At 34.3% G+C, this 70685-nt stretch overlaps 7 protein-coding genes and 1 non-coding gene across 12 annotated transcripts; 7 read left to right on the top strand and 1 right to left on the bottom strand.

The window, feature by feature from the left end:
- Positions 1 to 12476: 12476 nt before the first annotated feature.
- Positions 12477 to 13838, top strand: LOC132633137 (probable glutathione S-transferase parA). Its single transcript, XM_060349368.1, has 2 exons — positions 12477 to 13016; positions 13398 to 13838. The coding sequence occupies exons 1-2, from the start codon at positions 12696 to 12698 to the stop codon at positions 13740 to 13742; spliced, it is 666 nt and encodes a 221-aa protein (XP_060205351.1). The 5' UTR covers positions 12477 to 12695; the 3' UTR covers positions 13743 to 13838.
- Positions 13839 to 15865: 2027 nt separating this feature from the next.
- Positions 15866 to 18534, top strand: LOC132634319 (uncharacterized). The gene is made up of 4 exons (XM_060350586.1): positions 15866 to 16076; positions 16633 to 16891; positions 16989 to 17183; positions 17771 to 18534. Exons 1-4 carry the CDS (start codon positions 15928 to 15930, stop codon positions 18164 to 18166), a joined length of 999 nt encoding a protein of 332 aa, XP_060206569.1. The 5' UTR covers positions 15866 to 15927; the 3' UTR covers positions 18167 to 18534.
- Positions 18535 to 21185: 2651 nt separating this feature from the next.
- LOC132633136 (calcium-dependent mitochondrial ATP-magnesium/phosphate carrier protein 2-like) lies at positions 21186 to 28066 on the top strand. Of its 3 annotated transcripts, XM_060349366.1 has the most exons (5): positions 22089 to 22228; positions 23431 to 23614; positions 26412 to 27197; positions 27285 to 27375; positions 27480 to 28066. In XM_060349366.1, exons 2-5 carry the CDS (start codon positions 23518 to 23520, stop codon positions 27670 to 27672), a joined length of 1167 nt encoding a protein of 388 aa, XP_060205349.1. In that variant the 5' UTR covers positions 22089 to 22228; positions 23431 to 23517; the 3' UTR covers positions 27673 to 28066. The 3 variants fall into 3 exon arrangements, with proteins under 3 accessions (XP_060205348.1, XP_060205350.1, XP_060205349.1); XM_060349365.1 differs by lacking the exon at positions 23431 to 23614 and having other exon boundaries at positions 21186 to 22228; XM_060349367.1 differs by lacking the exon at positions 23431 to 23614 and having other exon boundaries at positions 22063 to 22228; positions 26392 to 27197.
- Positions 28067 to 37373: 9307 nt separating this feature from the next.
- Positions 37374 to 37455, top strand: TRNAS-AGA (transfer RNA serine (anticodon AGA)). The gene has a single exon. It is a non-coding gene; the product is annotated as a tRNA-Ser (tRNA).
- Positions 37423 to 39158, top strand: LOC132633134 (pentatricopeptide repeat-containing protein At5g61800). Its single transcript, XM_060349362.1, has one exon. The coding sequence runs from the start codon at positions 37569 to 37571 to the stop codon at positions 39144 to 39146; it is 1578 nt and encodes a 525-aa protein (XP_060205345.1). The 5' UTR covers positions 37423 to 37568; the 3' UTR covers positions 39147 to 39158.
- Positions 39159 to 39245: 87 nt separating this feature from the next.
- On the bottom strand, positions 39246 to 46972 carry LOC132633135 (sucrose nonfermenting 4-like protein). 3 transcript variants are annotated; one of them, XM_060349363.1, is made up of 14 exons: positions 46534 to 46970; positions 46244 to 46331; positions 44988 to 45170; positions 44705 to 44839; positions 44528 to 44587; positions 42896 to 42985; positions 42152 to 42289; positions 41716 to 41857; positions 41435 to 41611; positions 40731 to 40794; positions 40546 to 40615; positions 40020 to 40116; positions 39818 to 39933; positions 39246 to 39615 (listed from the first exon to the last, which is right to left on the bottom strand). In XM_060349363.1, exons 1-13 carry the CDS (start codon positions 46599 to 46601, stop codon positions 39842 to 39844), a joined length of 1404 nt encoding a protein of 467 aa, XP_060205346.1. In that variant the 5' UTR covers positions 46602 to 46970; the 3' UTR covers positions 39246 to 39615; positions 39818 to 39841. The 3 variants fall into 3 exon arrangements, 2 of the variants coding, with proteins under 2 accessions (XP_060205346.1, XP_060205347.1); XM_060349364.1 differs by having other exon boundaries at positions 46244 to 46393; positions 46534 to 46969; XR_009579582.1 differs by lacking the exons at positions 39246 to 39615; positions 39818 to 39933 and having other exon boundaries at positions 40047 to 40116; positions 40710 to 40794; positions 46534 to 46972.
- Positions 46973 to 48968: 1996 nt separating this feature from the next.
- On the top strand, positions 48969 to 51348 carry LOC132634318 (uncharacterized). Its single transcript, XM_060350585.1, has 4 exons — positions 48969 to 49126; positions 49408 to 49526; positions 50409 to 50690; positions 51042 to 51348. The coding sequence occupies exons 1-4, from the start codon at positions 49109 to 49111 to the stop codon at positions 51091 to 51093; spliced, it is 471 nt and encodes a 156-aa protein (XP_060206568.1). The 5' UTR covers positions 48969 to 49108; the 3' UTR covers positions 51094 to 51348.
- A 13460-nt stretch (positions 51349 to 64808) lies between these two features.
- Positions 64809 to 66582, top strand: LOC132633133 (uncharacterized). Its single transcript, XM_060349361.1, has 4 exons — positions 64809 to 64958; positions 65034 to 65149; positions 65506 to 65790; positions 66301 to 66582. Exons 1-4 carry the CDS (start codon positions 64941 to 64943, stop codon positions 66356 to 66358), a joined length of 477 nt encoding a protein of 158 aa, XP_060205344.1. The 5' UTR covers positions 64809 to 64940; the 3' UTR covers positions 66359 to 66582.
- The last annotated feature ends 4103 nt before the right edge of the window (positions 66583 to 70685 follow it).

Below are 70685 nucleotides of genomic sequence, written 5' to 3'. Positions count from 1 at the left end.
GGTTACGTAAGTATAATGCACGTCTTAAGAGGTACTATGAGGTATAAATGATTCATTCAGTTTATATTATTCTCCATACTGTTTTCATGTTACTATTCATGTCTTACATAATCGGTACATTATCCGTACTGACTCCCCTATTGCTCGGGGGGGGGGGGGGGCTGCGTTCATGCCCGCAGGTACCGATAGACAGACGGGCGATCCAGCTTAGTAGGATTTCCCCTCAACTGTTGTCTGTGCGCTCCACTTGATCGGAGCTGTGGACCATATTGGTATGCTATTTTGAGACGTATATGCATGTATATGTATGGGTATGATGGGGTCCCGTCCCGTCCTTTCTACATCTTTATTCTAATAGAGGTCTGTAGACAGTTGTACGTATTTGATAGATGATGTAGCCTTGCTGGTTTTATTTCTTTTTTGTACAGTATATGTGTGGCGGCTCAGTCAGCTCACATTATTCTTTCAGCATATGTATGTACGGATTGTACAGAGTGCATGATGTCATTCTTTCACGAATCAGTATCAGTTCAATTTGAGTTATGTATGGGCCCTTGTTGTTCGGTATTGTCCAGATACGAGTATAGGGGTGTTTGGTCACTAGAGATCAGGCGCTCGTCACGGCTCATCGGTTTGGGTCGTGACAATATTGAACTTTTACAAAAACTTTATAATGCAATTCTTGCTTTTTCTAGACAATTTTATCCCACGGTAACCGAAATTTTAGCCTACTTCGCGGAAATAGCTAGAGTTTTATATGAGTATAAAGATAAATCCGGTTATCAAGCGACTATTTTTAATATGACAACAAAATTTAAGAAGTATTTTTTTCCCATCCCAACTTTATTTATATTGGGTTCTCTTTTAAATCCTTGTTTTAAAATGTCTTATACTAGAGCATTGGTTGGTCAAATTTATAACTATTTAGAAATTGACGAGGAAGTTGAACAATCTTTAACTGACGTCGAGCTCGCGATTGATTCCGAGTTTAGAAATTTTTTTAGTCATTATTCTAATTTCGAAGAAAGTGCTACATCCGTTGCTCCACGCCCTACTACTTCTCAAAGTACCAAAAAGGGCTTAAAGGGTTTGTCGAATTTAAAAGTTTTACATTCACAACTAGCTCCTTTTATTAATGCAAACTTTGATGAATATTCCCTTTATTTGATGCAGCCAAATGTGGATATCAATCAACTAGATGATTTGGACATCTTAGCATGGTGGAAGAAATACAAAACGAGTCATCCGATACTTTCAAGAATGACTCGAGATATCCTTACGGTTCAAATATCAACCGTGGCTTAAGAAAGTGTATTTAGCCAAGGAAGACAACAAATTGGAGACCATAGACACTCATTTTCCAAATTTAGCTTGCAAGTACTAGCTTGCATTCGCGATTGGATTAGATCGGAGCGACGCAACCAAAACTCAGAAGTGGTGGAAGGCGAAGAGGAAGAGATTGAAGATTTGATAGCAAGTGGAATAGACCAAATGGAAGACTTTGAAAATATCTCAATGACCGAATATGATATGGCAGATATTAGCCAAATGATTGACACTTTTTGATTTTTTTATTCTACTACTTTTTTGCAACTCATGTATTATTTGCAAGTTAAAAAAAACTACAACTTGCAAATAAATGTTATCCATGAATGAATAAAATATATGACTCATTGAGCTTTCTTCTATTTACTTGTGTTCATATTTTTACTTATATTAAGTTAGGAATATACCTAAAATATACTTATAATATACATCTACTTAGATTAAAAAATAGAAAGTTATATACTTGGAAAATAACTAAAATATACTAAGAAAATACTTATAATATAAATATACTTAAGTTATAAAATAGGAATTTATAAACTTAGTATATATAGTATACATAAAACTTAAGTTATATAAGTATAAATAGTATACATATAACTTAAACATATATAAGTATATATAGTATACATATAACTTATACATATATATATATATATATATATATATATATATATATATAAGTTATAAGTATATATAGTATACATAAAACTTAAGTTATATAAGTATATATAGTATATATATAACTTAAACATATATATAAATATATATAGTATACATATAACTTAAACATATATAAGTATATATATATATATATATATATATATATATATATATATAAGTTATAAGTATATATAGTATACATAAAACTTAAGTTATATAAGTATATATAGTAGTATACATATAACTTAAACATATATAAGTATATATAGTATATATATAACTTAAACATATATATATATATATATATATATATATATATATATATATATATATATATATATATATATAAATATGTTATAAGTATATATAGTATACATAAAACTTAAGTTATATAAGTATATATAGTAGTATACATAAAACTTAAGTTATATAAGTATATATAGTATACATATAACTTAAACATACATACTGATACCATTAACGTTGTAGGATCGCGCCGGTGCGTTGGGATTGTTCCTACCAGAACAAGTCCAACAAACACCCTAAAACGCCATCCTCGGCTAAGCGGGCTAACAACAGGACCACCGCCTGGTTATGAACAGTCCGCCTGGGTCAGTCTCTACCTAACCTTGAACATCATGTTTTGGCGTTAATCATGATGCATTAAAGCATTATTACCATGATCTCAGTAGTCTAGTTTGACGTAATTCAACGGAGTATTTAGCCTATTAGGCTAAACATGAACTGAATAAAATAGAATTAATTAAAATAAAAAATAAAATAAAATTATACCTTAAGGTTGTAGGTTATGCTCAGCAGCGAAGATTTATATAAACAAACTTTTATTTATAAAAGAAAGTTTTACAAGGGAGAGTGGGAGAGAGCTTGTGCTTGGGGGATCCAAGACTTGCCTCTCATCTGAGAAGAATGATCCTTATATAACGGATCATGTGCACTAAACAACAAAGCTAAAAAGTAAATGGCCGACAATAATTATGGCCAGATAAAAGGAAAGACGGAAAGTAAAAAATAATTATGGCCAGATAATTATGGCTGGATAAAAATGCTGAAATTCAGCTGACCCTGTATATGAAAGGATCATTTCATAATTCATCCGATATTTATAAGTCGGAGCAGCGTATGACGCTTTATCAAATACCTTTGCATTATTTGCCAAGGTTCATCTTTCCATTAGAGATCATCATTCTCAAGGAGAATTATTAACTCTCGATGAGCATTTTCTTCATATGAATCAGTGTCCCCATTATCATCAATTATGAGAGCACTTTTTACTTTCCGTCTTTCCTTTTATCTGGCCATAATTATTGTCGGCCATTTACTTTTTAGCTTTGTTGTTTAGTGCACATGATCCGTTATAAAAGATCATTCTTCTCATATGAGAGGCAAGTCTTGGATCCCCCAAGCACAAGCTCTCTCCCACTCTCCCTTGTAAAACTTTCTTTTATAAATAAAAGTTTGTTTATATAAATCTTCGCTGCTGAGTACAACCTACAACCTTAAGGTATAATTTTATTTTTATTTTTCTTTTAATTAATTCTATTTTAATTCAGTTCATGTTTAGCCTTATAGGCTAAATACTTCGTTGAATTACGTCACACTAGACTACTGAGATCATGGTAATAATGCTTTAATGCATCATGATTAACGCCAAAACATGATGTTCAAGGTTAGAGACTGACCCAGGCGGACTGTTCATAACCAGGCGGTGGTCCTTTTGTTAGCCCGCTTAGCCGAGGATGGCATTTTAGGGTATTTGTTGGACTTGTTCTGGTAGAAACAATCCCAACGCCAGGGTCGGTAACCTAACAAAATTGTTGCTACCTAGATGACATCATGCACCGGCGCGATCCTGCAGCATTAATGGTATTAGGATGATGAATATTTGTCTGATATTGTTCTTACCAGAACAAGTCCAAAAAACACCCTAAAACGCCTGGGTCAGTCTCTACCTAACCTTGAACATCATGTTTTGGAGATCATCATTCTCAAGGAGAATTATTAACTCTCGATGAACATTTTCTTCATATGAATCAGTGTCCCCATTATCATCAATTACGAGAGCACTGGAATATGATGGAGGCATATTATCGCCTTTTTTCTGTGCTTCTATCAAAGCAAGATATTCAGCATAAGTGATTTGTTTCTGGGTATTACCAGAAGTTTCTGCAATATTATCGGCTATTAGCCTTTTGTTACCCATTTGGGCTAGAACAGTGCCTCTGCCCGTTTCTTTTTGTCCTCTTCCCCTTCCTCTATTAGAGGGAGGTGTCAATGTGGGTCTCATCCTGCAAATGAGAAAATGACAGTTATGAACTTAAATATTCCCTAGTGAGGAAATCCGAGAGACTATTATCCGATCCCTTTTTATAATGAATTTCAAAATCAAATGGCGCTAAAAGTGCTTGCCATCTGGCAAACATTTGTTTAGAAACATCATGTTTGCAACCTTTATTAAACATAAATTTAGCTGCTTGGCAGTCAGTTTTTATCAAAAACTTTTGATTGTATAAATCACCTTGAAATTTAAGAACACATTTAACTATAGCAAGAATTTCTTTTGCTACAGTAGCATAGTTCTTCTGACTATTATTCCATTTGCCAGAATGAAACTGGACTAAATATTCTTGTTTATCATTTGGGGAAAGCTGTTTAAGTATTCCTTCATAGCCAATATCAGAGACATCAGTTTCTATAATTTTTTGCCAATTAGGATTGGCTAAAGTAAGACAAGGAAGGTTATTAACTTTCCCCTTGATTTTTTGAACTGCTTGCGTATGAGCATCAGTCCAAGGTTTCAGAATCTTTTTTAATCTATCATATAAAATAGATATGTCTTGGGCCAAACCTTTATAAAATGGTGAAATATAATTTAAACTCGCAAGAAATCTTTGAAGTTGAGTTTTATCAGTAATAATATCAGGAAATTTAGAAGCAAATTCTATACTATTAATAGGAATAATTTTTCCCTTTTCGATATTATGACCTAAAAATCTGACTTTTGTTTGAAAAAGTGACATTTTTGGCTTAGATATAACTAAACCATTTTGAATAATAATCTTCAAGATGTTTAAAATGCATTTCAATAGTATTGAAAATACTAGAATATCATCGATATAAACAATGATAAAGTTGTTATAAGCCATAAAAATATCATTCATAATTTGTTGAAATTCTGAAGGGGCATTTTTTAATCCGAAAGGCATAACATTCCATTCGAACTGCCCAATTGGAAAATTAAAAGCAGTTTTATATTTATCTGCTTCGGCTATTTGAATTTGCCAATAACCTGATTTCAAATCAAATTTTGAAAATATAATCGCATTATGAAGGCGATCCAGTAAATATAATCTAATCCATTTTAAAACCTTATTAAGGGGTTTATAATTTATTACCAATCTTGGAACACCTCGTTCCTGTTCAGCATGCTTATTAACATAAAAAGTTGTGCACGACCATGGAGATTTCGAAGATCTTATAAGACCTTTTTGTAGAAGAGAAGAAATTCCATTTTTGCATAATTCCAAATATTCGGAATTCATTTGACACGGTCTTGCTTTAGTAGGAATATTATTTTCAGAAAAATATTCTTCATATGGAAGAGTGACAATATGTCTTTTTCTGTCCAAAAAAGCATTAGGATGATCACTACAAATTTGTAGAGAAAATTAATTTTTTATAAACTCAAATTTTTCCTATAATTTAGGATTTTGTAAAATATCTTCAATTTGAAGAGTATAAATTTCTTGTTTAAGAAAGTTAATTTGTCGATGTTTATTCATCAACCTGTCTTTGATTTCATTTAAAATTCTTAAAAAAGGTTCAGTTATAAACCGAAACTTAATCAGTTTTTCTTCATAGGTTCCTATAAAACCTTTATCATCCATCCATTGGATAGGAAATAATTTATGGATGAATGGAGTTCCCAGAGTAACTTGGTTTGAAATATTTTTTACCAATGCAAAGCTTTCAGGAATACAAACTCTGTCTTGGCAAATATAAGCTTTGGGTAATTTATAAGTAATACCCATTTTTTGGCCACTAGCAGACCGTAAATGTCACGACCCAATTCGCGAGTCGTGGTGGCACCTACACTATCCCTCCGAGTAGGCGAACCACATTACTAATGACAAGTTAAATAAGCGGAAAATTTAATAAGAATAAGTTATCAAGTCTTAAATACTTATCATAACTAGAAATGTCACGACAACCCCAAAATCTAGTCAAAGGATACAAGAGCGCTAACATAGTACGGAATATAAGTCTGAAAATACCCGAAGGCTACATATTGTCTGTCGAATAAAAAAACAGAAATAAATAGAGGAGGTCCTTCAGGGGCCACGGATGACCAAGTAGCTCACCCTGAATTACTGAAAGATGTCACGCTCGCGTATCAGCCACGGGGTGTAGAACTGGAGCCTGGATCGTACTCTCCACTCAACAAAAGTGCAGCAAGAGTAGGGTCAGTACAACACTAGTACCGGTAAGCATCATAGGCCGACAATGATTAGATAACGCATGAAGAAGTGGAAACTAACAAGTAGCACATAGAGCAAACAGGCATGGTCACATATCATATACAAGTAAAGTGTAAAAGAATCATGAAATCAATCAAGACAGATATAATTCACCAGATGATCAGTCAAGTGTATGAGTGAATGAATGCAATGCAATGCAACAGTCACCTCTCTCACTCCACTCTCGTACACACATGCTAAGGGCAGTGCCTCAAAGACATGACCCATGGAGGACCCGCGAAGTCCATGTACCACTCGTGCTCTCCGGCAGAAACCTCGGAGGCTTTCAATCACTCTCAATCTCCGGCAAGGACCTCGGAGTCTCTCTGTCACTCTCAATCTCCGGCAAAAACCTCGGAGTCTCTCAATCACTTAGCTCACCATCATCACAAGAATAATATGGAAGACATGTCATACATGATATCAGTCTCAACAATATCACCAATATACAATCAACAAATACAAGTCATATTAATGTTATCATTCCTTTTCATATAATGAGGGAGCTAGTATATGACAGAGATACAAACAGGTGATAATCACAGAAAATAACACATATGGCGACAAACCCACATAACAGCTAACAGAGCCAACCTAATTGGAATCCACCTCCACTTCATGCCCGAAGGCCTATATGCTATCCCCGTCACTTTCTATAACTACATACGATTCTCTAATCAGAGTCTAACTAAAGTAGATCATAACCTACCTCAATGCCGAACAGGTGCCACGAACTCTCACACCAAAGCTTTTCCCTTCCGAAGTGCTTCCAAACGGACAGTGTCTATCAAATATATAACTTACGTTAATTACGAGTCTAAATCCTTACTTAGGATTTAATTATCACTTTCCACAACTCAAATACCATGGATTTGAAGGTTTTCATAGATCCAATACACTCAATATTCCATTACATCTACACAATATATAAAATTAACAAAAAGAATAAAACTTCAAATTGCAAAGTCAACCACCTCTAATGCATTAAATATATATATATATGAATCAGTAACCAAACCAATTGCTTGGTTTAATCTAATCTATATATGATCATGTTTTCATTTAATAACCTATTAAGTATACTTAGTATTATTTTATTTTTTCCTTGTACTATTGTTAGTAAAAATAATGACTTCCTCCAAACAGTATACTCACTTAGCAAACTAGGACCTACAGTGGCAATGGCTAATTTGCTACAAACACAAACTAAAATAAAATAGAGAACAATTACAAGGACATAAAAGATAACTCTAAAACAAAAAGAAAACAAAAAGAATTCTGTGGCTTCAGTAAATAAGGTTGAAATTCAAGAATTGCTTTTGACTTTAATAGACTCAATATGCCAAAATTGAAGTTGTAATCATGATGAGCAAAGAGAATTTCAAAACCAAAAGAAAAATAAGGACCCACTGCTTTCCATCAAACAAGAAATGTACAATTACCATTATCCAACAACCATTCTATATTATTTTATCATTAAATGAACCCTCCAATCATTGAGTCATCATTATGCTACCTCTAAGTTTCACCAATTTCTAATATATAAAGACAAGAACTGCACACGAATTAAAGGAGGGTACTATGAAGAAATCAATTCAATTATCTAACCTGAACTAGTATTTGATGGGAACTGCACTGCCACTTCTTCTTCTCACAGTGAGTAGTTTTTTTTTTTTTTTCTTTTCGTGCAAACTTTTAATCTCAAAAGCCAATAATAATTCTTTCACCCTAATATATCACATATTCTAGTATGTGGACTAGGAATAAATGGGCCTAGCCCACTCTTATAAATTACTCAAATTACTTAGGCACCCAACTAATATGTAACAGTGTAAATTAGGCTCACTAGCCACCAAATTAATTCTCCAACTTATACCTTATATAACTGCAAATAAAATTCCTATGAATAAGCTATTCTCACACATTAAATAAATATATTCCAAAAATTACACATCAATTATATAACCGTGCCCCTATCCCCACAAGTTAGGAATACCATTTAAAGCTACGAAAAGGGTATTTTAACGAAAAAGAGTCCAAAAGTGCTAAACGACCAAACGGGTCGTTACAGTAAACTATGAGTAGTTTTTTGAAAATATTTTGAAGGAATTAACCCTTCTTGAGTACAACTTAAATCTGCTCCGCTATCAACCAGAGCAGTAAATTCTTTTTTGAAATTATAATCAATTAAAAGAGTAATTTTTATAAAAAAATTTAAAAGAAGTAATGATGTCTAATTTTGTCAAAAAAATGGAACTGGGGTTACTACCTTCTCCTTCCTCCATAGGCACAGTTGCTACGGTGTTATTAACTGGCAGGTCTTCCACCGTATTATAAACTGGTGTTTCTATGATTTGTTTTCCTTTCCCTTCTAATTGCGAGACTCGATAATCTAGAGTGGTCTGGTATCTCTTAAGGGTGGAAATTTCTTGCTTAAGGTTATAAACCTCTCTTTCTAGGTCTTGAGCGGTTGCCGGTATACTTATGATATTCCGGCGTTCTTGGAGGAGTTTTTTTACTCTAGCCATAGTATAAGGTCCTGTAGGTTCTCTAATTTCTACAACAGTTGGTTCTTCTTGGAGCTGTTGTTTTGAACCTATTTGGTCTATAATTTGGGACCTAAGATTGGGATCCTTAATATATTTAAGGAGGTCCAAGAGGTTATTACCATCCAAAACATGAAGACTGTTTTCGCTAAATTGGGAAACAAGTTTATAAAACTCATCGTCTTCCTTGGGTTTAACGCAAGGTTGCCCTAATTGGCATGGTTGACACTCGCCATCCGAACTAGTCGAGATATAACTCTCTTCATCTAATAACCTAATATCTTCATTTGAAGAGGGGTTGAAGGAACTATCACTTTCCTTGCCAGAATCATCCTCTGGTTCTGGGTCTGAGTTTAACAAAATCTTATATAAAGATTCTATAAGGTCATCATCTATGTTAAGGGCATTAATCTTTTCCTTAACCTTACAATTTTTATAAAAATGACCTAATCTGCCACACTTATAACAGGCTTTTGGGTTTTTGGACTTAATAAAACCCTTCCTTTCTTTGAAAGTCTTTTTGCGCCTAGCTTTTTTTCCCAAGCGCTTTTCCTTCCGTTGTTGGAAGTCTCTATGTTTTTTATTATGCCTATGAGGCTTCTTAGAAGATTGTGGAATGTCCAATCCAAACTGTCCACAAAATTCTCCTAATTGTTGTCTTTCATTAAGACCGTGGCGCTTGATTTGCTGATTGAGCCTAATTTCATTACATAAGGCTAATCCTTCCTGCATACAAGTACCAATTAGATTTCCATAAGTATAAGAATCATAATTAATACTTCTATCCCCTTTCCTAAGAGCTTTTCTAACTCTTTCTGCAAAAAGAGGAGGGAGTCCATCTATAAATTTGGACTTCCAATGAGAGTCATTACTCTCAGGTAATTCCATGACCCTGCAAAGAAAAACATCTTTATACCACCTAAATGAGGTTAGGGTCTTACATCTAAGGTTTTGAAGCATGGTACAAATAAATTCACTATTATCGGACCATCTTCCTGAAAAATGTTCAACAATATTAATAACCAGTGTATAAACTGCATTAGCTACAGGTGCTTCATGACCAGGCTCTTGCTTAACAACGTTTAAAATTGAATGTCGCTGTGCAGAGATTAAATAATTATCCCACCAACCTTTTAATTGGCCAGTGAAACCAACTATAATCATATCTGCAATAACTCTTTTAGTGTTTTTATGAACCTTGCAGATAGTGTTGTACATTAGCATTCTATGAATAGTACAATAAATCTGACGTTCAGTATAACCGTCAATATTCCATTCATATATTTCCTTACCACTATAACTGTTGGAAATAATATGTTCATGTTCCTCTAATAAAACATCTTGAGGAGTTGGATGAGGATAGTAGTACATCTTCTGAGTAGGCTTAACAGCATAATATTCATCAATTTTATTAATATCTGATGCTATGCGAGCCTTATAATCAATATCAGACAAATATTCATCATCCTCTGCTATTAAAGGACTGAGTTTTAAACCTTTAATATTTTCACCTAAATTTTTTTCTAGATCTGATAAAGGTTTTAATTTAAAATCATGAATCTCAGGAGGAGGCTGTATGCTTGGAGTAGCAATAACTTCTTTCTGTTTCTCTTTATCAGAAGTAGATGTCTTATTAAGACAAGATAAAAGTTTATCAACTTTTTCGTGAAGTGAAAATATTTGTTCACCCAAAATATTCATATAAATATTAGAATAATTTTGTTGCCTAACCATATTATTAATAGATCTGGTCATGACAGGCAAATTATCGCTTTCAATCAATTTTGAAAAAGCTGCAAAATGTAAATTTTTCCCTATTTGAAAAGATTGCTGTGGAGGAAATATAGTATGAACAACTTCCCACTAGCTAATTTATAATCTCTTTCTAGAACAGAAATATAATTGGCAAGATATTTTGCCATAAACCAAGGCACAAAAGATATAATCTTATTAGCTTTGGATAGATCTTCATAAAATTCATTTTGGAAAACTATTGTTTCCTCTGGTTTAAAATTCTAAAAAAAACATTTTCTAAATGGTTCCCATTTAGGAGTATAAAACTCTTTACTGATTTGTAAAATCAATTTTTTGGACTTGATCCATTAAATACTTGGAAAATCCATGTCTGACTCAGTTAATTCTGGGTCCTTAGTACCAGTTACAATATTATCCTGGTTAATTTTCAAATTATTTATTCTATTAGAATCAGTATCTCTAATTTGAAAAGTAGATGCTCTTGATGGAGACTGCACAGTATAATCAATAGGAGATATATAAGATCGACAAGAAGACATAGATCTAGGTATACCAGATCGAACACTATTATGTTCATTATCTTCTAATAAAAAATTCTGTTCAAGCAAGGCATATTTTGCGGGGTATAACCCACTTCAACTGACCATTTCATGATCCATGGAATAGAGAACTTATATATATATATATATATATATATATATATATATATATATATATATATATATATATATATATATATATATATATGTTATAAGTATATATAGTATACATAAAACTTAAGTTATATAAGTATATATAGTATACATATAACTTAAACATATATAAGTATATATAGTAGTATACATATAACTTAAACATATATATGTATAAGTTATAAGTATATACAATATACATAAAACTTAAGTTATATAAGTATATATAGTATACATATAACTTAAACATATATAAGTATATATATATAGTATACATATAACTTAAACATATATATATATATGTATTATAACTTAAGTTACTCATAAGTTAAGTTTTTTTTAAGTTTATAAATTTCCATTTTATAACTTAAGTATATTTATATTATAAGTCTATTCTTAGTATATTTTAGGTATATCTAGTATAAATATACTTAAGTATAAATAGAAAGTTATAACTTAAGCATATAACTTAATATATATACATATATGTTGTTAGTTAGTAAATATATAAACTTTAGTTATAAACTTATATCACATATATAAATATACCTACGATATACTAAGAAATACTATAATATACATATACTATACAAAAAACAAAAAAAAAAGAGGTTTTTTTTTTTTTTTTTTTTTTAAGTATTGAACCGGCCGGTTCCGGTTTCCAATTTTGGAACCGGTTAACCGGCAACCGGTGGCCAGTTCTTGTTTTTTTTGGGAAACCAGCTAGTTTCCTAACCGGTTGCTGCTCCGGTCCGGTTTGGACCGGTTAACAGGCTTAATCTAACTTCTGTTCACCGAATAGATGGAGTATTTGTCTAGACAAAAAAATCAACATTCTCCTAAATTAGTATTTACCTAGTAAATATCCCGGTCCACAAGAAGAGAAGGTTCAACTACTAAACGGAACTGTTCATAAAAAGAGGACAAGTTAGTTTTTTCTAGTGGTGTGGAAAGAATATTATCCAATTTCTTCCTCACTGGCTTACTTTGGTTTTATTCCACTTTCTTCGAAAAGAAGTATTTGCACTATCCTGAACACATTACACATCCTAAGATCTACGCAACCAGTGACATCTAAACAAATACCCCATCTATATAAATAATTATAATAGTAGCAGTATTCTTCTGTGATATTATTCATAAGACAACTGATTTTTTATTCATTCATTAGACCAAAAATGGAAAGCACGAAGAATGTGGTTCTGCTGGATTTCTGGGCAAGCTCTTTTGGGATGAGGCTAAGAATTGCATTGGCCTTAAAAGGAATAGACTATGAAGGGAGGGATGAAAACTTATTTGATAAAAGCACTCTGCTTCTGGAGATGAACTCTGTTTACAAAAAGATCCCTGTTTTGATTCACAATGGCAACCCCATTTGTGAGTCTCTAATCATTCTTGAGTACATCGATGAAGTCAGGCATGACAAATATCCCTTACTTCCTTCTAACCCCCATGAAAGATCCCAAGCCAGATTCTGGGCCGACTATATAGACAAGAAGGTATTCCTCCGTTTCAATTTGTTTGTCTGATTTTAACTTGAAAATGAATTTTAAAAAATAAAAAAGACTTTTAAATCTTGTCATTTTAAATTAAAGATATGTAAACTGTATCGAAATATCCTTTAATTTTGTAGTCATAAACATGTTATGTGTAAAGTTGAAGTCAAAGAATTGTCAAAAAGGAAAGAAACATTTTTTTTTAAAACGGACTAAAAAAAAAATTAAGACAAACAAATAGAAATGGAGGAGTAATAATCATCTCAACACAAAGACCTATTAGCAATCAATATACTAACACACACTTCCTCTACGTTTGCACTTTCCCTTTTTGAATTCCCTTATCAAAATTCTTGATTCCTTCAGTACTTATGGATGTTGCAGATATATAGCACAGGAAGAAGAGTTTGGAGTGGTAAAGGTGAAGATCAAGAGGAAGCAAAGAAGGAATTCATAGAAATCTTTAAAACTTTGGAAGGAGAACTTGGAGAGAAAACTTACTTTGGTGGTGAAAATCTGGGTTTTGTGGATGTGGCTTTGGTTCCCTTTACAAGTTGGTTTTATTCATATGAGACTTGTGCAAATTTCAGTATAGAAGCGGAGTGTCCAAAGCTGGTGGCATGGGCTAAAAGATGCATGCAGATTGAGAGTGTCTCAAAGGCCCTTCCTCATCCTCACAATATCTATACTTATGTCTTGGAACTCAAGCACAAATTTGGTCTTGATTGAATCAAAAGTTACTGAGAGCAAATCACCTCATGCGAATAAAATCACTGTAACTATTTGTTCAAGTATCATTGGTAGCTACTCTGTCTATTAAGTTTCTGTTAGGTGTAATTCAGTCTTTAGAATTCTATTTGCATAACCGCTTCTTTAAACGGAGACAATAAAATGGATTGCAATGAAATATTCATATAGCCTACTCAACTTGTTTGAAATTGATTCATAATTGTTGTATATTAGTAACAATAATAAGCTCTTGAGCTGCATTACTAGACTTGAATTACATGGTAGCCACATGGCCAAACCATAAAGAAATGAGAGATACAGCAAATTGCAAATGGTCTAAAAATGGTCTAAGTCCAACTTGGATTTCATAAACTTCCAAGCATAGCAGAGTTTACTATCATCACTTTCAAGGAAGGATGACCATGACTACTCTTAAAAAAAATCAATATATATAAAACAATAAAACATACCCGGTGTAGTATCATAATTAGGGTCTGGAGAGGATAAGATGTACGCAAATTTTATCCCTACCCTTGTGGGCTAGAAGGATTATTTCTGATAGACAAACTTATGTCAATATTATGATATGAAAATATAAATTTATGTCTCATGAAAATATAAATTTATTCTAAGGGCAAAAATTAAAGACCAACACAAATATAGGGGCATAAGTGCCAATGACCCGAAAGAAGAATAGGTGTAAGACTTTTGCAATTGAGGGTAAGTTCGAAGTTACAAAAGTAAGACTTTTGCAATTGAGGGTAAGTTCGAAGTTACAAAAGTTTATAGGATATAAGTGTAAAATTATTGGTCAACCCAAAATAGCTTAAAACAACCAAAAGTTCCATTCCAAGTTTTTGTGCGGATTGCCTATATAAACCTCTCTTTAATTTTTGCCCACACTTCTCATTCAATGAAAAGCGGGCTAAAGTAACCTTATTTGCTAGTTACGAAATAAGAGATTTTGGGTTTGAACCCAGAAGAATTAAAAAGTAATTTCGCAAGCAAGGTTTCATAGAAATTATGCCTAATTGGGCAAAGTTATATAGAAATTATGTCTTGTCCGGTATAGTTCTGTAGAATAACTTAATTTCTACAGAACTATGACGAAAGACATAGTTTCTATGTAACTATATGCTCGAAAAGACAGTTTTTATGTAACTTAGCCCGAATAGGCATAATTTCAACGAATATTGCCTTGCAATTTTTTTTCTTTTACTTTGTTGGAGTTCGAACCCAGAATGTCAGGACTATTTTCGATCACTTTTTTATTACTTAAAGTGACAAACTGCAAAAATTAAAAACCTGCAATATGAGGGCAAAAATTAAAGACCACTCCAAGATGGGGACGGGTAATTTGCACGATTGTCCTTCAAAGGCACTGGTCTTTAATTTTTGCCCATCGCCTAATGCCCCAAGATTCTGGGTTCGAACCTCGGCTCAGTCAACAAAAAATAAATAAATTCGCAAGGCAGATGTTTGTAACAAAATTAGGCCTATTCAGGCAGAGGTTCTTTTACCCAAAATTAGCAAAGTTAGGCCTATTCGGGCAAAGTTAGGCTTATTCAGGCAGAGAATAGGCCTAACTTTGCTCGTATAGGCCTAATTTTGCCCTCATAGGTGCTACAAACCTTTGCCTTGCGATTTTTTTAATAGTTAATTAAGCGGGGGTTCGAATCCGGAACCCATGAATTTTTAAGCGAATGGATAAAAATTAAACATCAGTGCCTTTAAAGGCATTCCGCACAAAAAAACGGATAGGGACAATCGAGCGAATTGCCCCATAAGTTCTAGTCATTAGTTAATTAGGCTTGTTAAAATGGACGTCTAATTATCGATATTATTTTCATGCAATTTGTTTAAAGATACTAGGAGAAAGAATATTTTTTTAGTGAGAAAAACCGTCTTGCAATATTTACACCTGTCAACACCTCGAGCATACTATTGCAACACTCGATTATACATTTTTTCCCTTGTTCTACTATAGCAATTTGTGTTAGTAATATACACTCAGTTTTATATGTATAGGTTAGGACCAATGAAGGTTTGTTTAAACGAACGCTGGAGAATTGCTCCAAATATATCGGAAGAAATTCGGTGTTTCTGTTACATCTCTTCTCCTAGCTACCTTTCTTTCTTTCTCTCTAACAAATTTCGAACCAAAGCCAAATTAGGGAATGAATTAATGCAGATAGAACTTATTGGAAGAACAATCACAGAGTGGAAACTGAAAATAATAAAAATGGATAAAAAGGAAAGGGCAAAGGAAAGAAAGGAGAAAAGACGCCAAGAGATCTCTCTTCTCCGTACTATTCCCTATTCTGATCACCAAAGGTCTCTTCTTTATTAGTATTACTTCTTTTGTTTTAATTTTCTACAGTTTTCATTTCCTCTTGATCCATCAAAAGGGTAAGACCATGCATGATGCCATCTCTGGCAGGGGCGAATTCACTGTGTAAATTGTGGTGCACGTGAAACATGGTCTCCGGAAAATTCGATATTTTATGTAGTACATATTTTTCAGCATTGTTATAGATCTACTGACATCCATGCTCCAAAAAGTCGGAAAGTCGGAATGGCGCACTTGGTTGAGTGTGGAGTTATTAAGTAGGATCAATTCCCACTTAGTACTTTTTTTCTCCTTTTTAAGTGGTGCATCTATGTTCTACTCCAGCACAGGCGAATCCAGGATCTTGAATTCAAAATGTGTGTGATCTTATTATATGTATGCATTTTAAACCTTTTTAGTACATGTATGTATAGTTTGAATTAGAAGAAATGATTTCAGTTGAACCCCTAAAATCCGCCCTGGAATCCTCCGGGATGGTTATACACAGCGTCAATTTATTTTTATCAGCGTAACGCTGACTGCATGTTGCATGATTTTTAGATGGTGGTCATCTGAAACCATTGCTGTGGTGACCGGTGCAAATAGAGGAATTGGATTTGAGATTGCTCATCAACTTGCATCACACGGTGTTACTGTTGTACTTACGTCGCGAGAGACTGCCGTTGGTGAAGAAGCAGTGAAAGTCTTGCAAGAAGGAGGTCTAAATGTGGCATTTCATCAATTGGATATTTTGGATCCTGCATCAATCCAAGCTTTTTGTGATTGGATTAAGGAAACATATGGTGGCCTAGATATACTGGTATTGAATTCATTAATTGTGATTGCCACTTTGTCTTTTGTTATTATTGAGAATTAATCTGTATAATATCAGCTAATGATATATATGGGAGTTGTAGATCAACAATGCAGGAGTCAATTTCAATTTCGGCAAAGATAATTCTGTGGAATTTGCTGAAATGGTAATCCAAACGAATTACTTTGGCACCAAAAATATGATCAAAGCTCTGGTTCCGTTAATGAGGCCTTCTCCTGCTGGTGCGCGTATTGTTAGCGTGACCTCGCGATTGGGTAGACTTAATAGCAAACGAAATGTAAGTAACATCTCAGCTATTTTCATTCTTTTTCTTATCATTGTTCTCGGATCCTTATTCATCTTGCTTGTCTTTTAGCAATTACTCAAGCTCCTCAGAGTAGATCATGTTTCTTCGAGGCAATTTTATAGAAAACTGTTTCAGAGAACACACTTTTAATTGCTTAATCGTAGTGCCTCTACACGTCCCTCACATTTTGTACCTCATTCTTTTTCTTTCATGGGCCAAACATCCTCAAATTGTGGGATTTCACTGGGTATGTTGTTGTTGTTGTTGTTGGGCCAAACATGTGAAATTTTTTATTACCTTTTTGAATGACGATGAAATTTGAACTCAGGATTCCTTGTCTGCTCTGGTAACATATTGTAGTGTGTGGCTGTGTGCTAGCATGAGGGCTAGATCTAGGACTTCTGTTTTGTGTGTATATAATTACTCTGTGAAGGATGATTTTACTTATACAAAGCACCGGCTTATATGGTTACATGCTTATAAAATTGAACACTAAGATGTAGTTGAGTTTTTAAATATAAGATGGAATTATCTTATTTACCATCTGAATTTGATCTATTTTTGCTTGATGCTACCAGGGAATTTCAAATATCGCTGTGAGACAACAATTGGAAGATGTGGACACGTTATCCGAGGAAGTGATCGATAATACTATGAACACATTTTTGGAACAAGTAAAAGATGGGACTTGGGAATCAGGTGGATGGCCTCATGTGTTTACAGATTACTCATTGTCAAAGCTAGCAGTTAATGCATACACCAGGTTAATGGCGAGGATACTCGAGGAACGGCCAGAAGGTCATAAGATATACATAAATTGCTATTGCCCGGGTTGGGTGAAAACTGCTATGACTGGCTGGGCCGGGCATGTTTCTATAGAAGAAGCTGCTGATACTGCAGTCTGGCTTGCTTTGCTTCCCGACCAGTTTGTGAGTGGTAAGTTTTTCGCTGAGAGGCGCGAGATTAACTTTTAAACTGTCAGTGTATACCGATTCCAGAAGCTCGATATCTTTTTTGTTTTCAAAACAAGATTGTGGTGGAGTTCGGATTCAAGATAATCTGCATTTTGCTAGCTGAAATGCAACCAATTGATATTGGCGTTAGTAGAAATTGTTAAAATTGATTGCCTAGAGATGAAGGGGTGACTTCTTCTTTTTGTAATTTTTGTGGTATTTGCCGAGGTGTCTTGACAAGTTGTTCCGGAGATATTGATGAAGAGCAATTTTATTTGTACTTATAGTTGTTTTATTACTTAAGCAGGTTGTTGGCAAGCATGCTTTTGATCTCTGTATGGATTTTTAATAAGCAGTATTATACATACACAATGTTCTTGTTATGTTTCAGTTTTATATAAGCCTATATATAAATACGTACTACTTTGGATACATTGTGGTGGCGGTGAAATTCGATCCAAGACCTTTGCGTTCTCCGAAACCTTATTAAAGAGTGTGCCCACTTCGTCTAAAAGCTTAACCTGTTAAAGAGAACATATTTTTATTTACTTTACTTAATTATATTATCAACGATGACCACATTGGCTTTGTTGCAACTTCAAGTATCAAGTATCTAGTATCTGGAAATTCAATGGTGATCAGCTACTCCGGGACCCACCACCTAAGATATTGTCTCTGCACAGTCGCTCAGGTATCAGCTCATATTCACGCATGCAGCGCTACTTGGGCTCGATCCCGCGTCCCCGTGCTCCTTTACATTCCCCAGAGGGAATCGCCTCTTACCACCTGAGCTGCAGCTCAGATGGTAAGAGGCGATTCCCTCTGGGGAATGTAAAGGAGCACGGGGACGCGGGATCGAGCCCAAGTAGCGCTGCATGCGTGAATATGAGCTGATACCTGAGCGACTGTGCAGAGACAATACCTTAGGTGGTGGGTAGTCCAAAGAGTCTAGACTTGTGTGTCAAACGGAAAAGGGAAAAGGATAACATAAGAAAATGGCTTTTTTGCGTAAGCCATTCATGATTTCATTATACTTTTCCTCCCCATCTTTTTGGAAAATAATTAAGTTATCATCTCTTATCTAGAAGGTATTTGTGAGGGTGGCAGTTGGGAATTTGGATGAGCCAACTTCCCATACCTACATGGTACGAACTTCAAAGCACATGAATTATGATATGTATACAATTTTTTCACAAGGGAGGTGGAACAACAAGTTCGATGTACTAGAAAAGTTAGGTACTCTTTAGAGTACTCGTATACTCCAAGTTCTTAATTTTGGTAGTGTAAAACTGCCTGGAGTTATTTTTTCGAACTTTAAATTAAGTTGTATGATGAAAAGTCAATTTACTTGCTATTGTTAATTTACCTAATACACAGACGGTAAATTTTTCATTTGCAAAGATTAACAAGAGTTAAAAAGATCTAATTAGATTCATGATAATATTGTTGGAGTTGTTGAATTATGACATTTTGAGATAAATTGTAACGTCTACATAGTAGTAGTAAATTAGAAAAAGCTAGGATAGTTTCATAAAGTTAAGACTTAATAGACTAAGCAGATCAACAAAGACAAAGTAGTTTCTTTTCATCTATCTAAATTTTAGTGCGGAAAGTTGTATAGGATAGTTTTAAATTTTGCTAAACTTTTTTTTTGGTCAGATCTTGTAAGTAACAAGCAGAGTCTTTGTGTTAGGTGATTGACATCTATAAAACCATTTCTCACTAGTTTTAACAAAAATATAGTGAGCAAAATTATCTCGTACCCATCAAAAATAACATATAATTAATAAAATTGAAGTGGTACGTATAAGTTATTCGATGCATCATTATTATAAAACGAAAAATAAATTTATTCCATATCTCGTAATTGAGAGGCAAATCTAAACTATTTCACTAACAATGACTCAAAAATAGTACTATATTAAAACTAAATTCAAACGAAAAACAAATTTCAATAAACGAAATATCCAATTGATATATATGGAAGAAAGATGACTCGACCTTTTATGACCCTTTTTGAGAAAATACATAAATACCCTCCTGAAGATAACACATTTTTGCGGGGGTCCTATTACCCCCTTGACCCAATTCAAAATGGAATTAATTCAACCTTTCTAGCTCAACATCAGTCTTAATGAAAAGTGTCTACATCACGCATCACTCTTATTCCGATACGTCATTTTTCTATTTTTAACTATTTTTATATTTCTTCATTTTTCTTTTTGCTTTCTCTTTACTCTTTTCTCTCTCCTTTTCTTTTCATTTTCTCTTTGCTGTGTCTGTTCCCCATTTCCCCTTATCACTTCTCCCCACCATTCTCTCTTTTTCTTTTCTTCCTTATGTTTTTGGTTACTATAAACAAATTAATTGTTGAGTTTGATTAATGAAGGAGAAAAAAAGGCAATGCAATAAGTTAGGATTTATTTGCCGGAAAGTTTATTCTCCAGTGTCACCATATTTTCTGACGAGGTGAATATGTTTTTATTTTAAAGCACTGATCTAAAATACTTTCTCAGATCTTCCCTTTGTAAACTCAAACCTAATATCTTAACAAAAGAGAGTGAAAATATTCTATCTTTACCAAAAAGTTGACTTTCTATAACTTTTTTTTTTGCCGGATCTTTTCCGTCGCCGGCGACGTACAGCACAGAGAATGGCAGAAAATTTTCCGGCCAAAATGTCATATTCTTGGTAAAATAATAGATAAGAGAAGGACAAAATATAATATGTAAAAAAAAAAAAGTAAAACCTAAATGAAAAGAAAAAATAAGAAATGGAGATTGAGGTTCAATGAAGAAGAAGGGGAAAAAAAATAAGAAGAGAAAACAGGAAAATGAAAAGAAAAAATAAGAAAATATATTTAATAAAAGAAATTACTTTAAAAATAATATTTTAACAATTTTTTTTGTTGCTCACTCTCTTAAAGAGAGTGAGCCACACGCCTTATGCCACCCCGCAAAGTTAAGGTATCTTTTTGAAGGTATTTATGTATTTTCTCGACCCTTTTTCGTTTTTGGAATATAAAGGCAAGAAACATGAGCATGACAATGAAAGCTACCAGACTCATACATACCCAACCCGCGGGGTAAACCGTAAACGTGCCAATTCCATCCCATCCAATTGGAACTAATATTGCCATTCCCACCCATATAAATTGACAACCGTCTTGAAAAAATTCACACACACACACGCACTGAATCAGAACTCACCAGTAGCTAAGCTCACCACCGCCCCCCTAACAATTCATTGGACCTCCTAATTGGAACAACAAATTGGGTCATTGCTCTTTTTGTACGTGTGTGTGTATGAAACCAACCATTAACGTTTTCTTTTAATTATTGTCAAACAGTACCCCCAATAAATTAGTAATTAATCAGTTTCTTTTCAACTTTAGTAGACTTTTACTATTCCCTTTCTTCTTTTATTTTTTGACCCGTGTATTAAACGGGTCTATATTCCTCGGATCTTCACAAAATATTCTCTTCTAAGTTCTACCTCTCATCTATTATTACAGGAACTAATTCCCTTCTTTACAATCTCACTACACCGAAAAAGAAAGAAAAAAAAACACTGTTGCGTTTGTTCTTTTAGATCTGAAATTATTTAAAAATCCCATGTGTTGAAGAAACCGACAATTTTTTTTAATGTCTGGAGCTGTAGCAGAGCATGTGAATAGTCCGGTAATGGCAACTAAAAACCGGCCCGGTTGTTGCAACCCGGTTAAGAAACCTGGCCCGGTTTCAATGGACCATGTTTTATCAGCATTAAGGGAAACTAATGAAGAGAGAGACCTTAGAATTAGAAGTTTGTTTAGTTTTTTTGATTCAGACAATGTGGGTTACTTGGATCATGTGAAAATTGAAAAGGGATTGTTTGCTATGCAAATTCCAGTGGATTATAAATTTGCTAGGGAATTATTGATAGAGTGTGATAAAAATAAGGATGGGGGAGTGGATTATCAGGAGTTTAGAAAGTATATGGATGATAAGGAGTTGGAATTGTATAAGATTTTTCAGGGTATTGATGTGGAACATAATGGATGTATCTTGCCTGAAGAGCTATGGGATGCACTTGTAAAAGCTGGTAATTAGCATTTTCCTGATTAGCTCTTTAATATCTGGTTTAGAGTTTAATCCTAAAATTGCTGCCTTGTTTACTAGTACTGCTGCCTTGGTGTGAATGTAGAATTGCATTTAGCTATTCGCGCAAGAGATATTTCGTTTATCTGTTAAGAATTTGACATCCTTGAGATCTCATAAGTCATAACTGGTGACAGGCACTTTTGTTTTTGTGAGGTCAATTGTCTTTTCATTGGTATCTCCAAGATGATGATGTGCAAAGCGTGTTTGTAACTGTGTGTTTTGACTTATAAAGAAAATACCCCGTGATGATGTCAATATTATAAAGCTTTTAAATCGTTGGATCAATAGTTAAGTATCCAAAAGTTTGATTATTCCTTTCTTCTTACAAGCAAATTATCCGAATAATTGTCTTCCATAACCTGTTCTTCTAACATCCAACTTGGTTGCCATCTAACTTGCAATCGCTTTCCCCATTTTAATATGGAGTATATTATAGATCCATAACGATGCTGCAAAACTACAATCTATTAGGAAATTGTAAAGAAAGGATCTTGGGCCTAACTCAACCCCAAAAACTAGCTCATAGGGTGAGGGTTGCGCAAGTCCATATAAGGAGACCACCCATACCTTTTTCGTCCGATGCGGGACTCTTCAACACCCCACCTCACGCCCAGGGCTGGACATCTGGTGCGTGAGCAATTTAATATGGGGGCCCAACATTTTCACTCTTCAACAGAAATAATTCAAATCCTCCCTGTGCTTCTTAGTCAATATCAACTTAGTTGTATTAGTGGAAATGGTTCATGCATTTGGGGACATCACTTGCCATTTCCCACTACTCTCTGACAGCTTTGGAAGAATGCTATAGTGAGTAATCTGTCTCCGGTTCCTTATCCTGGACAGTTCCTCATGTCTCTAAAAACTGCTTTCTATTCAAAAGGATGTCATGCTCTTCCTTTTTCTGATACTAATTACCTGGAATATGATATGCTCTAGTTTGTTGGTCACATGATTCTTTGATGCTACAGTCACTTTTCTGGTGTCTTTTAGCACAGCTATGTAGGAAACATATGGGGCCTGGGAACAAGCTCAGATTTACGCTTGAGCTTCAGTTCATTAGCTACAGAATGATAATTTAGCTTCAATCCATTAGTTGAAATTGCACGCTGCTTCGTCTTCAATTGCTGCCTTTTTTTTGGACAGGAATCCCTGATTTTCTGTTTCTTGGGATCCATCTCTTTCTGTACTAGGCCAAACTGTTATCTTTTACATCTCGGGGATGAGCAGTCAATGTTAGATTTCCATTTGGAAGACGGGTACAAAAAAGACAAAAGAGTGGTTGGGTGCTACATGAGAGGTTTAATAGTCCGTTATGTTTGTCAAGTAGGTGTGATGTTATCTTATCTTGGATGATATTACATTGTGTTCTGATATTTTTACAGATTTGTTCATCTTCATTCGTGTTGTATAAAAAGTAACACAGGTTTGCGAGAAAACAAAGAGATTTTTGTTGATTTCAGTGGTTGATAACCCTTGTGTACTATTAGTGTGGTGACTTTGTAACAATTTGCAGTAGTTGACTGATGCTATTATGTATCTTGTCTTGCATTTAGATTTTGTCCTTATTTAAGCTCATATCATCTTTCTCTATGCTTTAATTAGTAACTCTTATATTTACATATGGCTAGACAGTGTGTGGAGATGTATGTTGTTCCTTTCTCCAAGTCTAATAAAAAAGAAGAATAGATATGTATGCATGTTTGAATGTATGTCGAATATATGAGTCTTTGTACTATCTTAGAACTAGTTTCTTGCATTGAGAGGAGATAAAGTATTTTTTCAAAGGGCTGTATTGCCCGAAGTTCTTGAGGTTCTCTCTCTGTCATAGACTCATAATGCTAAACTCATATTTTCAAGTTATATGTACCTCTTATTTTTGAGAAATGTCAGTTTCAGTTCAGCTATTAATTAAGCCATTTGAAGTCTGAACTAATGGGAGACAGGCTGAATTTGGTACTTCTAGAACTATTTCCCAGCGTAAAGAGAAAAGGAATCAATCAGAGGAACTTCCTTCCCACTCTGTTTTGTTGGCATTGAAGCATGGAATGATGGAGTTTGGCAAGCAGGGATGTCACATGGAGCAAATGTGAGGGATGATTTGTAAGGGGTTGCGCTTTTTTTGGGACTTGCCTGAGGAGAGAAGAGTTGGCAGCCCAGTTTGGTTTTTTTTTTTTTTTTTTGTGGGGGTGTGGGGGGGTTGGTGAATGGTTTATTTATGGAAACTTGGGGATTTGTCTTGAACAGGAGCTAGCACATCTGAAGTGCTAAAATCAACTAAATATGTACTCACTTAGAGGAGGGTTTCGTTCTGAAAGTATTGCACCTTCAGAGACCTTAGGCGTTTTCACTTCACTCCGAACCTGTGGAACTTTTCTGGGGGCATCTTATGTCATTCACTGCCACCATTAGTACGGCCACCTTCACCGAATTGCTTGTAGGTGTTCGCACCAAGGGTTCTTGCTGATTTCCTTCTACTTTGTCAACTATTTTCCGACTTTCTATCTCTTGGGGTAAAAATATTGCCTTCGCTGCTATTTCTGCCAAAGAACCATCAGAACTCTCTTGGGCCCATTTCTGTAGAGACACCATCCTGAAGCTAGCGCCTTTATCTTGTTATGACTATCACCCATAGTCATCTCTCTCTCTCTAATACCTTTAGGGGTCGTTTGGTTTAAGGACTCATTAGTCCCGGGATTATAATCCCGGGACTAATTTATCCCATCTATTGGGATTATTTTATACCATCTAAAAGATGGTATAAAATAATCCCAGTATAAGTGGGTTAAGAAGGTATAAGCTGGGTTATCCCAGCACTAATTTTTATACCATGTTTGGTACAAGGTATAAATTTATCCCAGCACTAATTTATACCTTATACCAAACATGGTATAAAAATTAGTGCTGGGATAACCCAGCTTATACCTTAAACCAAACGACCCCTTAGTGATTCCCTCCAAAGCGTATTTCATTAGTGCAAGTCCTAAATGAGCTAAATACTTAGTTAAGTCCAGCCTGCATTTGCCTAGACCACTTTGATGTCACTGTTTTATGAATGTGCTTAATGTTTCTCTGGCGTAGATATTGATCAATTTCTGTATAAAAATTTAAACATAGTAATATAAGTTTCTCGAGATGATATTGGCTTGAAAATGTTTTTGGGTTAGTTGACCTTTTTGCTATTTTGTGTTGCTTTATGGTTGAAAATGGTAATCACTACTTGTAATTTGTCTTTTATTTTACCAATGATTACTTGATTTGTAAGTTACTTGGTATACTTTTTTTGTGCCCACTATGTCGGAACCGCTACTTCGGTGTGTCGTGTGAAGACCTGTTCTCCTACTGAATTTAGTTCTTTCAACTCTTCATTGTTTTTTCCTGCTCTGGTGGAGGAATCAAGTATAGATAAAGTTTAAGGCTATAGGCTTATGCCCTATACGTATATAAATTGCTATAGTATAGCACTGGGGCCTGCACAATTAGGTTGAGGCTTAGGCCCAAACTCCAAAGTTGAGCTGAATACTTTACCTCATATATGCAGGGTATAACTAAGTAATATCTATGGATGTTATGCCTGCTGTTTCTGTATCTCCTGACTAATTGTGGAGATTGAGATTGATCTTGTACAAGAAATAGGTAAAGATGCTGATCAGTTAAAGCTTTTCAAACAGTCTTCCCATCATTGAATTCCCTGTTGTTCTACTGTTTTCTTTCTAGTAATTTATATTTTTGTACTCCTTCTTACAGTGCTAGTTGGCCTTGTGAAATTTGTGACTCGTACTACAGAGCTTTTTACTTAATTATGAAGTTTCACCTCTTATGTAATGCTCTGAACAAGTTCTCCTTGTCTGGCTTTTCACTTTTGCCAGTTGGTTTATAGGATAAATATCTCTTCTGATTTCATCTTTATTCAATTAGAGGTCAAAATGGATTTGGGCGATAAATTGGAACACCTTCTGAATCAACATATCAAAATTTCACCTTTACTCATTAATTATGTTGCTATTGCGAATATTCATCTCTTCCGGATATATGTTTCCAGGCCATTCAGTGTTTCCATGCCTCTTTTTATTTCATTAGTTGTCTTCCTCTTATAAGCGAGGGCAGTTTCTTTTTCTTTTTTGCAGGGATAGAAATTGATGATGATGAACTTGCACGTTTTGTGGAACATGTTGATAAAGATAATAATGGGATTATCACTTTCGAAGAATGGAGGAATTTTCTTCTACTTTATCCACATGAGGCCACCTTGGAAAATATTTACCGGTACTGGGAGAGGGTATGTCTTGTAGATATTGGTGAACAGGCTGTCGTACCGGATGGCATCAGTAAGCATGTTCATGCAGCTAACTATTTGATTGCTGGGGGAGTTGCAGGAGCCATTTCTCGTACAGCTACAGCTCCCCTTGATCGGCTAAAGGTGGTTTTACAAGTTCAGACAACTCGTGCTTCTATTGGTCCCGCTGTCAGGAGCATATGGAATGATGGTGGTTTATTGAGTTTTTTCAGGGGAAATGGATTAAATGTGATGAAGGTTGCACCTGAAAGTGCAATCAAGTTTTACGCTTATGAAATGTTGAAAAATGTTATTGCTCGTACAAAGGGTGAGGAACAGGGTGACATTGGAGCTTCTGGACGTCTTGTGGCTGGGGGCTTGGCTGGTGCAGTAGCACAGACTGCTATCTATCCCATGGATCTTGTTAAGACTCGGTTACAAACTCATGTATGTGAAGGTGGAAAGGTTCCCAACCTGGGAAAACTATCAAAAGATATATTGATTCAGGAAGGACCTCGGGCCTTTTATAGAGGGCTGATACCATCTCTTCTTGGAATTATACCTTATGCAGGCATTGATTTGGCTGCCTATGAGACGTTAAAGGATATGTCCAGGATTTATATTCTTCATGATAGCGGTATAGCTTGTAACTCTTCAACTGCTACTAACTTTTTTCCGATGACGTGAGATTAGCATTTTTCTAACAATTGTGTTTGATATACAGAACCTGGTGCTCTTGTGCAACTGGGTTGCGGGACAATTTCCGGAGCGCTTGGAGCAACTTGTGTTTATCCTTTGCAGGTCGTAAGAACGAGGTAAATCTTCATGTTTGACTGGCCTTTATTTTTAGGATTTGGATAAACTGTGCTTTACCGTGCAACTTGTATTCATTCTCACACTCAATTTCAATTCCTGCTAGAATGCAAGCTCAACATACAAATACTGATGCTGCTTACAAGGGAATGTCTGATGTGTTCCGGAGAACATTTCAGCATGAAGGTCTCAGGGGATTTTACAAAGGACTTTTTCCAAATCTTCTAAAAGTAGTGCCAGCAGCAAGCATTACTTATCTCGTTTATGAATCCATGAAAAAGAATCTGGATCTCGATTAGGTGGTGTAATCTTGGAAGGTGCGCTCTACATTTGAGGTTAAATCAGCTGATTCTGAGGACGATGATGATGGTGATGAAAATGACTTAGGTTATTAGTCTTATTGGTGATATGATTGTTGAAATCATACGCCCAATTTTTACTTGTCAAAAAAAAAAAAAAAAAAAACACTTGATTGATGACCCCATTGGATGTTGAAGAAATTTTAACGGAGTTTTCTTCTTCGACTGACAGAATAACTATGTTGGCAATTGAGAATAGTCTTCACATGGTCGTTTCTGTCCTAGTTATAGGAATATACTCTGTAAACTAATTCTAATTTACATACACAATGGATACTGTGAGGTGTATACCTTACCAGTTTTGCATATGGATGATCAAACTCATCTCGCTCCATATCATGGTTCTACTTCAATTTCTGCTCAGGATGCTGAGTATTTAGTTGATCAACTTATGCTGAAATAGATATCCTGTCTATACTTGACGTGTCGGCTTATTTAAAGAGGAAGTCATTATTTTATGCTAAACATGTTTATTTATAACTTAAAGTGAACTAAAATGTTCAATATTTATAAGCTGAATTTTAAAATGCGATATGACAAATTACTGAATTAGTAGGAAGGTGGAATTCACTAGCAAAAGTAACCAGCACTAGTGCTACTGATGTTAGTGATGGACCTCGGGAACAACTCTTATATTGAGGAGAGAATGTTGAGTTTGTATCAACAGTATAGATATAAATAAGTAGTAAGGAATAGTATATTATATAGCGGAAGACGTATTTGTTAAATCATTATAACAACGAGATGTTAAATTTATGATGAGAATTAAATAGGATTACACACTTTGATTTTTTTTAAAAGGATTACAATTTTGGGTTAGACGTTTATGGGAAATGTATTTTGTCTTATTTACTCGTTTTAAGCAAATAGACTAAGATTAATTTCAAGCCAAAATCTTGTTAAAACTTGAATTATTTTCCATATATTTACACGGCAAACAAAGAAAACAAATTATTGAATTTTGGGCCGTACAAAGTTTTCCTATACTGCTCTCGACGGCGTTCTTGAAGAAGAGACAAACAAACGCACTGGTACTAGGTTTTTATTTTCTCTGTGGGAGGTAGCTCTTCTGATTTCTCGAATCATACAATAATATGTAATTCATCCATGCGTGATATATGTTGATACATGATATTAGAAGCTGTAGAAACAGTTCAGAGGTTTACTGTCCACATCAGCAATTAGTTAGTCCATTAATTAGTTGAGTTAGTTAGAAATATTTCTAATAGTTCATTGGCGGGAAAGTTGGTTAGAGTTGGTTATGAGCTGTTTTGTAGAATTAGCTATAAGTAGTTCAAGATTCCACAATTGTAATCATTCCTGGATATTACTTTGATTCTTAATACAAGAACTCTACTTTCTCTCTCATTTCTATCTTTTCCATCAAATTGAGCTATTCACTCGAATTCTTCCATTGAATTCCTGTTCTAGCTATTGAATTACTCGAATCATTATTGGATTCCTGTGATTCTGTTAACATTGGTATCAGAGCCTTGCGGTTCTTGGACTGTAGAAGAATGTCAACACTTGAAAATCATTTCGTAAACATTGAAGTTAAACTCCAAGATATTGAAGAAGGCTTGGAAAGTGCACTGAAATTGTTGGATAGATGGATTCTGAAGCAGCAACCAGAGGAACAATCTCAGCCACAATTTGATGAATATATTGAAATATCTTCTCTGGATACAGAATCTGAACTCCTTGAAGACATGTGTCTAGCCACACTTTTTAGGGAAAATGAAGGTGATATAGATGCTTTTGCAGATAGGTCTCTTGATGCACTTTCGGCAGAAGATGACAGTAATATAGGGGAATTTGGAGGCTTGGTTTTCGATCTTCTTTCTATAGAAAATGGTAACAAAGTTCTTACAACTTCTTTAAACAGTGAAGAAGTTCGTTCTGATGAAGACAAGTTAGTAAAAACAAGAAACAAGAAGAATATAGAAGCTGGAACAGTCGAACTCCTTATGCATTCCCAGTTCTCTCCTTCTCGATTTCTAGAAGATCATGAGGTAGATTTTAATCTTCTTGTTCTTGATGAATATTCTAAATTTGGAAGAGAAATAGCTGCTCCTTACATGTTCGATCAATTGCCTGAGAGAAATGGAATGTCAAGAAATAATATGAATTCTGATCATGTACCTTTGGCTTCTTGGTACCCTATTTTGGCTGGTTATTTTGATGTGAATTCTTGTAATGATTTCATGTTGGAATATGAGATTATGATTTTGGATAAATATGAACGAATTAGGTTTCAGGGGGTGAAAAACACAATTAACAGCAAAATTTGTGATGTTTATTCAAGATTGTCTTGGAAAGAAGTGCTCTCATGGAAAGTTGGACCTGATACAATTCTTTCCAAGATCACGGCTTCCTACAATTTATGGTTAAACTTGGAGAGTGATAAGAAGACCGGCTCATGTGAAGAGATTAGAAAATCAATCTTCCTAACAATAGAAGAAATACCAAAACTAATTGCAGAACTGTGGATTGATGGTATGGGCGTGCCTGAATTGAATAGCATTCTGGATGATGAGCATTCCTTTATTGTGATCAAAGAAAAGCTGGAGAAACTGAAGTTAGATGAGTGTGAAACATTTGAAGTTAAACCACTTGATGGAAAAATTCACATAGAAATGGTTGTAGATGAAAGCAAGGAAATGGAACGTGATGAACAACATGTTATGGAGATTAAAAGGCCTTTAGTAGCTCTCTCTGATGAGCTAAACAGTCCTGCTACTTCAGAAGGGAAGCTTAGTGTTGTCTGCATTAAAATCTGCTACATTGAAGGTATCTTGATTACTAACCATGGGTTTAACAGCAAGTTTAAATTGATAGAAGAAAAGCTAGAGGAACTAGAGTTAGATGAGTGTAAAGCATTTGAAGTTGAAACCGAGAAACAAAATAATATCAACATTGGAGGTTTATTGATTGCTAACCATGAGTTTAACATCAAGTCAGTTAAGCCAATGGTGAATTTTGACGTTACTGGAAACTATGACATCCTTGGTTATAGAATTGACATAGCAATTACTTCGGGAAGCATTTACAAAATTGTGGCAGCAGTTTATGAAGATAAGATTGATGATATAACCTCTGAAAATCCCTCCATTTTGGCTTTGGTTAAATTGTGGATTTCCCAGCTGATGCTGCTACTTGTGAATACAGTACAGTTTTGCAGACCACATTTCCTGGTTTTGATCCTTGAGGACAAGGATCTTTTGAGGAAGGGAGTACTGATACATGATATTAGAAGCTGTAGAAACAGTTCAGAGGTTTACTGTCCACATCAGCAATTAGTTAGTCCATTAATTAGTTGAGTTAGTTAGAAATATTTCTAATAGTTCATTGGCGGGAAAGTTGGTTAGAGTTGGTTATGAGCTGTTTTGTAGAATTAGCTATAAGTAGTTCAAGATTCCACAATTGTAATCATTCCTGGATATTACTTTGATTCTTAATACAAGAACTCTACTTTCTCTCTCATTTCTATCTTTTCCATCAAATTGAGCTATTCACTCGAATTCTTCCATTGAATTCCTGTTCTAGCTATTGAATTACTCGAATCATTATTGGATTCCTGTGATTCTGTTAACATATGTATAATTTGCTGTTATAACAGTGACTTATCAATATTCTCCTTTCACTCTTTTTGTTTCTCGATGATGAGGATTAGTACATATCTCTATGTTTGTATTTTTGTGGATGAGTTGTTTAACTTTTTTCTAAGGTTTGGTGGTTTCATAGTCATGACTCATGAATCATCACCCCACCTCTGATTTTTTCATTCTCCTTTTTTTCTTTTTTCTTTTTTGGTTTAAGATATTGCGTGTGGTAAGTTGGTGCTGGGCACGCGAATACAAAATTCAACATTTGTTTGAATTAAATTATGCGGAGAACTTCCTATAAGCCATTGCTAAATGCTTTTATTTTCAGAAAGTTAATCTATTCGGTTTCAATCAGTGGATTTTTCTAAGCATTGTCACTATTGTCACAATTTGGTTCAATTTTTAAATGTGTTTAGGTCTAAGACTTTGTTGGTTTCCGATTCCAAATTGATATTTATTTTGAATTTTTTCAATTGTGTTGGCTTACTATATACATAAAATTATACATATTGTATTTACCTGCACATATAGGAAAGTTTTCAATGATACATCTTACCAGAGGGTGTCTCCGCCTTTATATGTTTGATAATATGTGTAATTTGTCACACTTGTTAAGTTTCTAACATCTTTCATTCACTGACAGCAACTTGTTACACCTGATTTCTTCAAAAACTCCTACACAAAATGGTGAGTGACCGTTTGAACAATTGAACCTCTTAATACTCATTGCATTGATGTTTCTGAACCATATAGTCATTTGTTTTCCCCAGGTTCTTCCGAATGATATTGATTTGTTTAACCCTCCTGGTGAGCTTGGGAAAAATAAACATAAGCTAAAGTTTTTAATCCAAAGAACTACTTGTTTTGTGGTAATGTACAACTACTGATAATCTACATATCGTTTGATCCATTATCACGTCTTTTATCCTGCTCTTATTTTAACTCAACTATTGCAGGAAAAGAAATGTCAAGGCTGCTACAATGTGTAAGTAACGCAAATTTGGTTTATATTCTTGTTTGTATGGGTATTTGTTTGATAATTAACCTATTCTTATTTAGTAACGTACTACTACTATCTTTTCGTAAATTTCTTACAGGACTATAGTTCACGATCGTCATCAATCAGTTGTTCTATGCGGCCATTGCCAAGATGTGGTTGGCCGACCAACCGGTGGGCGAATTAAGCCTACAGAAGGTCACTGTGTTAGGGCTAAAAAAGAAAGCTAAGATGGTCATTTAATTTGCCTGACATTGGCTATAGTTGGTTTAGACTTTAGAACTGCCAAGTTGATCTAGGTACTCAAAGGATATGTTAGTCAACAGATTAGGTTTTTCGTTTATTTCTTTTGAGAAAAACTATGAATAGTTTGGCTATGATATTACCCTGTTACTGCAATTTGAAGAGGTTAATCTTCTTGGCCTGGCTTCAATTTTGTCCTTGTGAAAATCCAAGCATGAAGTTTTACATGGTACCGTTTACTGTTGTAGAGGAAAATACAGTAAAAACCTGCTATATCCAGTTAAATTGCACCGCTAGTCATTTATGATTCTTTTATATTGTCAGAGTATATAACTTAAATCCTCCGTGGAAAAGTTCAATTTTGGCGGTAGATCCAACAAGCACCACTAGACTGCAGAACACTTTGCTTTGTCAATGGATAAATTAGGAAAGTAACTAAGAACACAGACTGAATTTCTTGATAAGAAGGCATTGCCTGCAACACAATTAATAGCAATGCAACAAACTGAACAAGGACATTCGGTTAAACAGTAGTTCAATCCAAAACTAAAAGACTAACATGACGTACAGGTGAAACTTGAAAACCCCAACTTATCCATGATGGAGAAGTAATATGATAATACAAGACGAAAAAAAATATATATATTAAAATCCTGGAAGAAAGGCGTTGCCTTCCCTTTGCCTCAGTGACTTGCCTTTTAGCCCTTGGCATCGGACTCACATCAGATGCATCAAAGGGTGTGACCTAGTGATCGCCATCTCCTCGAGTACACCATCAAAATTCTTCTTTTTCTTCTTTCTCCACATCTTCTTGTGCTTCAAAGCTAATAGGAGCTGAGTTGCTGTTTACTCTTGCTTCTACAAGTCCTGTTATATAACAATCATGGAACCCAAGAATTTGTCCACCATATTGTCATCCAAGGGCTAGAAAGATAAAGAAATAACAAATCATTATGGTCCCCCCATCCTAGAATTATTCTTTTTGTGTTAGGTCGTCCTGCTTATCCACCACTAAGGATATTTATATTCTCTCTTCTTAAAGATATAGATTAATTAAACAACAACAGACAACAATTATGTATCACTTCAAATCAAGTTGGAGTCGGCTATAAAAATAATATAGGCTTACATTATAAATATTTTATTTATATTTTAAAAGTTTTGGATTTGATGATAATCCGTAAACGTGAACCCTATTTAAATGTGATTATTAATTGAAATTTTTACTCGTTGTAGCCTTTTTAAGACCTAATTATTAATATTAACTGTCTTTTTATTTAATTATATTTAGTAGCTAATTAACTTTTCTAAATTACAAATGGTAGCTATATCAAAAATACATACCCAAACACATATATCTTTCTTTTTTCCCAATCACTGCCCATTTCTCAAAACCCTAAAAAATCTCTCTCCCCTTCTCTCAACCACCACCACCATGGCCTCGCCGCCCCTCTTCCCCCTCTCCCTCTGTGCTCACCCCTCTCTCTCTCTCTTTTTTCACTCTATCCGGTGAGGCAATGGCACAGATCTGACCGTGTGTATTGTTGGTGGCGGCGGTGATGGCACTGATTTTCAGATGGCGGAGGAGAAGATGACGTAGAGGTGGAGAGATTAGGGTTTTGTTGGTGGTAGAAAGGTTAGGGTTTTTTGGTGGTGATGGTGTCTCAGATTTGAGTTTTTGGTGGTGGTGGTGTCTCAGATTAGGATTTTGTTGGTGGTGGAGAGATTAGGGTTTTTGGTGGGTGGAGAGATTAGGGTTTTTGGTGATAGTAGTGTCTCGGATCTGACCGTGTTTATTTGTTAAAAGTCAAATACAAATACATTAAAAAATCTACATCTCACAAATACATTGTTTTTGAATGTTTTTGTCTTTGTATTTTTTGAGTGTATTTTGTTAATTTTTGTCTTTGTATCTGAATGTATTTGTTGAAATCCATTCAAATACACGAAAATTTGAATATATTTGGCTTCATATGTAGTTGGAATGTACACAATATATTTGAAATACATCAAAGAAGTACATCAAAAAAAGCCATTGAAATACATCAAAAATAAAAAAATTAGTAAAATACATTAAAAAAAAAAAATCACTGAAATACATTAAAAAAAAAGACACGGAAATACATTATAGCAAAAAAAAAAATCACTGAAATACATCAAAAAAAATAATCACTGAAATATATCAAAGCAAAAAAAAAAAAACTAAAATACATCAAAAAAAAAAAACAAATCACTAAAATACATCAAAAAAAATATTAATATCTAATTTAATAGCTCCACTGTTAAAGGCTAAAATCAAGGATCCTATTTTTCTTACCGTGTTTTCATGTATTTGTTAGCAACAAATCACACGAAAACATACACTATTTTGCTAAAATATAGCTACAAATGGTATGAAGCTACAGTAAGGTAGTTATTTGAGTAAGTTTACCTTATTAATTATTGGGTCATGTACTATATGTGCTTGGTGGGTCTATTGTGACGGTTAGTGTAGGCTTAACCCTGTGAAGCCCGTAATGGGAGAGCGATCAAGATTTCGTTAATTGTAGATAGGTTCCCTCTAGCCTTTATATAAATAACACAATCTTTTTAGTATGCGGTAGTTATCCCATTAATGCTACTATAATGCGAAAGGGTAAAAGTGCGAAAGACCTAATACTTCATCAATTTGTGACATGGCTAAAACAGACACGCAATCAGGCTGGCTAATCGACATTAATTTTATGTCCTAACATCATGTATGATTTTGGTTTTGCTCTCTCCGTTCACTTTTACTTGTTCACTTTAAAAAATAATAAATGAAGTCCATATTTTACCATGTTACTCGTATTAATTGGTGTATAATTGTATTGTATTTGAAATGAGTAATTAATACTAAGGGCAAAACTAAAAAAAATAAAAATTCTCTTGATATGCGAAATTAGACAAGTAAAAATCAAAATTTATTTTTGGAGTAGTGGACAAGTAAAAATGAATGGAGGGACTAGTATGTTAATACAATAACAACAACAATCACAATAATTATATCTCGATCCAAACAAGTTGGAGTCAGCTATATAAATATCACTATCCATGATGCTCCATTTAAGTTCATCTCAATTCAATAACAAAATTATTAGATTAACAAAAGCAAGAAAATCTATTCACTCTCCATGTGGAGAAAAAGCGGAGAAAAAGTATAAACAAATCATTCCAAGGGAATGAAGAAGAGGTAAAGTTAGCTGACAAGTGGAATGCAAGTGGAAAGTGCTGTGTTAAAACTTAAAAGCATATAACTGAGGCCCTCAAACATTAAAACAATATATAAGTAAAGGATGCTGAAAGAAGAAAACAGTGGACCCTCTTAAGTCTTACCCGCTAAAAGTAGAATATGATGCAGATAGGCCTTCCCTTCATAGAAGTACAATTATTTAGCACCGTCCACTTCTAATACTCAAAAATTATAAAATTACTAATGGTTCTAAGGAATCTTGTGGAGACTGAAAGCCACTATAATGCATTAAGTGGGGAGGAGACATTATCCCAGTAAAAAAGGAGCTAAATGTGGAAAGTGTACAATGCTTGTCATTTTCCATAATGTTCCTTTTGAAAGTGAAATTATTGATGGATTAAGCTCCCGTTTGGTCATAGATTTTAGGAGCATATTTTGAATCTTGACAGATTTTGGAATCAAATCTTTAAATTTTCAAATTCTTGCTCAAATCTGATTTTGGGCTAAGATTTATATTTTGGTCTTTTCAAAATTTTTAAATTATATAAAAAAACCCCATCTATTTAGGGATAATGGAGCCTTTTTAGTTTAGGGATTTGAGATGCTTGTTCCTTGGAATTTGGAGCTGGTGGCCTATACGAATATCACAGTTGGACCTTGGCTATCATAATACCGTTTAGTCATTGTTTGAAAAAAAAAGTTCACCCAATTACTTTGATTCCTGCCTTAGTTTGGACAAACACTTGTCAGATTACTATCTACATGAAGGTTTAACTACTCTAGTTCCTTGCTTTCTTCTCTAGTATTCCATTAGCCCTCCCATACTTGTGTTGGCTTCGATTCCAGTGATCAAATGAATAAGCAAATCAGATTTTTTTTCCGTTGTGATAAGAACAAAACAAATATGGTTCGGTAGAGATCCTAATAGCTCAGTTGGTTGATTACTTAAATTTTCACCTTATTAGGGAGGGTTCGAATTTCACGTTGTAATCTCCTTCCCCATTTTCCCTTCCCCTATCCCTATGCAATCCAATTTGTTTAAAAAAAAAAACAAACAAATATGGTTCAAAGGCAAGAAAATATTTTTCTCTATAAACCAAACACTTATATCTATAAATACTGCATATTTAATTATATTGTCTTAATAATGATCATCATCTACAAATCTGCAAATCGATACAACGTGTTACCTTTGTAAGACTTTGAGTATGCACTTTCAAGCAAAAGAATAAACGGAATAGGATATAAGACTCCTTCCATCTTCGATTTGTCGTCTATTTATTACTCCTATCATGTCTTCATTAGAAAAATTGTAACTTTTGTTATCAGCAGTAGAGGCGAATGCAGAGTACCGGCATTAAGTTCATCTAAACTCAATATTTTCAACGCAGAATATAAATTTATATATAAAAATTCACACAAATTGTAACAAATAGTAGATATGCATACATAACTTTAAGAAATTAAGTTATACAACAACAACAAGCCCAGTATAATTCCATCATGTGAGATCTGAGGAGGGTAGAGTGTACCCAGACCTAATCCCCAGATAATTAAACTATTTAACACAAACGTTGATACCCGAGTGGACGTGCCGGAGTGGTTATCGGGCATGACTAGAAATCATGTGGGCTCTGCCCGCGCAGGTTCGAATCCTGCCGTCCACGTTTTTTTTTTCTCCGTTCTCCTTCGCTTTACTTGCCATCATTTCCATTCCAGGCTAACTGTGCTAGTTATGGTTTTGATTTTCATTTTTCCACAATGAAAAACAACAACTTCCATGGTTCAAATAAGGTACAACCAATCATTATCCTACTTGATATTCACACTAAAACATCAATGCAAAACCATTTCACAAATTCAACAAGTTCATGTTCAAGCCATTACCAATGGCCACCTCCTCTCTTTCAATAATTCCACACTTACCCTCACTCAAATCCTTCATTCTTTCACTTCCCTTCTTTCTTCTTCTCTTCCTTTACAACCCACCATTCAAAATCGCACTCATTATATCACCTCCATTTTCAACCTCATTAATAACCCATCAACTTTCTGTTACAACACTATTATTAGAGCCCATACACTTCTTTTTTCCCCAAATAATTCTTTTTTATACTTCATCAAAATGCGAAGAATTTCAGTTCCACCTGATTCACATACTTTTCCTTTTGTTCTCAAAGCTTGTGCTTTAATGAATTCTTTAATCTTGGGTAGGACCATTCATTGTCAAGCATTGAAGTTTGGGTTTTTAGTTGATGTGTTTGTGTGTAACAATCTTGTTCATGTGTATACTGTTAGTGGCGGCATTACTGATGCACATAAGGTGTTTGATGAAAGTTGTTATAGAGATGTTGTTTCTTATAATTTGATTATTGATGGGTATGTTAAAGGTGGTGAGATTGGGAAAGCAAGGGAAGTGTTTGATGAAATGCCTGTGAGAGATAAAGTTTCTTGGGGCACTCTTTTGGCTGGATATGCAAAAATGAACCAGTGTAAAGAGGCGCTTGAGCTATTTGATCGAATGATGTCGTTAAATGTGAAGTTTGATAACGTTGCGTTGGTTTCTGCTCTCTCAGCTTGTGCACAACTCGGGGAACTAGAAAAGGGGAAGACGATACATGATTATATTAAAAGGAAGGGGATTGCGATAGATTCGTACTTGTGTACTGGCTTGGTTGATCTGTATGCTAAATGTGGTTGCATTGAGGTTGCTAGGGAGATATTCGAGACAAACTTGGAAAAGAAGGTGTTTACTTGGAATGCTATGTTAGTTGGATTAGCAATGCATGGTCATGGAAAACTATTATTTGATTACTTTGAAAAAATGGTGGAGACTGGTGTTAAGCCTGATGGGGTGACTTTCTTGGCGTTGTTGGTGGGATGTAACCATGCTGGTCTTGTTCATGAAGCTAGGAGGTTATTCGGAGAAATGGAAGGGGTTTATGGTGTTTGTCGAGAACTAAAACATTATGGATGCATGGCGGATTTGCTGGCACGTGCAGGGTTGATTAAAGAAGCTACGGAGATGATAGAAGCGATGCCAATGGCTGGTGACGTGTTTGTCTGGGGCGGTTTGCTTGGTGGGTGTAGGATGCATGGGCACGTTGAGCTAGCAGTGAAAGCTGCTGAAAATGTGATGGAGGTGAAACCTGAAGATGGTGGGGTTTATTCAATCTTGGCGAATGTATTTGCAGATGCTGGCCGTTGGGACGACTTGGTTAATATAAGGAGAAGAAGAGACTGTGCGAAGATCAAGAAGAATGCTGGTTGTAGTTTGATTCAATTGAATGGAGTGACACATGAGTTTATTTCATGGGATGACTTGCACCCTCAAAGCGACGAGATATATTCTATTTGAAATTGTCTGCAACTCAATTTGAAGCAATATTTACTGCAATGAGAAGCATTAACAAGCTGAAAATTGAAATGGATTCTCAAATCATTTCCAACATGCTGATCAACAGAGGAACTAACAACCTTAACCTAAGCACATTATCAACAGCACTGTTAACTACATCAATCGTGCAAATATTCAGATTAATCACTGTTATAGGGAGGCAAATCAAGTGGCAGATTTCCTTGCTAAACTTGCTTCAATAAGTAGAAATAGGACCTTATATACTGGTTCAACTATAATAAGAAGAAATTCTTGAGTTACATCGTAGTCCAGGTTTTCTGTATTCTTTTTTTTCCTAGACAACACGAACTTCGTTTGTTGTGTAACAATTTTACACTGCTCTTCCACTCAGCTAAATGACATAGTGACAGCTTTTCTCTTTGAGCAATTGAGCTGCCATTACCAAGTCATCGTACTACTTTACTCCCACCTGTCAAATAAAACAATGAATTGTAAGTGCGATTAGCACAAACCATAAATAATGACCAAAAGGTAATTGGATCCAGTTCACTACTTTTCGTAAAAGTAACCTTTATGTTCGTTTAATAAGTCAACACTTCATACAAAAGTTTCATAATAAGCAAGTGCAATATATCATATGCAAATTGATTCACGAAGTATAATCTAAATACCTGTGAAATTGTACCAGAGAAATTTCAGCCTAAAATAAGATTAAACACATCTCTCAAAGTGATTATGCCTTCTACATGCCGGCTATTGGGATCAATGATCACAACCCGCCGCACAACTGAAACAAAAAGAAAAGGCGTTCAAACTACAAGATTATGATGCTCACAAGAAAAATGTCAGAAATAAAAAAGAAGCGGTACAAACTTGGATCTGAAAGGAGCTCCATTATCTTATACAGTGAATCAGAACGTGTGCATGTCCTACAACGATCACGGGATGCTTCATCTAGGACCTCCAGGGCCTGTAGCCAATTTCAAATTATTGCATTATATGCAGGAAAAAGTAAAAAAGCTTAGGTAACAACAGGATTACAACTTCCAAAAATCCTCTCCTCTGCGAATTTACACACAGTGATAGAATTTCCTTCATGCCTATGATGAACATCAACAATTCGCAACACTGTTTACCAAAAAAAAACTGCCAAGTACTTTTACCCATAACATCTGGAATTCATATGAACGAGTTACAAGAAAAGCGCAAAAACCAAATGGTAGGTAATAAGAGTTTAACCAGCTTCATATACCATACAAGTATCACTACCATTTAAGTCTTGATAGAGTAAAATTCTGTACGTCAAAGAACTGACAATGGAGACAAGTAGCACCTCGCTTATATTAGCAAGCATGATAATCTTGAGGAAAAAAGAGATGGTGGATTGCAAGGCACTTACTTGAGTCATTATCATCTGGTCAAGCCGAAAGCGTGCATACAAATTGCCTCTTGCCAAAGAGGTTATATCACTATGTAAAGACAGTCAAATAAAAAATCCTAAGGCTTTAACTGAAAAAAACACAACTTCAATGATGCTGAAAATAAAACATCTCAAGAATTTACCATCGGAAGCGCATGAATTACCTCCGAGAGTACACATTTATAAGCGCTCCATTATCATCAATGATGGGTATTGAGCTTATTTCACCTGTCAGAGCAAGATAACAATGTGCTTAGTATACATATAATTGATACTAACTAACAAAGAAAAAAGTTATGGTAATAACTAACATCTGGAGAGCGTCAAATTCCAGTAACAATAGGAAGAGTTTTCTAACTCAACTAAACAATTCCTATAATTGAGACGTGGAACGTTAAGTGGAAGGATCAGGACTGTATCACATGTTTAATACTACTAGTACATATGAATCCCCACTGGCATATAGACAAGGAATAAGATAGGGAGAGGGTTGGGGGTGGGGGGGAGGATAGAGAAACAGGGAAGTTAACTCTGCACCCTAAACTTTTCCAGGGAACTAGCTTGCGATTAGTGCATTATCACTAAACCATGAGTTTGAGGAATCCTAGCTATGAATTTATAGGCTAGGAGCCAATTGAATCCCAAAATATTTGTACTAGTGCAATACAAAATCCAGAGCAAGTAATAATTCCTATGTGAGTCTAAAGACACTGACACACAGTTGTGAACAGAAAAGATTATCAGATGCACCCGTTTCAGTAAACACAGGAAAAAAACTCAGAAACACAGGCTGAATTCTGTTTATCTGTGAGGAAGTTACCCTGGAGAATTCTGTACTGCTCATAACAATTAAAATACATTTTTGTACCTTCTATTAATAATTTAAGAGCAGAACCAAGGAGATCTCGGCTGTGTAATGTCAATAACACACGGCTGCTTGCCCTTCCACCAACTTCTCTCGCCCAGGTGCCTAATGGAAGATTACCCACTGGTTGTTGTAGAAGAGGCAGATAGTCTAGAGAGTGTCTAAAATGCCTGCACGTGTCTAAGGTTTTCCAAGGAAATTAAATGAAACCAACATAAGCCCTTGCAAAAACATTTGAGGGGAAAAAAACTGCATAAGTGAAAGCAAGTTATAGGCAAACACACGGTTTAATATTCCAGCAAGGCATGCAGTATGCAACAACTGCGAACATGACCCGTCTTCTGCTGAATGTAAAACTGGAACTGCAGATATCTTATTTTGTAATAATGTTAGCGCCACGTCTTTCAGTGACTCATCAGGATCAGCCTGTGATTGCAGAGAAAAAATGAATATAATGAATAGGATTCAAGATAAAAGCTGCTGTAAGAGAAAAGAAAGACAAATTTCTCATGGTTAGATAACCTGCAATTAATTAAGGAAATAACACCCCCCCCCCCCCCCCCAACACACACACACACAAAACCCAAAAAAAAAAAAAAAAAAAAACCGCCAAAACCTCCAGCGAGAGACATGATAAACAAAAGCAAAAACATTAATATTCCAACAATTAGAAGAGAAGGATAGTTAGCTAATACTCCAGCTACGCATAAGATTATATACTTGCAGTAACACCGTTCTGTTTGGAGGTATCATAGCCCCTGACACTTCTGCATGCAGTTGGAATTTTCTGTATTTCCAAACTGAAACCGTGTGCATTTCAAGATCATCGTTGGTCAGCATTGAATGACCTTCGTGGAGCTGCGGAAGTAAGTAAAATCTTAGGCGTGACATATAGGAAAGAAGCATAGATGTAGTAGATGACAATGCACTAATGTTATAAACAGCAATTCTAAGAATCAAATTAACATTAATGATGAAAAGTCTAATGCATAGACAGGAGAATTCAACTAAGCAGAGTTATGGAATAGAAAAGAAGGGCAATCATTTATTGTGAATAAATCATTAAACCATACTATATCGGTTCTCCCCATAAATACAATGCAAGGAATATTCATCTGAAGATTTATGATCCTCAATGAGCATAGATGGTCACTTCATTTCAACTATAAATAAAACATAAGTCTGTGACATATAATTCACTCTCCACTATTTGCTACACTTGAAAGATCAAATGCTTGCCATGAGTCGGGGGGTGGTGTTCCTCCATTGACAAGCAACTTATTAGCATATAAAAAGGTACTTTCTAAGGTTTTACTAAAAAATGGATTTTGATTACTAGATAATAAGAACCAAGCCAGAAAACGTTTCCTCAAAATATTCTCCTCTGGCTTATTTTCATCACTTGAATTCATAGCTCAAAAATTCAAAACTTGTTGCTAGTAATGCTTAGCAGCTTAACAGTACCTTCAACAAGATCAAAATGAAATCAGAAGCAGTAAGCATTCCCGAGATCATCGCATTCCGCTCATCCCAAAGAGGCATCACTGCAAGTCCCTAAACATGTATTTAACTAGTTAACTTTAAATAATTCCAACCATAAAGCAAAGTCAACATGTAACTTGAATGGAGGAAAAAAGTGTGAAACAAATCATTAAAGACAGAGAAATACTATTTTTAGTGCAAGTAGGACAGCAGGAACTCCTACAGGATAATAGAATTTTTCAACTATACCTGCCATGTGACCTGAGGTCAGGGGTTCAATCCGTGAAAACAGTCTCTTGCAGAAATGCAAGGTAAGCCTGCGTACAATAGACCCTTTTGGTCCGAACCTTACCCGGACCCCGCACATAGCGGGAGCTTAGTGCACCGGGTTGCCTGTGGCACAATTGAATAGATGCCCAACCAATATCTAGGGGCATTCTTTGGCAGATTTGCCAGCACTGAATAACATTTTTCCTTTCCTATGTTTTCTTCAATGAAGTTAACCCAACGAATAGATTATCCAAAGCACTACAGGCTAAAGGAAAGACACTCACATCCCGATCACAGAGACTTGGCAAATGAATATTAGACAGCTATATTCCACAACCTCCAATGTAGGAATATCTGACATAGAAACGGATAAGGTGCCATACTATACATCTTCGTACTTGTATAAAAAGAAGTTCTCCACAAGTCACTTTTTGGAATAGGCCATATATGCAAGATTTCAGAGGGTAAGCAAAGCGGCTTCACAATAACTTATCGTTTAAGGAAAACTAGGGTCTCCATATTTTCTATTGCATGCAAATCTCTAATAACTAAAAGAACTCGTGGAAACCATCAAACAATGGGGTAAGACTTAGTCTTAACCACAATTAGTTTATGTATAATGGATCTTCTATTTCCATTATGTTCTGTTCTTCGCTAAGTCCACATAAATTCTGAAAAAGTGAATGACTTTTTAGACAATATGTCTCCACGTAATTGTAAGTCTATTTTGTATGTCAAAGAAGTCAGGTTTGGTCCTTCGGGTAGCAACCCCACGGATATTGGACTGCGAGGTGAGTAACTATGTCCGACAATTATTTGCCAATCCACGCAATTCAATAACAATAACAAATCAAATTAATAGATGCATCTCAGATGGCAAGCCATTTCAAAATCAAGAAATTTCTCTTTCTTAAGTTTAATATTTGTTCGAATTGACACTTTAGATCCAAATAGATCTAATCTTGTAAATTAAAAGCTCTTTTTTTAATTTTTTATACTGCAGTCCTGAATTTGTCTTTATCATAAAGCTCTTTCTTTTATCAAACCTCCAATCATCATAGTGCAACATTTAGGAATTGATGCATTTGAATGTCTAGTAGGGCATGGTCAAACCATTACAAAGGACCTTCACTCATCGTATCCAAAATATTAAAATAACGTAGTTTTGAAAGTGCAGAAAAGGTTCTGTTGATTAATTAATCAAGTCCATGATAAAAATGTATAATTTTTGAAATAAAATCTTGGTAACTCATATGCAAATCTCTAAGACAAATTACAACTTCCAGAATTTGCTTGAACAAGTGCTTGTGGTTAGCTACAACCTTGAGTGATAGAAAACCAAACCTGTTCATACATGATATGAAAAGCCTGTTTCACAGCCACTTCAGTATCTAATGCAAAGACCTATCAGCGAAGAATCATCAATTAGGTAATCCCAATTAGGTAATCAGTAAAATTAACTAGAGATATTATCAAGTAAAGGCATAATATAAGGGGAAGCATAGATAAAGACTGCCAAACCTTTCCTGAACTTGGAATCAGCTCATATGCTTGGAAAGATGACAAGAATATGAATAGACGATGGCGGGAAACATTTATTTCATTGTTTGACAACTGCATGACTGGTTTAAGCTGTAGTCCGCGTGATGATGAAGCCTGGTTAATATGACAAAGAAATTATACAAAATTAAAATGTGAAGGAAAATGGTTGGATGAAATCATTATGAATAGTTGTCAGAATGAAGGATGAAAAACGAAGTCATGAACTATATCAGGTAAGAAATTCTTTCTGGTCACCACTGACCTCTAAATACATATTTCTAGCAAAACCCGAGACCATCATCGACTGAGCATCCTCTCTCGGTAAGGCAGAAGGCGTGGAATCCGTGTCCTTCACAAATACTAAGTTGTTGATTGCACCATACTCATCCTGAACACAAAGCTTTTCCTGGTCGACTTGCCAGATGCCATCAACCAAGAATTTGTACTGCATAGTTCATTTGTAGCCAATAAGTTCAACTCCGTACAAAATGTGCACTTTCCTTTACTAAACCAGGTGTGTCTGTGTATGTATTATATGATCAGTAACAGCTATAATATGTAAAACTTCATGATACTCCTTATCTTGTGAGGTTTGCTAAATGGTTAGCTTGTTAAGAAAATAAGGATGTTCCTGAAAATCAAATTATTTACCAGATTAGACAATTAGACACAAATCACACAAATTAGTATCAGTAAAACAGCAGCCAAAGCGTCAAAACCAAAGAACACTACAATCCTCGGAAACTAGACATGAAAAATCATCAGCAAGAGAAAACCCAATGCTTGTACAATAGTAGGGACTTAGTAGCTCAGTTGGTTGGCTACTTGAACTTTCACCTTGTTAGTGAGGGTTCGAATCCCCACATTGTAATCCCCTCCCCCATTTCCCCTTCCCCTACCCCCTATGTAATAAAAACAATTTTTTTTATTTTAAAAAATAAAAATCCCTGTACAATAATACTAAATCTGGGAAATTTTGTTTACATGCCTAAGTATTTGCTTATACTTAGACGCTAATAAGCACATTGATGCATCTGTCTTAGAGGCAGTTAACGGTAAGATGGATCGCTAATAAGCACGTTGATGCATCTGTCTTAGAGGCAGTTAACGGTAAGATGGATCACAGTTAGTAATAGCATATCTGCTGGAGTATTCCCTCAATCTCAATTTAGTTAACTCAGTTTCAGTTATAATCCATCCATATCATAGCAAGTTTCCCACACTGTATCTTTTCAGCGTAGACCTGCTATCTTATCAACTTACCTTCCATCTTTTACACATATAGCTATTTTTTTTATTTTTTTTTATTTTTTTGAAACTGGTAACGTAACAGTTACACATATAGCTATTATTTAAAATATCATTACCTAGCCTAATTATAAGACATAAACTTTGAAGGAGGGAGTAAATTTGTAAGACAAAAATGTCATCGAGCTTCCCTTTCTTTTGATTTTTAGGTCAACTTTACACGGAATCATAGCTAATTACACAATCATCACATTAAAATTGAAGGAATACCTTATGATATCCTGGTGGAAGATCAACATTCCTCTGAAAAACGACGGCCGAACCTTCCACCAAATTCATCAGTATCTGCTCACTCCAGCTGCACCACTCATATTGAGTAAATATCTCAAAAGTTCACTCAACTATGCGAAATTATCAACTCTGTTTTGTATCAATAAACTCAGCTTCAAAAATTTCGCTTATAAAATCACTCAGCTGTTAATAGTCACTTAACAACAAACATGTAAACTGCACTTTGTCCAATCATAAAATAGTAGTTGCAATTGAGAAATGGAAATTACCCATTAAAGGAACCACAAAGAAAAACTTGAGTACCACCATAGCGCCATGTAAAAGTAACTTGTACCATTTCCTCTTCAGACCCTAAACTTCAATTCTGTGATTTCGTATATATACATGGTTTACGGGGATACAATCAACGAATCAGACACAAAAAAAAAAATAAAAAAAAACCAGTGGAAATTCCAGAGGAAAAAGGGAAATGGTGGAGCAAAAAAGCATCGGTATATCCGAATAACAAGAAGCCAGCGAAGAGGGGAAATTATATTTAAAGAAAAAATGTAACTATGGATACGACATTATAGTAGTATACTATGATTTTTGTGTGGTTTAATGTTTGTTGAGATAGTTACAGAATTTCTCCATTGGTTCTCTTTTCTTTTTCAAAGTTTTTTTCGATTTGTCATTTAAATTGTTTGGCTTTAACTAGCAAGAAATTTTAGTTTCTCTTTCATATGTCCATATGTGTTTGTCCTTTTTGATCTTTTGATGTGCATGATTGTATTGTAAGTTAGTGTTTGAAAATTACATTCATTCTGTAAAATTACTTTTCATACTTTTTCCACACATCAAAAAAACATCGTTTTCCAGTTTATAGAACGGACAAAGTGATTTTCTTGGGGTAAGTTCATAATAATTTCTTAAATATACTCGTGAATAATTTTAGTTATCTAAGATTGTAAGAATGGATACTTTTAATCTCTAGCAAAAAATTTTAACAAATATTGACGCTTAGATTTTATGAGAAATGCTAGAAAAAATAGACTTAGTTAACATGAAATTTAAATTTAGAATTTGCAATTGAGTTTTATGTCAACCCAATATCGCATTTGAACGTAAACTTTTCACATGAACTTATTTGGATACCATTTTTTAATTTATATTTAATTTTTAAATTCATTTCACGTCTATCCATTTTGAAACAACTTCAAATGCACGGTGTCAGAAAGCGATACATAACTGAAATTCAGATATTTATGCCTAGATTCAAGCAAAATGGTTGAGCTTCAACCATATGTGTATGAACTTCCGGCAACACCAACTGAACTTCAGTCATGTGTGTCTGAACTTCAGTCATGTGTGTCTGAACTTCAGCCATATAAAACTCTATTCGAAGTTGGCTAGACTTGCAAATTTTTATGCACTATGAATATGGTTTAAATGATGGTCCTAAAATTGGACATGTGTGCACTTCGGCCCATTTGGACGTTGCTAGATTACAAGTCCATAAGCCTAATGTTAATCTATATGTGATTTGTCGTTCCAGATCAGTAGATCAACCCAAACTTTTTTTTTGCGCGGAATTCCATCAAAAGGACTGGTCTTTAGACGAGAGGGATTGCTCATGTGGTAAGCACTCTCTACTTTCAACCCAAAAGTTGTGAGTTCGAGTCACCAAGGGAGCGAAGGAGGGGCTCCTGGGGGGAGGGGTATAAAAATAAATAAATAAATAAAAACAAAAAAAAAAAACTGGTCTTTAATTTTTGGCCCTCAAATTGGTGGTCTTTAATTTTTGGCCTTCACTAAAAGCTTCTTGGTTCAAGGTTCGAATCCTCCCTCACTCAAAAATTAAAAAAAAATATTGCAACGCATAAGTTGGGATTCACAAGGTGTAAGTTGAGTTTCAAACTCAGCCTTAAGGCAAAAAAATAATAATATATATTTGCTGTAATTTTACAAACCTTTGCCTTAAGGCCTAACTTTGGGTAAAAGTTAGGTTAGGCCTTAAGGCCTAATTTTGGATAAAAGTTTGCCTTAAGACAAACTTTTGCCTTACCCAACTTATGCCTCGAGAATCCCAACCTATGCCTTGTGAATTTTTTTTTTATTGAGCCTGGATTCAAACCCAGGACGTCGGAATATTACGCGAAGACCACCAATTTGAGGGAAAAGAATTAAAGACCACCCCCAGCGAAGGACATTCCTGCAAATTGTCCCCCAACCCAAATATTCATTCAAGCCCATGATTTCAAAGGGAATATTCGCGGTCATTTGCAGTTTTGACCTATTTTGTGCTGGTCATTAACTTTTGTCCCTCGAGACAAATACTTTTTTTGCTGAGCAAAAGTTTATATTTTTCTATTAAAATATTCTATATGTTATGCTGACGCTTTTAAAGAACTTATGTCTCGCTATCTATAATTTCAATTTTGAAGGACCAAAGATCAGCCATTTGAAGGCCAAAAATGAAAGACCGGCCCATTCGAAGACAAACTGTGCAATTTCTTTAGTATTTATCCGTTCTGGATACTATCGCTTAATAAAGTGATAATCTGATAAAGATCACTTGGTAACTTCAGGAGACTTCCATGTCTATAGAAAGGACGTGGACTCATTCTCTAGTTGACAGTTGACGCATGGCCAACTCTCATTTGGTAAAATCATAGTGCCCTTGTCCTGTTATGTCCTAGGTGTCTCCCGAACCCTCTGTCCTTCAACTATTTAATGGACCATCACAAGTGCAAATGTGATCGACCACAATTAGCAATTCGATTTTGTAAAGTCATACACCGAGCTTCGAATCATATTCCAAATCTATCTGACTTTTTACTTCGATCTACATAAATTGTTCTCTCTATGGCTTTTAGATCAGTGGTAAGATCCAATTTCCGTTGTAGTGATCATGAATGTTATTCCTTATATGCTCGTTATCGAAAAAAATTATTTTGCATTTGCGCACAATTGATAGTAATCTTGTGATGCTTCTTTACTCTCATAAATTGGTGGTCTCAAGTCTTACATTTTTAGATCTACCAAATATTTTGTCGACTAATTTGTGATGAAAAAAGAAGAAATCGTGTGAGACAGGAAATAAACATTTTTCCTGATTATTTGTCTTAATAAACTAAAAGAAAGGCTATCTTTCGATGTTGCAGTCTTCTCTAAAGTCCGCACTGAATCAGTTGAAGGGAAGCTCATCACTAAACTACGCAACAGCTGCCACTTCAAAACTTAAGGCAGCTTCTCCCTTCCAACTCAAAGAGACTGTGCCCAAGTAAGATCATCGCTCTACTCCATAAATTTCTCCTTCTAATTTGTAGCTTGATAATTGGTTTTACGATCTTTATAAATTAGAGTTGAAATTATATACAGTCAAACCTCCCTATATATGATTGGGTCTAAAATTTTTTTTATAGAAAATGACAGTTATACACCTGTAACAGTATTGACATATAAATAATATTTCACTTTTATAGGTAAAAAAAATGCATAAGATCTAAGTTTAATTTTTAATTGTCAAATTTTAAGCTTAATAATCACACTTTGTATAAGGGAGGAAGATCGCTCAATGATGAAAATATATATATTCATATAATATTTTTTTTGTTGGATAGTCTATTAAATGATCAAATATTTGAGTAAAAAATTCTATACGTATTATTGGTAATTATAGATATTTTATTTTTATAAAGGTGGCTAATTATTATATTATCAAAAAAAAAAGTAGAGTATTGTTATAAAGTTAGTTGTTGTTGTTATAAGTAAAATGTTATTATAAAGAAGTAAAATATAACATAAAAAATTCGTTTCGGAAAAAGTTGATTGTTATAGACAGGTGTTGTTTATATGCCGGTGCCGTTATAGAGAGGTTTGATATATACTGTTAATGTATATAGTCTATTCCACTGTCATATACAGGTAAGCCTCTTTAAAATGTGAATTCTTAAGTTTGAAAATAAGATTATTTACTAGTTATAACAAGAAAAAATAAGCTAATAGGAGTAATGTAAAAATTTCTTACACTAATGATGTCCTCCATTTTATTACACGTATGTATAGATTTTAATTTTTTCTTTCTCCAATATGTATAGTTCAAGATAGATATAAGGGATTCAATTGAACCTGTTTGCTCTAAATTGGCCTGTGATAATGTCAGGTCCCGGAAAGGAGACTTTGTGCCAGTATGTGTAGCTCTAGGGATGATCGGACTATCTGCGAGTTTCGGGCTGCACACGGCGATGCATCAGCTGAGGCGAGCCCCTAATGTATATGTGAAGAAATCAAGAAGGGAAACTCTGCCAGAGATAATGGAACCAGAACATGTTGCAGAAGAGGCCGAAAAGTTTGTCAATAAATCATTATTCCGAAAGGTGGCTCACATTCAGGATCGTGCTAGCAGGCTTGTCATTCCTGATCCTCGTGGCGACGTTTATACTAAGTTAGTACTAAACCTATTAGTAATTTAGTATTACTCGACTTATTTGCAATTCGCTCTTTCCCAATCTGTTTGGCACAAATTTGACCGCAAATTCGAACATGAAAATTAAATTTTATAAATAAAATTATATATTTAGAAATTACTTAAAAATATTATAAGTCACAATAATCGATAATTCAATTATTTATTATAAGGTACTGTATATAAAAAGATTGTAGCAAGGGAGTACAAATATGATTCTTGAAATTTGAAAAATGTCAACTAGGAAGGAATAATAATTGCTTTTCAATTTCTTTTTTCGTTTAATAAATATGGAATAGGGGTGGTACTTATTAGCAATTTTTGTTTCAGGAAGCCAGGTGTGGAGGCCTTGAAGACTATAGGAGTGGATCCGAGTCTGTAAATTAATCATAGGCTTTGTGGTTGCCTTTGGTTGTATTTTAGAGTTTATTCTCTAATTAATTCTGTAATACGATCCGAAGACGATGAACTATATATGAGTAAAATCCATGTAATAGATCTGTAGATTTTTAAGTTTACATGGTGATATCCATGATATTGTGTGCGTATATTACTTCACGAGTGAATGTACTTTAAATATGTTTATAATTTTGTGAATACTTATAGTAGTACTGATGCCACTGGCCTACTTTTCTAATGCATGTGTGATCCGTCTCTTTCTTTCTCAATGGAAGACTTTCGAGGACTCTGCTATTGAACACGTTAACAAAATTATACAATAGCCACCTACTTCTACTTTAGATTTTAAAGGGACAAACTCTCTTCTTTTAATTTTCTTCTAAATTTATCTACCTAAGGATATGGTGGTTAAGGCGTTGGGCTTTGATATATGCCCGTTCATTGAAAGCAAGTAAAGAAAGACAGAGAGAAGTGCCTTTACCTCAATCACGTTTTACCATAGTTTAGAAGGCAATTTCAAGATTCGCCTCGGGGCGGGACACTGGTAAAATGTTTCGGAGCTCGCGTGCGGAGCTTAATTTTTGTGAGGTTTACGCCCTAAGCGCCTGACTGTTCGCTCTAAACACGCCTAACGTTTAACGTTCGGGGCTAGTTTAACAGTTCTTACATAAATTATATGTTAAATTCCTTAGTTAAAATCATTGAACCTTATAATTCTTTAACAAATGAATGATACTTAATAGTTTTTTATCTATAAAAATAAAAAGATTGGATTTAACTCAATTAAGAAGTTATAGTAGTGTATATTTACTATTTGAGAATATCGTGAGGTGAATATCATTTTATATTTCTCTTAAAATTACATTATCGAATTGTACATTTTCACTTATCATTGGTCTTTTGTCGTATGTATCAAAATTATCATATTTTATTATTTCGCTATTTGAAAGTAATTTTATTTTTATTCATGAAGGAGTTATGTTTTAATTATAATACTAATAATGTTTATTGATTATTCGCTTATAGGGAGATAAAATGAAAAATATGATAGTAATATTGTTTTGAGAAATTGTGATTTTTCATTGTTTGAAAGTGAAGATGTTAGAGTTGATTTGCATTTCATAATAGCTTTTATTTCATTGTATCGTTTATACTTGTTTGGGTCAAAATTCGTATTTTACCCAAATAGTTAAATTTGTTCTAAAGTTAATTACAGTTGGTAGTAATTTGATACAGATGTTAAAATTAACACATGCAAGTTATTTAAAGATTAATAAAGAATAAGTAAATAAAAGAAAAAAGTAGACTTATGCCAATTGTGATGAACAAGAGTAATGGATTTCCACGTTCCCAAGAATGAATAAGAACTTGATGATAACAGAATAATGATAATGATAATAAGCAGAGAATAATAATCAATAATAGTGTATTCTTTCAGTTAGTATTGGATGCTTAGGTATTCAAGTGAAAGTTCTATTTATAGGTCTCTAGTCCTAGCTGGTGCCCTTCTCGTTGTATGTATGTAACGACAATCATTAATTGCTGAAATAATGATTGTCATTTAATTTCTTGATTCTGGCCTTTAGGAACCGTTTTGCCGTTACTACATTAATTCTATTTTAATGCTCAATCAAGAGGGTCTTGTGTGTTGTTTCCGTTGATGCTCTCTTCGTTGACCATATTATCAGTATCAGCTACCTTTCCGTGAATGCTTTGCTCGGAATTACCACCTGATTTCTCTACGTCATTGTATAAACTGAAATGTGTCGACTACATATTAGTCCACGTGTTAGGTTCGATTTTTTTCCCATACAGATAGTCCCTCAATTTTTCAAGTTCATCACAAAGATGTTCCCGATAAATTGTCTTGCCGATTTTCATTAATCTTCCCTTGATTAGTCATTTGAATCTTCTTATCGTGGAATAGGAAACGCTATAATTGATGTAGGATCGTGGCCCACTGACGTGATGGATACGTGGCACAACCGCAGAAGTTGAAAAGACTCGCGTTAATGATGAAGTCAAACGTGGAGCACATGGCCGTTACCGTGCCCTTTATTTTCTCGTCATTTCTCAAGGTAATGATGGCGGTTTTACCTTCTCTATAAAAGTTTAAATTTTACCTTTTTATTATTTCATCTCAAATATTCCGCTCCAAAACTCTCAACTTCAAATTCCTTTGCTTCTTTTCCTTCTTCTTCAATTTCTTCGATTGCTTCAATTCCTACCCATGTCTTCTCCTTCATCTTCTCAAAATATTTCATCAGAAAAGACTGTCATTGTTGACGCTTTTCCTCCCCATGTAGCCGCTGAAAAACCTAGGAGCAGATTGCCTCCTAAAAAATTTATGGGTGACGCTATAGCTGCCGCTGCTACTCCCAGGCCTTCATCTTCATCAACTTCTGATGTTGGTGATAATGAAACTCATATGGTTAATGTGAATCTGCCTTCTATTGATAGTGTGATTCCGAAGAATCGTTCACATACTACAAATTTAAAGATTGGTCTTCCAAAAGGCGATTGTTGACACCCAATTTTGACCCGCCTTTCTTTTGATTTATTTCTTCGAGCTTCTAAATTAGTAATAAATCAAATATCTTAGCTTTTACCATTTTTACTAGTTACTATCGCTATTATTATTATTAGTAGTAGTAGTAATAGTAGTAGTACTACTACTACTACTACTACTACTATTATTAGTAGTAGTAGTAGTAGTTAGGGGTGGGCATGGTACGGTATGGTTCGGTATTTGAAAGTTCGGTACGGTAATTTTGGTTTTCGGTTTTTAAAAATACTATACCATTACCGTACCAAATTAGTTCGGTTTGGTTCGGTATTTTAAAGTTCGGTTTCGGTATTTTACGGTACGGTAAATCGGTACCATAGTTTGTCCGACTTCGACTTACATATACTCATATCGTGGAGAATTATGACTTCCGCTACTTAAGAAACATCTCAATTATTATGTACTAAACACCTTATACACGAAAAAATATTCAATAGAAAGTACAACCAATCCCCTTCGTAAATCAATTACACAAAAAAGACATTTAAATGAAGATAGAGTAGTCAAAGTTCCAACGTTTAAACAATTAGTTTTCTAATAATACTAGTTTATATATTTGTTAGTTTTATAATACTACGATATATGAATTTTATATGTAATTATATACTTCGGTATGATATTCGGTATTTCGGTATTTTCTTGATGAATACCGAATACCGTACCGAATACCAAACTTTTTAAAAATGCATACCAAATACCGTACCAAATACCATAATATCGAAACCGCGGTATAAAAAATTTCGGTTTCGGTATGGTAATCGGTATCTACCATACCATGCCCACCCCTAGTAGTAGTAGTACTACTACTACTACCACTGCTACTAATGCTACTAATATTATTATTATTGTTATTATTATTATTATTATTATTACTATTTTTGTTATTATTATCGTCATTTTTGTATCAGAATCATGATGTCGCTGTAACATTCTAATCATCTTTCGGAAAAAGGGCATTACATTTATTATATGTAATTAAACGATAACATTTACTTACTTTTAAACTTTATAAATATTTTTTATTTGAGTACTAATAAATATATTTTTTATATTAAGTAATATTTTAGCACGCGTTAATATATAATTAACTAAAGAGCGTCTTTCATTCAAATTTAGAAGTCTAAAGAAATATAAGAAGAAAGGTATTTTAAATTCAAGAATTGAGACCAAAATCTATTCCTAAACAAAATCCCAAAAGGTTTCAGCAATTCTGCCCAATAACTATCCAAAACGCAGCCCAAACAACTCCAAATAGACCCCAATCGGCTAGCCCAATTAATTACCAAAAATACCCAAAACTGGCCCTAAATATTAGCTACCCTAATCTACTCACCAGCCGTTCTATCTCTCTCCCTTCTCTATTGCCATTTTCATGCTAAGTTGCAGCTTTCCTCAGCCATGGACAGGTTTTGTCCATCCCATTTCGCATAAGATTTGTCTCTACATCTGCTTACCCGTGCTTCAGTGTTCGAATAGAGGATTTTCCCGTTCCATGCTTCAAGACACCTCAACTCCTTCCAATTTCAAACCAAATCTCACAAATTCGGGCAACATCTGAACCAAATCACGTGAAAGATCGCGAGTTCGGCCAAACTCCAAACGTTCGGATTTCAAACCCTTTGACTCGATTTCAAATCCCAAATAATTCAAAATCCCACCCAAAGCACCACTCTAAGAACCCTAATTTGTATCTATACTAGACGGCTTATGCCCGTGCTGCGCACGGGCCCAACACTTCGGATTATAGTGTATCTATATATATGTAGTTGTGTTTAGATAGTGATAATATATATTTTATATATATATATATATATATATATATATATATATATATATATACTATGTTCAAAATACGATTAATATAACATTGTAGTTTGTGCTCCGTATCTAAAACTTTATTTTATTCGTGTTTGCTACGAAAATTTATTAATACTTTTTAAAAGAGAAGACTTGTTTAAAAGAAAACTATTTTCCTCTCTTTGAGATAAAATAATGGCAATATTTAAGCATCAGTTGATACTTTCAATTTTAATTCAATTAATTTAAAAGTGTAAAATACTTATTATTTTTTATCAAATTTTGATTTGGATAATTTTAATTCAAATTATTAAATTAATTTTACATGTTTAAAACGAAACAAAGTAGAAATTAATTTTCTATTTAAACGAAGAAATGCTATTTTTTAATTTTTGGTAAATATTCTCGGTTTAACTCATTTTACTTGTCATGATGTCTTTTGCATGATTTTTTAATTTTTAAGGAAACATGAATTAGAATTATAATTTGACTAATTTACCTTATTCATTATTTGATCTTCATTTGATATTAATCTCTTTTCACATTTGTTAGAGTAAGAATAAAAATAAAAAAGTAATTAAATTGTATCTTATTTTTTAAATATATATATATATTAAGTATATTTATTTTAGTAAATATAACAAATAAATGACATGGCGGAATAGCAAATACAACAATTAAATATTTTGAAGAAAAATAATAATATGGGGTCCATGTTTTTTGCTGTGCAATAATTTCATTTGTTTTCACTAATGGGTTAATATGCATGTGGCAATGAATCCACTATTATTGACTTGATGAGGATACTTTGGGAATTATATGAATATTGTTTGATTTTTTAATATATGGGGTGCACGTTTTTTTTTTGACGTTGCCTTTTTTTTTTTTTTAATACGGGGTTCACTTTTTTTTTCATGAGTTTGGAGAGGGTGGGTCCACTTTTTTTTCATACGTTTGGAGAGGGTGGGGTTCACCTTTTTATTTATTTTTTATTTTAAGAGTGACTGTCGACGAAGCATGGGCAAACCGATGCTTCTATATAGTAGAAAAATAGAAATATAATAAAGTATTTGTATCTACTTTTTAGAAGAGTTGGTAATATAAAGTATAAAACGTCATTTTTTTGCCCTTAAATAAAAAAGTGGGTGGGACCACAAAGAATTTTTTTACCCTTAAATAAAAAAGTAGGACCGAACACGGACGACGATCTTACCTCTATAAACCGGCTCTTCTATATAGTAGTAATAGTAAAGTAATACATATAATTTTTTTATCAAATTTTGATTTAGATAATTCTAATTCAAATTATTATATTAATTTTACATGTTTAAAATGAAACAAAGTAGAAATTTGATTTTCTATTTAAATGAAGAACTTCTATTTTTTAATTTTTAGTAAATATATTTTGTTTAACTCATTTTACTTGTCATGTTATTTTTTACACGGTTCTTTAAGGAAACGTCAATTAGAATTATAATTTCACTAATTTACCTTATTAATTATTTGATCTCCATTTAATATTATTTTTTCTTTTATGACATTAATCTCTTTTCACATTTATTAGAGTAAGGAAAAAATGAAAAAGTAATTAAATTCTATCTTATTTTAATACATAAGTACTTTAAGTATGTTGCTGTACAATAATTTCATTTACTCTTACTAATGGGTTGATACGCATGTGGCAATGAATCCATCATTATTGATTTAATTGTTTGATTTTCTAAGCATTTTTTTAACATTGTTTATTTTTTTAATATGAGATTCACTTTTTTTTTTTAATATTGCTTGATTTTTTTAATATGGGGTCCACTTTTTTTTTCCCGTGAGTTTGGATGTGGTGGGTTCCACTTTTTGTTTTTTTTTTTTTTTAATACTGGTTGGTGTTTAATATGGGGCCCAAAATTTTTTTAACATTGTTTGTTTTTTTAATATGGGATTCACTTTTTTTTTTTAATATTCTTGATTTTGTTAATATGGGGTCCATTTTTTTTCCCGTGAGTTTGGATGTGGTGGGTTCCACTTTTTTTTTTTTTTTAATCCTGGTTGGTGTTTAATAGGGGCCCACATTTTTTTTTAACATTGTTTGTTTTTTTAATATGAGATTCACTTTTTTTTTTTTTAATATTGCTTGATTTTGTTAATATGGGGTTCACTTTTTTTTTCCGTAAGTTTGGATGTGGTGGGTTCTACTTTTTTTCTTCCTTTTTTTTTAATACTGGTTGGTATTTAATATTGGGCCCATAATTTTTTTTTAATATTAGTTGTTGTTTAATATATATGGGACCTATAATTTTTTTTAATTTTAGTAGTTGTTTTATATATATGAGGCCCACAATTTATTTTATTTTATTTTATTTTAGTTGTTGTTTAATATATATGGACCCACAAATTTTTGGAGAAGGTCTGGAACCAACGCTTCACCACAAAAACTCTGCTGCTCATATACAACTCTCTTTTGTTTTTTAACACCTTAAAGCACTGCTGTTTTTCTTCATTATTCCACTCTAAAAGAGTTAGTGATTGGTCGAGCGGAGCGGAGTTGAAGTCGAGGCCGACGTGCGATGTGTCCCAGTTCACTGCACCCCAAAAAGGTCAGTCTATCAAAAAAAAAAAATCTTCTCCTTATGTTTTCTTCACTGTGGAAGCCTGATAAACTAGTTGGACTATGAAACAGAATTATGTGGTAGATCTCATTTGCTTAGAAATCTTGTTGTCAGGAAAGTTATTATGCTGACCGTGTATTAATCAAGCCATACATGATAAATGTTTCTTCTTAATGTCTATATATGGTGAGGTCTGTGGATGGTAAAAGGCATTAAAATGTTGGTCATGCTTGATCTTTGATGCTGCTTAAACGCAATATATGATTATGTGTTTAGTAGTCTCATTAGGAATCATATTATAGATTCTTTCCAAACTAACTAAAAAAAATCATGTTCCTAGGTGTTTATTAGTCCCCTGTTCCTATTTAAATATTGTCGAAAGACCGTGTAGGTATGTTTATTAATATGAGTTCTTGGTTTTCCTAAAATTCCTAAAGGCGTTAAATGGATTCTAGCTAATAAAAATGCTTATTTATTTGAAAGTCACATGTAAACGTGTTTTCCCATACATGTTCCCTATGGTTCATCTGAAATTTTGTGTTATGAATCCATTGGCTATCAAAAAGAGATGCTTTTATGGAAATATATTTTGCTTAAAAAAAAAAAAACTTCCTTCAGGGCTTTCTTTGTTCTTGCATATAGTATGTGGTGAGTTATTGGTAAAAGTGTAGTTTATTTTTAGCTTGTTGATTAGCTAACTTAAGATGTGATTATTGAATACTTATGAAGATTTTAGATGAAACTCCGCTGTCTGGTTGCCCAATCTTTGTCATTCTAATCTCTCCTTTCATTAGAAGATTTTGTCGGTTGCATACTTGTATGGTGAGGGGAAACCTTAGAAGAACTTTAAAGTGTGTGACATTAATAATTATGCAGTCTTTGTTTTAGTATGATTCACGAGTTGCTACAACTTAAGTAACTATGTAGTTTTGTTCTGGTTTTATTTGTTGGTTTTCCTAAGCACGCTTATGAATCAGATTTCCCTTTTCTAATTCTTGTTTTGTTTTCTCTTTTGCATATGCATTTTAGAATAAATGGAGCGTTAAATCAGGACTCTCTCAAAACGGAGTTTCAAAATGAGACTCGAAGCTATTACCATACCGTAAATGGAGTCAACACATTCCATATTCCTTAACCACAACACCAATGAGAAAACAAGCGAAGTTGCTAGTCTCTTGAGGCCGTCTATGACATTTTATTCTTTCCTCTTTTTCCCCTTCCTTATCATTCATTTTATTTCACCCATTTTTTTATGATTGCTAATTTGTCTGTGTTTTGGATTTGTGTATGATTTGAAATTATGTGCAGAAACTTATGATTCACGTAGGACTGTTGCACCCTATTTTTACCAAGGGCTAAACAAAGCACAACTTATGGAGATCTGAAATAGTTAATTATGTACAGAGTCGCCACCTAGCATTTAAAGTATACTAGGGTACCTATAAATTATTAATATATGCAGCTTAACATGGTCTACGAAAATAAGTGAGATTCTAGGTAAGGGTTCAAATTATTCCGAAAGGAAGGTGTTAGACATCCTTCAAAATCCACAAATGTGGTTTCCGGGTGGACCAATTTAACTATACGAGGGATGTGTAAAAAGGCTTGATTATTAATTACAAAAATTAATAGAATTAGGACTAAAGAATAACTAATATGACTATTCACATAAATAATCATGCAATACATATTTTATACATATGTGATATAATAATTATTATTTTTTTTAAAAAAATTATGTGTAACTTAGAAGCTTGGGTATGTGAAAAGGGTATAAAGAATGGACATGAAATTATTTTGCAATCAAGGTGAGTTAACTAATTTAACTAGCTAAGTATGTACGTCTAATCAATTAATTATGAGAGTATGTTCTAAAGCCTAAATATTGAGGCAAATCACCCTATTTTATTTACTTAAGTGTGCCAAGCTATTGAATTAAAACTCTAGCGAAACATGATAACTATAAGAATATTAGCTACGAAAATAATAACTACCTAATATTAATTTGTCTAAAACACATAAAATTTAAATCACCTAAGCAGATCGTAAATAAATACCACCAACCGGCACCCTAAAAAGTAAAGTTTCACTATACTTTATGCTTGTATAATTTAAGAATGTAAAAAAAAAATATAAACAGAGAATTTAAGAAGCTATTTGAACTTCTTTTGAGTGCCATCTTCAAAAAATAACTCCGAATGCCTGCATGAGACTTAATAAAAATGTTAGTAAGATAATAAATAACTATCGGATTATACATGGAAGGCCTTGGAAATCGACGGAAATTTCTTCATCGGCCATCTCAACAACATTTTTTTTTTCTATTTGGGCTGCCAGAAAAATGAACGAATAAAATAAAATAAAAGGAACTAACAGGCATTTCATGTTCTTCACCTAAAAGATTGAATTTTCAATACTTGTCTTGACCTTAAAGCTAAGAATGCAGAATTTGAACTATCGGCAATAACAAAACAACATTGTAATGAATCTGAATAGCAATACCCAGATGGCCAAAAGTGGGATAGAGTGATTCCTCTCCAGCAAGAAAACCCCACAAAATTTAGCCAAGATTAGAAACTTTATAATATAGCAGCTATCTTACTGAAAAAAAAAGAAACAAACAGCTGGTAGAGTAAACGGAAAAAAAGGAGTAGATGAACGGGAACGTAGATGGAAGTAAATGTAGAATTAAGTAGTAGCTAGAGGTGAGAGACAATGATTAAATGAGGGGAGTGGGTGAAGCTCGTCGTTCCAGTGAGAAGACGAAGGGGCTGTTTGGTGCCGTTTGGTTGTGGTGGGGATTCGCCGGAGAAGATGGTGGAAGACGGCGATTTCGTTGGGTGAGGAAGAAGGAGTTACGGGGCAGTGGGGTCGTGGGGTCGTGGAGTGGTGGTGTGCGGGCTGGTGTGCACGCTGAAGGTGGGCGGGGCGTCGCCGGAGCTCGGAGCTCCGGCGTGGTGGCGGCTGTGGAAAGAGGAGGGAGGGAGAATAAAGTATTTAGGGTTTGGTTTTGTTGGAAGAGAGTTAAAAATCTGAAAATTGAGCGCGTGTGTCTAAATATATGTAGAAGATAAATACCCCTCCATTTTTTTATAATGCAAAATGGCCCCTGTTTTATCCAAAGAATAAAAGATTGCACCATTTTATCTCCTCAATGCTTACCTTAGTCCCTTTTTTTTTTAAAAAATGATGAAATCTTGACTTGATCCGATTTTACTCTGCGTTAAAAAAAATAATTACTCCGATTTTCTCTGCACTGCCAGACTGTACTAAAATATAGTTAATTAATACATGTATAAATAATAACGCAAGTATAAAATATAAACATTAATGTCTATGCTATGAAAATGTATTGCTATAAAATTAAGAAACAATTATTAATTGCACAAAAATGGTAGTATTACGATGTACATGTGCAAAATAATGATTCTTGAAAAATGACAATAAATTAAGAAAATTTCTAAAATAAGGATAATCATCAATAAATTGTTGAAAAAATGTGTAAAAAATGTATTTCATGCTCTTTAACGAATCAGGGCCCCCCAAAACGTTAATTTTAAGCACGTCGAGCCAAAATTAGATGTCAACAGGACTATAAAAGGTAGTTTTTATCATTTTGGATTACCGCTCTGAATATTAAGTATTTATTTTACCATATAGACTGGAACACCTATTTTCGTAAAGACTTAAAAACAGGGAATAATCGGTTAAGATAGTTGTTAACTTGGCCCTGTTCTAAATGCTGAAGCAATTGTTTTAGTGAATAAATCAAGCTCACCTCTTAACTAGTATATTCCCTCAAATTTATTTAATTTAATGTTGAGTCATAGCTTTGGAACATATGAATTTAAACTTCCATCTTCATAATTCTGAGATACTATTTAAAGGATAAGAACTACATTGCCCATGTTTTAAGTCATTAACTTTTGTTTCAAAATGATTGGATAACATTTCGAATGGTTAAATATCTTTTAGAAACTATGGAGGCTTAAATCATTTTTAGTATCCTTGGCCATCAGAAAATCCCAGCAAGTTGTAGAGATTTTTTTATGTTTTGATTTTCAGTGAAGTTTTAAATTTGACGAGTATCGTGCATGTAATGATATTTTACACTTGTTAATTTATAAGTTAATTTTCTTAAATACGTACAGAGTATCTAAGAGCTATTTTCATAAATATTTAGATTTTCAATAATTAACATGGATGCTTAACACCTTCCCATTAGGATATTTAGAACCCTTACCTGAAAGTTGTTAGGTTAGTAAGACTTTTAAAATTGGAGTTTAGTTTAGCATTGCTTAGTTAATAATTAGGTGTCCTAATTCACCGTTGAAATAATTAGGTGGCGACTCCTTAAGTTAAGCAATTTAGGAATCACCAATATATTGTACTCCACTTTGACCCGATTAAAATGGGGTATAATAGCGATAACTGTGATATTTCGGAGCTCCGGTGTTGTAATTTCCTCGAGAAGTCCCTGCTGCCGGTGGTGGTCTATGCCGATATTGATTATTTCTTCGTGTACCTTCACGGCTTCCTCGCGAATAATATGGATCATAATGTTCTCTTCTATGCGTTCGATCTCCATCGCTTTTTCTGGAATTGCTTCAACTTGATGTATCCCTAGTTGATGGTGATGATTTCCTCATGATTGGATTGATGATATCTTGCTCTATCCGAATTTTTGAACAGTACTGATAATATATATCGTACCATGTCTTCGCCGGATACTCAATCAAGTGTTTGGTGAGATCCTTTGTTGTTGGCGTTCCATCGGGATGTAATGCATGTCGGAATGGAATCCCAGCCCATCTGTCTTCAATTTACGGCAAGGTGTTGCGGTGTTTCTGGAAGCGATGAACAAATTCTTGTAGAGTTTCATCCCTCCTTTGTTTGATGTTAAATATATCTTCCATTCTTTTCTCTGCTTTCCTTTCTCCAGTGTGTGCCTTCTTGAATTTATCTACCAAATCTGCAAAGGATTCAAGCGAATTTAGGGGCAAGCTTTGCATCCCAATCTAGCGTTCCTCCTGTCAATACTTGACCAAACCGTTTAATCATAATGGACCGAGTCATCTTTGGCCCAAGATCATAGGCCCGTAGCGAATGTATAGGCAATGATGTGATCTTAAGGGTCGGTAGTCCAGTCATATTTTTTTATTTTTAGTAATTTGAAACTTTCTGGAACGTGTTCCAAATCTGCAGAATCTTTCCATGGATGATATATGTAGTCGCTATCATCCTCTTTTTGGATAGCGTGTGGTTCCCCAAGTATTCTACTGATTCTTTCCTCGTGCTCTTTGAATTTTTTCATATGCTCCTCGAACCGCTGCAATATTAGAATAGGTATGATTGGGTTGATATCAGTATTGACATGAGCCGTTGCCTCTGCTGTTACGCAGAGATCTTCGGCATTGGTTGGGTCTCCGTTTAAGTTTCTTTGTTCAAGGGGTATTGACCGACTTGAGCCAGCAATCCTGTTAAGTGGAGGGGGTTGTGAGGGATTTTGCCGTATTTCAACCATCATTTGTTTCATCACCTCCGCCATCTCCCCTTTTAGGAACTCCGGCAAATCTCCTATTGGGATTGAAGCTTGATGTAGGTCCACCATTGATGTGTTTCCTGTTGTCCAGTTAGTTGGGTCAAACAGTCCCTCTTCATTGACGTTTCTGTTTCTGTCAATTGGTGGTGTAGGTGTGGCTCCTGTCATATCTGAATGCAAAAACAGAACAAAATATCAAAGTAATAACGTTTGCATAAATAGAGATCAAACTACAAAGCCAACTGTAGAATTCCCACAAACGGCGCCAAACTGTTTGGGTCAAAATTCGTATTTTACCCAAATAATTGAATTTGTTCTAAGGTTAACTATAGTTTGTAGTAATTTGATACAGATGTTAGAATTAACACATGCAAGTTATTTAAAGATTAATAAAGAATAAGTAATTAAAAGGAAAAAGTAGACTTATGTCAATTGTGATGAACAACAGTAATGGATTTTCACGTTCCCAATAATGAGTAAGAACTTGATGATAAAAGAATAATGATAATGATAATAAGCAGAGAATAATAATCAATAATAGTGTATTCTTTCAGTTAGTATTGGATGCCTAGGTATTCAAGTGAAAGTTCTATTTATAGGTCTCTGGTCCTATCTGGTGCCCTTCCCGTTGTATGTATGTAACGACAATAATTAATTACTAAATTAATGATTATCATTTAATTCCTTGATTCTGCCATTAGGAACCGTTTTGCCGTTACTGCATTAATTTTATTTTAATACTCAATCAAGAGGGTCTTGTGTGCTGTTTGCGTTGATGCTCTTTTCGTTGACCATATTATCGGTATCAGCTACCTTTCCGTGAATGTTTTGCTCGGCATTACCACCAGATTTCTCTACGTCATTGTATAAACTGACACGTATCGACTACATATTGATTCACGTGTTAGGTTCGACTTTTTTCCCATACAATACTCATAAAATTATGTTATATATAATTACAAGTTGCAAGTGACATGAATTATTTCGGCCCTCTTGCTTTTTCAAAGTCTCTGTTAAAACACTTGGAACAATAGAATATGCGGAAGTCGAGAGGTTTGTCGGCCAAACAGAACATAAATAAAAAAACATAAACTTCTATGCATATTGAGTTGGCATGAGTCACTGACTAGCGCAAAGTGGACTTGTTAGCTCTTGACGAGTGTCCTTGATTTTGCATGCCTATCCTGTCGTGTCGACTATCTATGTCTCCGTCAATATATAGAGTTGTCACTTAACCAGAAACGCTTCAACAGAAAATTAACGTCCCTTTGCTAATCCTTTTGCTTTGCTACTGCTTCACTCTGCTACTCACATCTTTCATCATGGCATTCAGGTCTTCGGTAAGTCCAGTTAATTTCTTGAGTTGCATTTTGATTGTTTTGTTTATTGAAAATCTTCATTTCAACCTTTTGTAGAATTTGTGGAAATCTATGGCTACTCGTGTTAGCGTAAATTCTGGTTTTGCAAAATCAAATATTACCAAATTGAGGTCATATGCCAGTACTGCTGAGCATGCAGACGCTAAGCCCAGGTGAATTTTGGTTAATAGCACTTCTATTAATTAGGAAGTGGTAATTGTATTTTTGGGGACGCACCTCATTCATTTGTAAATTTTGGTTATCCTTGTAATATTTGTCTACGCACATTTAACAATACAAATTTAACAAAATACATTGATAATTGAGTGGTTTAGCACTTAATAATTTGTTAAATTTGTGAAGGCTCACGTGATAAAAAATGCACATGAAAATTAATTGAGAATTAAAATGTACTTGATCAGAAATCACAAGGATCAAATTCATAATTTATCGATATTTGAGATACTAATCTAATTTCCCATTTTTAGAAATAGAACTCCGTAATATATTGATGTTAACTTGAAAACAGGGGACTGAAAGGAGAGTTTGTTCCAGTGTATGTGGCGCTGGGACTAATAGCACTATCCGTGGGTTTTGGGGTACATACAGCCACGCATCAGCTGAAGCGGGCGCCCAATGTCTCCTTGAAGAAATCAAGGAGAGAAACTGTACCGGAAGTCGCCGAACCGGATAGTGTTGTGGATGATGGAAACAGCTTCATAAAGAAATCTTTCTTCCGAAAGGTGGCTCATGTCCAGGATTTTGATAATCAATCTGTCATGCCTGATCCCATGCGTGGGGATGTCCTAGCTAGGTACTTCAATAAGCTTTGACCGCGATTTATTCGTATGCCCTTCTAATCATTTTAAATTATTTGTTGTTGTGACTTATATTATTTTGTGTCTAGTTTCTGAAGATTTAAATTATTCTTCAAAAAACTTAAAGATGGTAAGTTCGAATATACGGTAAAAATAAACTTGGCCAACTGTGTCCCATAAATTTGGGACGGAGGGAGTAGTACTTTCTTTCCTTGCTGAGATTTGTACCCCTCGTATTGAACGAGTGTTCGGCTTTGATAACATATTTGTCACAACCCAATTAAGCTACGTATTGTCGACCCGTTTTGGCGCAGCAGGCCTTACGGATTCATCTGTTGGGCTAGGAAATGATGGCATCTCTAGTACAAAAGCAGTTACTACTATTTTATTAGAATAGGCGAAGGATTTAGTAGGCTTCCCCTGTTTTTTTTTATTGTTCTTGTAGCGGGGTTATATATACAGAGTGAAATGTCTTTAATTTTCTTATTTTATTGGTGTCATTGTAGGGAACCTCATGCTGAGACGTTGAAATCTGTTGGGGTGAATCCCAATCAGAAATTGTAGTGAGTTTTATGCATTTTGGATCCATGACGTGGGTGTTATATATCCGCCAGGTGATGTGACGACGTATTCTCAACTTTTTGAAGACCTGTATATATAGCGTCGTAGCACATTATAAATAAAATGCTTATATGTATGCATTTCCAGCTAATCATGTTCGACTTGAATAAGTTACAGTTGTAGTATGTTTTTACGATCTATGAGAGCACAGCAAGTTTTGGGTTAAATTTGTCTTCCTTACGAAGAATGAGCCTTTGACTAATTGTATTTGCTTTAAAATAAAATGGATCTTTCTCCTTTAACCAGTACACTACACCCTACGAATGCCCTCTCTGAACAACAAACTTATTATTATTGTGCCTGTTCCATGACCCAGGGTTGGATCCACACCATTGGGTGTGGGTGTGGGTGTGGGTTTGCTGGAACCGATAACTTTTATCCGAACCTTGTATTTATAATGTGAAATCCTTCAAATATATATGAAATTTGAGCTGAGAACTCAAGACATTGCTAGCTGCGAACCCACAAGCTTCAAATCCTGGATCCGCCTCTGCCATGACCTCTCAAGGAGAATCAACAAAAGAGGTACTCTCTTCAGGTTGAAATACCCTGAATGTATATTTCGAAGCCTTGTCAGAATTGGCAAATCCAGGAAATCTAGCCTAGATTCTTTTGGTTTAGTTTTCTATTGATTGCTTGAAGTTCAAATTTTATACTACATGGCACAACAATCAACATCAATTTCGTAGGTGTCGAATACAGTCACAAATTAGCGACAGTTATTTAGAAAGAACTTTTATAAATGTCAGTCTAAGCAGTTAGGAGAATTCGTTGAAGACTAGAGACATGGGAAGTTAAAATGTATTAATAAACATCTATAATGTAATCAGGGGAACTTGACATTTTTCAGATACGAAATCACAGGATTGAAATACTAGTCCTGCCTCAAAGTTGTGTCACGAGAACGTATTGCTTGAAGGGTTCTTGCTATAATCCGTTAGAAATTGGAGGTTCTTTTCAGATTGTTTATTGAATTTAACAAGAATCCTTTTGTTATATACTTCTCGTAATTAGTTCTTCGAGGGTTTGTACGAAGTTCTCCTTGTTTTGTAAAACAAGCAGCGATTCAAACCAGACCTGAAGGGGGGGATCTACTCATGCAATACGATTATTGGTGGCATAGTTTTTAGTGATAGATGACTCATGACAGTTGCGGGGATGGCAATGGACTATATTGTACTCCTTTATTTATGCGCCAAAATTTGATTGACACCAAGTTTAAGATAATAAAGAATGATTTTTTTAATTTATGATTTGTGTGCTATTAAATTTTTTTAAAACTTGAGTTGCTAAACATGTAACAACAATTTTTAAAACTTGTGTTGATATAAATGGTCCTTAATGTGTTTCAAGAAATAACAGTTAATTTGATAAGGATATATCATGTTTATGTACTAATAAGGACCAAGTCACCATCTCATCTAAAATCTTAAGTAATTAGAAAGAGAGCGCGCACTTTTTTTGTTTAATTACATTCTCAACACGCTCCTTTACGTGCGAGCCTAATTTTATTTTATTTTTGTTTTATGGGCCAAGCACGTGAAAATTCTTTATTTGAGACAGTGAGATTAGATCTCATGACCTCTTCTTGCTCTGATTTCATAATAAAGTGAGCCACCATCTCATCCAAAAGTTTAGCTGGCTTGTGGGGTTGATTAGACTTAAGATTCATTCTTTACGAGGTATCAGAGTGAAACCCATGTAATTCCTTGTTCATTGATGTTGGGTCTCATATTATATTGTCCACGCTCCAGCTAACGACGTTTGGGTGTGTAGGGAGTATTAACAGTCCCGCATCAGATATGGGATAGATAATTGATGTCTTTATATTAACTTAGACAATCCTTACCCTATAAGTTAGCTTTTTGATTGAGTTACGCCAAGAATCATTCTTTACACGGACCATTTCGATTATTTTCTCCTTAGAAATACAAATGTGGTCCAGGATCGAGAACGATCAACAGTGGTGTAAAAAGTATGTAACGGTGTCGATACCTACAGCAGGAAAACTTATACAAATATAAATCAGTGGATTCCAGGCCCATGGATATTGACTTGTACACATATTATTTGGTAGTGTCACCTCTTTTTCTCTCGAACATCAATTTCACTTACATAAAAGGATTATATTATTTTCAGTGGAAAAGAAAATTAATTCAGCACATATTAATTCTTGACTCTTCAGTTGATGAATGAGCACCTTCTGGTATTTACTTCACGTTTCCAACCCCCCCCCCCCCCCCCGGTAAGTTGGGGCGTAGCTTTAATTAAGCTTTATATATAGAGAACTGACAAACGGGGACACGTAGGGCTGGCTTGTTTTACGTGGTCACTAAATTAAAGTAGTGATTAGATAAATTAAAGTAATTAATCTAGTGTGATGTCAAAAAAAAATTAGATCTCCGAATATTAGACGAAGTCCAATTATTATTATAGGCCTAGGACCTAGCTATATAAATCTAAATAGTTCTTGGCTGGTTCTTCCAAAGAGCCAAGCAGTGAGAACAAAAAGAGGAATCCGCTACTTAAGTAGGACAAAAAAAAAGTTGAATCAAACTAGTATAAAAAAAAACACATTAATAGGTTTCACGCAAGAAATTTGTGCGTGAATGTAATGATGCTCATTATCCTTTTCTTTTTCTTCTGTGTAATACACTTCTACATTTAATAATAAGTGATATGCATACATCCGATTCTTCTTAATTATGCCATTTTTATTACACCTTTTTTATTTAGACACTTAAGTTTTAATTTAACAAGTATCTTTATATTTTTTGGGGATTGAATAAGCATCTTAACTATAGTTAAAAGGCTAAATTATTGAGAAGTACTTTTAACTTTTGTTTTTAAAAAAAGAAGAACCTATCTCTCCACAATGTTTGGTATTATATCATTAATTACATTTTCTACTTGGCTAGATTATTGAGAAGTACTTTTAACTTTAATTATTTTAAAAAAAAAAAAAAACTCGGGCGGGGGTTAGGATGGGTTGAAAGAAATTAATTTTTTTTGTATTTAATTCCATATATGATTGTGGTACGGGTCTCAACATTCTAAATTCGAATCTACTTTCACCCACCCAAAATATATGATTTATATGATTGGAATTTTAAATAGCAATAAATATTTTAGAGTAACCATATTTTATGTCATGTTTTTTTCAAAATCCTTTAAAAATCATAAATTACGTATTAAATGAGTTAGAGCCCGTTTGGATTGGCTTATAAGTTGGATATGTGACAACCTTGTATATATGTGTTTTCTTATGTAATTAATGATATAATACCAAACATTGTGGAGAGATAGCTTCTTCTTTTTTTAATAACAAAAGTTAAAAGTACTTCTCAATAATTTAGCCTTTTAACTATAGTTAAGATGCTTATTCAATCCCCAAAAAATAAAAAGATACTTGTTAAATTAAAACTTAAGTGTCTAAATAAAAAAGGTGTAATAAAAATGGCATAATGAAGAAGAATCGTATGTATGCATAACCTATGGATCACTTATTATTAAAAGTAGAAGTGTATTACAGAGAAGAAAAGGATAATGAGCATCATTACATTCACGCACGAATTTCGTGTGTGAAACCTATTAATGTGTTTTTTTTTTGTACTAGTTTGGTTCAACTTTTTTTTTTTGTCCTACTTAAGTCGCGGATTCGAAAAAGAGATTTTTTTTTTTTCAATTGGAGAAGTTTTCAATAGCCCTCAAAGGCTTCCAATATTTCAGCTTCCAGAGCACTAATATATACTCATAGTACTAGTAGCTTAATTACTGCTATATATATATTAATGTATTGCTTTCGCTGCGGTGTTGAAATGTTGGAAGCTTGCGAGGCTCTTGAAGCCTTTGCTCCTTTCTATATATTCAATCAATTTTACAGTGTATATATCCAGAAAGGAAAAATTAAAAAAACATGCATGCATGGCATGAAGGGAGGAAAGCGGACCAACATAAATGGGATTCAAGGTGTGTGTCTATATATATATATTAACCTATATAGCAGTTAATTACTCTGTTTTATCAGATTATCAATTACTGTTTATATCATGAATACTTAAATGTACTTATATTTTTAACATCGTCAAATATATAGAATTTAAATTCATCCGAACATCAATCATTGGATGGTTTATTTGGCTAAAAACTTGTCTTTCTAACTTCTCTTATTTTATTCTCTCCTTTCTTGTGGCGTTTGTATGCATGGCTCCTGTCTTTTTATTCACATAACTTCTAAGTTTTAAGCTAATTAAAAGTTGGGGATTTTGTG

The sequence above is a fragment of the Lycium barbarum genome, chromosome 3 (assembly GCF_019175385.1).
Source record: "Lycium barbarum isolate Lr01 chromosome 3, ASM1917538v2, whole genome shotgun sequence".
NCBI lineage: Eukaryota > Viridiplantae > Streptophyta > Magnoliopsida > Solanales > Solanaceae > Lycium > Lycium barbarum.
This window is presented reverse-complemented; position numbering and strand designations above follow the sequence as displayed.

What these genes read in the sequence shown, in the direction of transcription:
- LOC132633137 (XM_060349368.1), top strand. Translation starts at nt 12,696, where the DNA reads ATGGAAAGCACGAAGAATGTGGTTCTGCTGGATTTCTGGGCAAGCTCT. An exon ending in CCGACTATATAGACAAGAAG is followed by an intron (nt 13,017 to 13,397) that starts GTATTCCTCCGT and finishes TGGATGTTGCAG; the next exon opens with ATATATAGCACAGGAAGAAG.
- LOC132634319 (XM_060350586.1), top strand. Translation starts at nt 15,928, where the DNA reads ATGCAGATAGAACTTATTGGAAGAACAATCACAGAGTGGAAACTGAAA. An exon ending in CCCTATTCTGATCACCAAAG is followed by an intron (nt 16,077 to 16,632) that starts GTCTCTTCTTTA and finishes CATGATTTTTAG; the next exon opens with ATGGTGGTCATCTGAAACCA. An exon ending in GACTTAATAGCAAACGAAAT is followed by an intron (nt 17,184 to 17,770) that starts GTAAGTAACATC and finishes TGATGCTACCAG; the next exon opens with GGAATTTCAAATATCGCTGT.
- LOC132633136 (XM_060349365.1), top strand. Translation starts at nt 21,790, where the DNA reads ATGTCTGGAGCTGTAGCAGAGCATGTGAATAGTCCGGTAATGGCAACT. An exon ending in TTATATTCTTCATGATAGCG is followed by an intron (nt 27,198 to 27,284) that starts GTATAGCTTGTA and finishes TTTGATATACAG; the next exon opens with AACCTGGTGCTCTTGTGCAA. An exon ending in TTGCAGGTCGTAAGAACGAG is followed by an intron (nt 27,376 to 27,479) that starts GTAAATCTTCAT and finishes AATTCCTGCTAG; the next exon opens with AATGCAAGCTCAACATACAA.
- LOC132633134 (XM_060349362.1), top strand. Translation starts at nt 37,569, where the DNA reads ATGGTTCAAATAAGGTACAACCAATCATTATCCTACTTGATATTCACA.
- LOC132633135 (XM_060349363.1), bottom strand. Translation starts at nt 46,601, where the DNA reads ATGGTACAAGTTACTTTTACATGGCGCTATGGTGGTACTCAAGTTTTT. An exon ending in CTTTGTGGTTCCTTTAATGG is followed by an intron (nt 46,332 to 46,533) that starts GTAATTTCCATT and finishes TGAGTGGTGCAG; the next exon opens with CTGGAGTGAGCAGATACTGA. An exon ending in ACCAGATGATAATGACTCAA is followed by an intron (nt 40,117 to 40,545) that starts GTAAGTGCCTTG and finishes AATTGGCTACAG; the next exon opens with GCCCTGGAGGTCCTAGATGA.
- LOC132634318 (XM_060350585.1), top strand. An exon ending in CTCAAAGAGACTGTGCCCAA is followed by an intron (nt 49,527 to 50,408) that starts GTAAGATCATCG and finishes TGATAATGTCAG; the next exon opens with GTCCCGGAAAGGAGACTTTG. An exon ending in CGTGGCGACGTTTATACTAA is followed by an intron (nt 50,691 to 51,041) that starts GTTAGTACTAAA and finishes TTTTTGTTTCAG; the next exon opens with GAAGCCAGGTGTGGAGGCCT.
- LOC132633133 (XM_060349361.1), top strand. An exon ending in CATGCAGACGCTAAGCCCAG is followed by an intron (nt 65,150 to 65,505) that starts GTGAATTTTGGT and finishes ACTTGAAAACAG; the next exon opens with GGGACTGAAAGGAGAGTTTG. An exon ending in CGTGGGGATGTCCTAGCTAG is followed by an intron (nt 65,791 to 66,300) that starts GTACTTCAATAA and finishes GTGTCATTGTAG; the next exon opens with GGAACCTCATGCTGAGACGT.